At 44.2% G+C, this 63233-nt stretch overlaps 1 protein-coding gene across 1 annotated transcript; it reads left to right on the top strand.

Annotated features, from left to right (window-relative positions):
* Positions 1 to 12314: 12314 nt before the first annotated feature.
* On the top strand, positions 12315 to 43249 carry LOC120918968 (NXPE family member 1-like). Its single transcript, XM_040330886.1, has 6 exons — positions 12315 to 12373; positions 20027 to 20126; positions 27399 to 28111; positions 32752 to 32813; positions 37287 to 37505; positions 42493 to 43249. The coding sequence occupies exons 1-6, from the start codon at positions 12342 to 12344 to the stop codon at positions 43026 to 43028; spliced, it is 1662 nt and encodes a 553-aa protein (XP_040186820.1). The 5' UTR covers positions 12315 to 12341; the 3' UTR covers positions 43029 to 43249.
* The last annotated feature ends 19984 nt before the right edge of the window (positions 43250 to 63233 follow it).

Here is a 63233-nt window from a genome sequence, read left to right as displayed (position 1 = left end):
TACGAAGTAGAATATCAGAAATTCAACAGATGGAGAATCTGACCATGGGATTAAGAGAACAAGAGAAGTATAGATTGATCTGGACCCCATATATAAGATATAGAGACGGGGACCTGTGAGGGGAGAGGAGAGGGGGACACCGGGGAAGCGTTCCCCTTTTCTTTTTTTTTTTCTCAGGGAAGGGGTGGAGGGAGGATAGGGAAGGGTTTTTTTTGGGGGGGGGTAATGGGTGAACATAAGGTTATAGCTATATGTGTGAAAAAAAAAGGCTACTGGAGAGTTGAATAAGAGGAACGGTGTTTTTGAGGCCAAGATATTGTTAATCTATGTAACAGTATATAGAAGGTACATATATCTGTAAATGAAGTAACTAAGTATGGATAAAGAAAAATGGAAAAATGTATAAAATAAAGAATAAAAAAAAAAAAAAAAAGTGTACGAAAAAAAGGTCAAATAACCATGCCAAAACAATTTTATCAAACATGATTGAAATTTTAGAATGAAAAATAATTAGTACATTGAAATCGAAAAAAATATACAATTTCCAAAAAACATTGCAACCGAGGAATGGCCTGAAACCAGTTCTGCTATTTTAAAGCACAGAACATGTTTTCCAGTTGTATAAAAAAAGTTAATGTAATGTCATGTACATAAATGGTTTGAACTTTTTTCATTGCACCACTTCTAGTATAAAAGTTGTGTAGAAATTATACATTTTTACAATGTATGCACTTCTTGAATTATGTTTGTTCTTTTTGTCCTTGTTTTTCTTCTTTCCATAAAATGTTTTTTAATCCATGTGTATATTTGTTAAGTAACTTTTAATAAAAAATTAAAAAGTTTTAGTAAGAATATTTTTAGTTAAAACCTTTAAGACATTAAGATTAACGTTATCATGAAATCGATAACTTTTATTTTTAATATAATTTTATCCAATTTTTATTATGATACAATAAAGAAATTAAACTTGTTAATAAAAATAAATAAATTACTAAAATGCCATTTCCAAAGCATCGTAATCATTAGCATAAAGAAATCCAACATAAGAACCATTGGGATCTGGAAACACTTGTCGCACTGCATTAACTGCACAAGAAGGTATCGCCCTTCTGTTTCCCTTTCCTAAAATACCATAAATCCAAGCTATGAATGTCCTATATGCTGTTTTATGTAATCTCCTGGAAAAATTTAAATAACTAAATCTTATAAACTAACTTAATATGTTGTTTAAAAAAAATTGCCTTTAATAAAAATATTTTTATTTAAATACTATATCAAGAAGTGAAACAAAATGTAACCTGTTGGCATCCACAAGCGGGAGATTGTCCATATGAACGGCCATAATCGCAGGATCATTTTCACGTGCTGGATACATAGCCCATATTATCGTTATAATATTTTTTCTCTATGAATACACACAAAAAAATATATATGTATTGTGTAGTTTAATAATTTTATTTTTTAAATGTATGAAATGATTGGACTAAGATTTTTCACTGCAATTTTACGTGTTTGGTAGGTTAATGGCGCAATTTAAAACAATTGAGATGCATAAAAGGGATACGAGGGAAACACTTGTATAACATCGTTTAAGAATTGTGGTTTAAAAATGTATTTTAAAAAAGAACCGTGGGGTGATGATTTGAGGTGTTTTTCTCACTCATGGTTTTTAGTTGGATATGTTCTAGGATTACCCTAATCTGAAAAATACTTCAGCTGTTGACTTTTAACCACTTGTTTATTGAACAATTAAAACCCCCCTCCCGCCCTGACCAATTTTCTCCTTTCAGCGCTGTCACTCTTTGAATGAAAACTGCACAGTCATACATTTTACACAAATTAAATATTTATAATTTTTCCCCCCTTTTAAAATAGAGCTTTCTTTTGATGGTACAGTGGAACCTTGGATTGCGAGTAACACGGTTAACGAGCATTTTTGGAATACGAGCACTGTATTTAAAAAAAAAAAAAAAAGCTGACTCGGTTTGTGAGTGTTGTCTTGCAACACAAGCAGGATTCAAGCCAAAGCAGTGTGCAGTACCGCGTTTGGCCTGAGGTGTGGTGCGCTATTGACTTCAATGGGGAAACTCGCTTTGATTGGATTACGAGCATTCTCCTGGGACAGATTATGTTCGTAATCCAGGTACCACTGTATTTGACCACCTCTGCGGTTTTTAATTTTGAGATAAAAATTAAAAAATATAGTATTTTATTTTAAAAAAATATATAAAACTATTTTGCAAACAGGTAATTTTTTCTCCATCATTGCTGTATGCTGATGGGTGGCACGGAAGGAAATTGATAGGTGTCACTGGTGGGCACTGATAGCTGGCTTTGATGGGTGGCAATGATGTGTGGAAATGATCAGCACTGGTAGGTGACACTGATGGGCAGCGCTGCTAGGTGTCACTGTTTTTCAGTGGTGGGCACTGATTTGTGGCACTGTGGGTGTACTTTTTTTTCCCCCTTTCTGTCTTTTTCTCTCTATATAATATCTATATATATATATATATATATATTAGGGCTGTGCAAATTAACTTTTAATTAATCGATTAATCTTTAATTTTTTTGATCGATCAAAATCTTTTTGATCGATTAAAATTCTTTTGATTGGTACTCACCTCTCCGCCAGCTTCTGGGCCTTCAGGGAGTTCCGTCGGAGATCCAGTAACGTCACGGACACCGGCGGGGCTTGCCGTGTCCATCTGAAGGGCTCCTTTGCTGTGCCTTCATATCTGCATGCCGGCGGGACCTTACTATCTGCCACACGCAAGGGCTGTTACACTTCCCTCTATAAACCTGGGATTCTAAAGCCATCCACTGGGAGTTGTGATAGTTCCCTTCATGGGACATTTACATACCGACGGACTGATGTTAAACTCTCCTCATCTGGATTCAGCAGTGGTATCGTTGTACACATTTTTATACCAGTATCATACTTAGCTACATGTTTTTATGACTGCTTTTGGTACTGTTTGGTATTACTCGCCCCATTTTTACAGTTTATGTAGCTACATCAATTTTATCTCCAGTGCAATATTTATTTGGTTACCTACTTGAAGACTATAAAAGTTTTAATGCTATTCCCATCGAGCGCTGCCTTTGTGTGTTTTTTGTATCCTGCTATCCATTTTTCCAGTGGTTGGTAGCTGCACTGGGAATCGGCCTGCAAGGAGATCAGCTAAAAGTAGTTGGATCTGTACGTGCGTTATAATTAATTGAAATTAGTCGATTAATCAATTTAAAGCGGGGGTTCGCCCTGTTAAAAAAAAAAAAAAAGTTTTTTTTTATTAGACCATTAAATTCGGCATCGTAGCGCGAGCTACGGTATGCCGGTCTTACATTTTTTATGCCCGTACTCACTGTGGTATCGCTGATTGAAGAATCCGGGGAATGGGCGTTCCTATGGTGAGAGAAGGTGATTGACGGCCGGCCCTGGCACGTCACGCTTCTCCGGAAATAGCCGAAATAGGCTTGGCTATTCACGGCGCCTGCGCATAGCCTGTGCGCAGGCGTCGTGAATAGCCGAGACCTACTCCGGCTGTCTTCGGGGAGCGTGACGTGCCAGAGCCGGCCGTCAATCATCCTCCCTCTCCATAGGCACGCCCATTCCCCGCGGGAGTCGGATTCTTCAATCAGCGATACCACAGTGAGTACGGGGATTAAAAATTTAAGACCGGCATACCGTAGCTCGCGCTACGATGCCGAATTTAATGGTCTAATGATGGAAAGGAGGGTGAACTACCGCTTTAAAAAAAAAAAAAGATTAATCGAACAGAAACATTTTGATCAGTAACAGCCCTAATATACAGGTGAAACTCTAAAAATTAAGATATCATTCAAAAGTTCATTTATTTCACTAATGCACTAGATACTAATATCATTGGCTTCTTTTGTTTTTGTGCTAGATATATCGCGTTCACCACACGCTGTGTTTTCTCTCCCCTCTCTCCCAGGTGTAAATCCCACTTGATCCGGGTGTATTAGGTCTGGGATATATTCTACTAACTAATCTTGTAGCGAGGATCTTGGTGAATACTTTTAGGTCTACATTCAATATTGTAATAGGGTGGTAGCTGGCACATTGTGATGGATCTTTCCCTTCTTTTGGGATAACTGCTATGTGTTCCAGCAGCGTTACTTTTGGTATTTTCTTTCCTTCCCGCAATGAATTGTAAGCTGCTGTGAATCTTTGAGCCAATTTCTCTGCAAACATCCTATAATATGATAGGGTAAGCCAGTCTGGGCCTGGTGCCTTGCCCAATTTTAATATTTTTATTGCTTCCAAAAACTCCCCTGTTGTGATTCCTAAAATGTATATGGGCAGAATACAAAGGGCTATCTGATCACTTCCCAAGGGGGAAGGAGGGATCGGATTTCCAGGAAGCATCTCATCTAGTCAGAGTAGTGGTGTGGGCGAAATAAGAAACCATTGATAGAAATGAAACAAGCGACGATAGAAATACCATTGGAAAACTTGGGTTGGACTCCAGAAGCTGAAATAACAGCAGATGTAAAGAAACATCCAATGACGAATAATTAAAAAGATCTTTGAAAAAACAAATGTCGAAGTATCCGAGCCTGCTGACTCCGATCCTGGGTACTAAGGCATTTCAGCCAGGCCTGGTAGACTTAAGATTTAAGGTTCTGTGACAAAGGGGCATTAGCAGGATCATTCATTTCTCAAAAGTCAACCGATTAATGACAAGGAGAGAGATTGAAAGAGAAACTACACCAGAATTAGATTTTTTTTTAGGCTGTTGCAACTAGAAGCATTCCTACGGACAAAAGCAAACATATATACAAAAGTTAGAACTTTGTCAAAATTCGAGCAGATATGTCTAAAGGGGAAGCCTATGAGACACTCACTGTCATACTTCTATGCAACACTTATTAACTTAGACATACCACAAAAATTAACGTTCATACAAGCATGGGAGAGAGATTTGGGATTAACATTCACCCAAGAACAGAAAGATAGGATTCTGCGGTTTACACATAAGGCCCCAGTAGCAAATAAATATGAGGAGGGAGGATACAAAATTCAAACTAGATGGTATAGAACACCAACAGTACTACATTGAATATATCCATAGACGCCAGATGTTTGCTGGAGATGTCATGCAGTAGAAGGGACATTATTGCATATCTTTTGAGAATGTGCACACGTCCTTTCCTTCGGGAAGTCGTGACGCGCTGTGTGCGCCGTCGTTTAGCATGTCAATCAATTGGCATGTCAATAGGAATGCCCACTCCCGCGGCATTCCCTACCCGGAAGCCGCGGTGAATTCCACGGCTAAACGCTATCTACAAAAAAAAAAAAAAAAAAGGTCAATGTCATTTTATATGCACAACTGGGCTGGATGCAGTGTTAGAAATGTTTTATAGGGTGAACCTCCACTTTAATAGATGCCCATAATTCACAAGCAGATATCACATGGATGAAATCGAAAAAATCGCTCCAGGCGCAATAAGGTTAAAATGTTATGAAGGCTGCTCTGCCGGACCTTACCCTAGAGCAGTGATGGCAAACCTTGACACCCCAGATGTTTTAGAACTACATTTCCCATGATGCTCATGCACTCTGCAGTGTGGTTGAGCATCATGGGAAATGTAGTTCCAAAACATCTGGGGTGCCAAGGTTCGCCATAACTGCCCTAGAGGATCTCCTGGTAGATCGCATTCACAGACTGCTGAAGCCAAAGCATATTCCAGCTCGCCTTCTAAGAGATACCATCGCACATATCCACTTTTTCCATAATAAAGAAAAACTAATGGCAGCCTTTCGACAACCATTTGATGCATACTCTCCCCGTAGGACCCGGGTTTTAATCTCCTCTGGACTTCTTTGTACGCTGCCATACTGCCAATCTCACCCTTGATACAAATTTTCTACTGAGTTTTTTCCCCGACAATCCTGAAGTTCAGCGCTACCAGAATGCGGTTTAAGATTTCTTCTCTGAATGTTAAAGGCTTGAATAGCCCATCTAAACCTCACATGGTGTGGGATGAAGCATGGCGACTTAATTGTGGTATTTTTTGCCTACAAGAAACGCATTTTGCCGCTCAGAAACCTCCTATATTTAAAGCGGAGGTTAACCCAAAAATCAACTTTCTGCCATTAGATCCAGCATACTGCTGAAATCTGCAGTATGCTGTTTTTTTTTTTTTCTTGTACTTATCGTTTTATCAGCCGTTGTTATCCGGCTCCGAGCGGGGCTTCCTTCTGGGTATAGGCGTTCCTAAGCCAAGCGGAGTTGATTGACGGGCTGCTAAAGCGTGTCACGCCTTCCGAAAATACCCAAAGTGACACTCGGGTGTTTACGGCGCCTGCGCAGTCAGCTCTACACGGCAGGCGCCGTAAACACCCGAGTGTCACTTCGGGTATTTTCGGAAGGCGTGACGCGCTTTAGCAGACCGTCAATCAAATCCGCTTGGCTTAGGAATGCCTAATCCCCACAGAAATCCCCGCTCGGAGCCGGATAACAACGGCTGATAAAACGTTAAGTACAAAAACAGCATACTGCAGATGTCAGCAGTATGCTGGATCTAATGGCAGAAAGTTGATTTTTGGGTGAATCTCCTCTTTAAGCATAAAAGATTCCCTCACATGTTTCAAGCCAACGCTCCCTCCAAAAAGAGAGGAGTTCTCGTAGCAGTTAAAGACTCAGTTGCATTCAATCTAGTTTGGCAGGAATCGGACCCACAAGGTCGGTACCTAGTACTCATCTGTCAGATAAACACTGCTCCTTACTCTATCATCAATGTTTACCTACCCAATGTCAGACTGATATCTTCACTGAAGAAAATCTGGAAGAGAATTCATCCGCTTTGTCAGGGCCATATTATTCTTTGTGGTGACTTTAACACTATATTAGATTGCAAAATGGACACTTCATTCTCCTCGCCGGACTTTTTTCTAACAGATAAGTTCCTCCTGCAGAATGTACTCAGTTCAGAGATGGGTAACATTTCGTGGTCAGACCACGCGCCTGTGTCTATCACGGTAAAAGGGGGGAAGCTGGGGACGAGGGCAAACAGATGGCGCAATAATTCTGTGCTGATGGCTTTCCCTGAGTATAGGCATCAGATACAGCAGGCTTTACATGAATTTTTTGAGTTTAATGCCCCGTCCGCAAGGGAACCCCTTCACGCTGTGGAATTCGCATAAGGCCTTTATACGGGGTGTGATGATGAAACAAAGCTCTGTCGCGAGGAAGTTTAGGACACAGCGGCTGAATGACACGTTAGATTCCATAAAATATTTAGAACAAATTCACAAGCAAAACCCCCTACCCCACATTTTTGCACAACTCACTCAGGCGAGACTTGACCTTAGAACGATCCTATTAAACCAACACCACAACAGATTAAGATCATTGAAAGCAGACTTTTACCTCCACGGTACAAAGCTGGTAAGTTACTTGCCCACCAATTGAAAGATAAGGTATCTAAACAAAAACTATCTTACCTTTATCATCCCCAAACTGGCGAGAAATTGTTGAACCCACAGGGAATGGCTGATGCTTTCAGCACCTATTAGGCCGAGTACTCACGAGCAGACATGTCCGATGAAACCGGTCCGCGGACCGGTTTCATCGGACATGTCTGCCCGGGGACTTCTGTTCGATGGCTGTACACACCATCGAACAGAGGTCCGCGCGTAAACAATACGCGGGGCGTGTCCGCGGTGTCGCCGCGTCGATAACGCGGTGTCGCCGCAACAATGACGCGGCGACGTGGGCGGCCTGCCTTTAAAATGCTTCCACGCATGCGTCGAAGTCATTCGACGCATGCAAGGGATGGCGGGCGGCCGGACATGTACGGTAGGTCTGTACAGACGACCGTACATGTCGGGGGGACAGGTTTCCAGCGGACTGTTTTAAAGCAAGTCCAGGAAACAGTTGTCCGCTGGAAACCTGTCCGATCCGCCCGAAAATGGTCCGCTCGGGCCTACACACGGCCAAACATGTCTGCTGAAACTGGTCTGCGGACCAGTTTCAGCAGACATGTTTGGTCGTGAGTACGGGGCCTTAAAGCTCCTTATATAACTTACGGGCTCAGGAGGGTACCCCTCAACCCACCCCCAGAAATTATAGAGGCATTTCTAAATTCAATCTTCCTCCCCTCTCTGTCCTCGGAAGATAGGTCAATTCTTAACCAACCTTTTACTCAAAAGGAAATTCTTAAAGCTATGCAATCACTTCCACATAATAAAGCTCCTGGTCCGGACGGATTTTCCTCCAAATATTATCAAACATTTCACCACACTTTATCTGAATACATGGAGGGAGTGTACAACGCCGCTGTCTAGGGCTTCTTTCCCGGCAGAAATGTTGACTGCGAATATTATTACTATACCGAAACCGGGGAAAGATCCGGCTATGTACAAAATTTTAGGCCAATATCCCTTCTTAATGTGGATTTGAAGATTTATGCAAAACTAATTGCATTTAGGCTCCAGCCCTTTCTACCCACTCTGGTGAAGCCAGACCAGTTCAAACCAAATTACTCTAATCAATGTTGGCGTAATTGTGGCCTAGTAGGTACTTTATCACACATGCTGTGGTTTTGTCTCAGCATACGTAGCTTTTGGAACTTAGTGTTTAGACTTATAATAAAACTGACAGGGTTTATAACTGGGCCCAACATAGGATTGGCTATTTTAAGCATCGGAATAGAGAAGTTCCCTCCCAATCCTAAACCTATGGTCATGCACACACTCTTTGCTGCTCGTTTAGTGATTATGAGAAAGTGGAAATCTAACATCGCTCCGAACATTAGGGAAGTTCTCAATCTTTTATCCGAAACATACACTTTAGAACTGATAATGGCGTACAAATGTGGCAGTCTCACAAAAAATGTTGTGCAGTGGTCTCCCTGGAGCGATCTTCATAAAGAGACATAACTCAATATCATACAATCTGGAGATGGGCGTTCACGCTAACCCTGGTCTTAGGGCTGAGTTCTTCAGGTCTTCGGGTATCCTCCTTTCCAATCCCTAATCCCTGTTTTCCTTTTTTCATTATATTCTACTTTGTTTACTTGCCATTTATAGGAAGGTTACTATAGCAATGTTAACATATGATAGCTTAAGGTTTGATATACAATTTTCAACTGTATAATGTATACTTATCAGGGTTACTGCTTTAACTCCATACTTTTATACCTTTTCCTGTAAAATTGTCCCTGACTCTAATATTCGTTGTCTCTTATTTGTTTAAAATGATACAACTTAGTTGCATGGTACGTGGGGTTGGTCGTGCTGTCTCTCCTCCTTGGCACAGTTTGCTCCCAGGTGGCGTGTATGGAGGTGCGAGACAGCATGTACTGCCCTACGCCTAGTAATTAGATCTAATTTGATGGCTTATTTGAGTTGTAGGCATATGTCATATAATTTGTAATCTCCTAGATAACCTCCTTATCTTTCACAAATTTGACATTGCCGTTTTATTTTTTTTTCTCTTGATTTCTTTGTTTTAATTATTCATCTGTAAACTGTATTTATCTTTCTCTTAAAAAATCCAATAAAAAACATTTAAAATAAAAGTGTTGGGGATTTTCACAAGGAGTGGACTGAGGCTGGAGTCAGTGTATCAAGAGCCACCACACACAGACGGATCCTGGACATGGGCTTCAAAGGTCGTATTCCTCTTGTCAAGCCACTCCTGAACAACAAACAACGTCAGAAGCGTCTTACCCGGGCTAAAGAAAAACACACCTGGTCTGTTGCTCAGTGGTCCAAAGTCCTCTTTTCTGATAAGGGCAAATTGTGCATCTCATTTGGAAACCAAGGAGCCGGAGTATGGAGGAAGAATGGAGAGGCTCACTCTGCAAGATGCTTGAAGTCCAGTGTGAAGTTTCCACAGTCTGTGATGATTTGGGGAGCCATGTCATCTGCTGGGGTTGGTCCTCTGTGCTTCATTAAGTCCGGGGTCACCGCAGCCATCTACCAGGAGATTTTGGAGCACTTCATGCTTCCTTCTGCAGACGAGCTCTATGGGGATGCTGACTTCATTTTCCAGCAGGACTTGGCACCTGCCCACACTGCCAAAAGCACCAAAACCTGGTTCAATGACCGTGGGATTACTATGCTTGATTGGCCAGCAAACTCGCTTGACCTGAACCCCATAGAGAATATATGGGGCATTGCCAAGAGAAAGATGAGACACGAGACCCAACAATGCAGAAGAGCTGAAGGCCGCTATTGAAGCATCCTGGTCTTCCATAACACCTCAGCAGTGCCACAGGCTGATGGCTTCTATGCCACGCCGCATTGAGGCAGTAATTGCTGCAAAAGGGGCCCTATGCATGCTTATACTTTTCAGAGGTCCGATATTTTTCTATGTACAATTCTTGTTTTATTGATTGCATGTAATATTCAAATTTTCTGAGATTGTGGATTTGGGGTTTTCATGAGCTGTAAGCCATAATCATCACAATTATGACTAATCACAGCTTGAACTATCTCATATATTAGTTTCACCTTTTAAGTTGCATTAGTTAAATAAATGAACTTTTGCACAATTTTTCGAGTTTCATGTGTGTATGTATGTATGTATGTATGTAGGTATATATATGTGTGTGTGTGTGTGTGTGTGTGTGTGTATATATATATATATATATATATATATATATATATATATATATAATGTGTGTGTGTGTGTGTGTGTGTGTGTGTGTGTGTGTGTGTGTGTGTATATATATATAATATATAGAGAGAGAGATATATGTAAAATAAAAAATTGCTATTTGTGGCAAACAAATCATATTTTAAAACAATTAATGCAGCCTGGCAAAAAAAAACCATTCTGGTAGTCACAGGCTAGATTTACACACTTGTGCACCACTACCGGATCGCACCTGTTCTCAAGGCTGGTGCAAGGATTTTTGACACCCTAGGCAAAACCTAATTTTTCCACCCCTTGGCTCCACCCCCTTTCCCCTGCCCACGTATACCACCCATCAAATGCAACCTCTCCATTGCCCATCAATGACATCCTCACCCATCAGTGGTAGCATACCAGTGCCCATCAATTAATTGCTTGCTTCTTTTCATTCAGGAGTCGGGACATAGACACAGTCCTCTTCCGCCACTGTGCCTCGGACACTTTGTGCGCAGAGCGGCGGCTCCCTGCTGATGCTGAGACTTAGTTACTTGCTGCAGAGAGAAGAGAGTAGTAACACCAGTGGCCAGGCGCCCTAGGCAGCATTCCCCTCTAGGCGGCTGCCTAGTGGTAGCACCACCCCTGCCTGTTCTCACACCCGCAGGCAAAAATGTGCTGCAGTTTGTGCGATGTGTGGGGGTCCCAGTAATTCTAATGGAATCCACACTGGATACCGCCGCACTGTTTCCCCTAATGGGAGCCGCACTGCACTTGCAGACTCCATGCCGGCAGTGTTTTTCAGAAAAGGTGAAGAGACCTTTTCCCTGCGTTTTCAAGAGGCCCAGCAGCCCATTAAAATGAATATGCTGGCGTGCCCGTGCAAAATGCGGCATGCAGTGCTGCAAAAGTGAACCTAGCCTTTAAGGAGTTGTAAAGGAAAATGTTTTTTCACCTGCAATCTATGCATTAAGGTGAAAAAACTTCAGTGTATAACGCCCCCCCGAGCCCCGTTTTACTTACCTGACCCGTCGAAAGTCCCACGCTCGGTCCCGAGATCCTCTTCGCCGCTCAGCCTGGCCGCTGATTGGCTAGAGCGGATGGATTGAGAGCAGCGCAGCCATTGGTTGGCGCTGCTGTCAATCACATCCAGTGACGCGGCGCGCCGAGGGGCGGGGCCGAGTGATACAGTGAGCGGCTATGGACGCTCGCTGTATCACGGGAGCGCGCCCGCATTTACTCACCACCATGCGAGTTCTCTCGCATGACTGTGGTCAGTATTTGTGGGGAGGACTAGAGACAGCCACCGAGGGACCCCAGAAGACGTGGATCAGGGCCACTCTGTGCAAAACGAACTGCACAGTGGAGGTAAGTATAACATGTTTGTTATTTTAAAGAAAACATTTTTTTTCCTTTACTAACCCTTTAATGCAGGGTAAGAAGCACAATAACATTTTTGAAGTTGATGGGTATTTGATCCCTGTTTTTATGCATATAACCTGTTTCCATTGGTAAGTAATTTAAAAGTAGAAAAAACAATTGTCTGTAATATGCAACTTTTTTTTAAAGCTGGAGACTTCATAATGTGTTTTTTTTTTTCTGTTTACTGTAGATTGCAATTTTATATTGCAAATATGATTAACATTTATGTGCTGTATGTGTGCATCAGTATTTGTGTTACGCCTTTTTTCCAGTACAAATATATAAGCTGTGCAGCTACTGTGACACAAGAGTCTAATGCTGCTCCGATCACCTTCAGGAGATCTCACGTAAGTCATATGTATTAGTTTAAGGAATGCCTTATTAAAATACTAGCTTGTTGGCGCTTACAGCCCTATGATAATGTATTATAAAATGGATTAATACATAAATTATATAGTAACATTTTGTATTTGTATATATTTACAAATTTTCTTATTTTTAAGTAATCATTTAGCATTTTATATGTCTTGCGTGTTTTTATTCACTTTTACATTATGCATCGGTTATCTTGGTGTTATATGCTACCCTGTAATTATTATGCATTCCTTTGCGTAAGTCAAACCAGATTTGCTTATTTACACTAAAATGTTGTATTGGAATGCAGATTGTAGTTGTAACTAGAAATTTTCACCCTGCTGCGAAATCTCAGCAAGGTCTCTTGGATCTTACCTATAGATGAGTGAAATTCAAAGTTTTCAATTTACACAGTTTTCTGTAAAATTTCAGACATTTTGCCAAAATTGGTGTAAGTGAAATTCACTTACTCCAGATCCCTTTCTATGTCACCTAGGTAGTGCTCATTATAATATATTTTTTATGGCTCATAAGCTATCACTTACTGCTGGGTCTCGCCCAACCCTCCAACCCTGAGGGATTGGATTCGGAAATGGACAAACATTTAATGTTTGAAAAATAAACTTATGCTCAAGGAAATGCATCCTGGAAGTTTGAGAAAATATGGCAAAATGGATAGATGCCTCATGTTCTAGTTTAAGCTTTAGAGAGATGGTGCTTGAAGAGCAGGCTTGCTAGTTCTGTACAGCTCTCTTATACAATGTATTGGCTACCCTGGAACACTTTTGGAATGTTGGTTATAAATGAATCAAATGTGTTGCAATCTTAGCATCTTATTGGCTTAACTGCTTGCCGACCAGCCGCCGCAGTTTTACGGCGGCAGGTCGGCTCTGCTGGGCGAGATCATGTAGATCTACGTCATCTCTCCCAGCAGCCAATAAGGGAGCTCGCTCCCTTCCCTGTCCCCTAGTGTTAACCCCTTGCCAATGGTCCCAAAAATGTGTCAAAAGTGTCCGAAGTGTCCACCATAATGTCGCAGTACCGAAAAAAAAATCGCTGATCACCGCATTACTAGTAAAAAAAAATATATTAATAAAAATGACATAAAACTACCCCCTATATTGTAAACGCTATAACTTTTGTACAATTATTATAATTATATATTTTTGGGGGATATTTATTATGGTAAAAAGTAAAAAATATTCATTTTTTTCAAAATTTTCGCTCTATTTTTGTTTATAGCGCAAAAACTAAAACCGCAGAGGTGATCAAATACCACCAAAAGAAAGCTCTATTTGTGGGGAAAATTATCAGTTAAAGCGACGCAGTGCCAAATCGCAAAAAGGGGCAAGGTCCTTAACCTACATAATGGTCTGGGTCTTAAAGTGGAGGTTTATCCGATTTTCTCACTTTGGCTTAAATAATAGTCCCCCCGATGTACATAACGAGTTTGCAGTTAAAAAAATAAAAAATAAATTAGATACCTTATTTATCTCTCCTCGACCAGGCACTTCCTGGTTCTAGCGTTGCGGGACTGGGCGTGTCGCTTTCACCGCAATGGATTATGGGATTGTTCACGTGTGTCTCATCTCGCTGATGAAAAAAAGAACTTGTCTGCTGCTCACAGCGGGGAGTGTCCTTGTCAGGACGCTGCCGGCCGTTGTCATAGCAGCTATGCAGTGTTGACGGCGCGGCTCGCCGTCACACTGCGTGTGCGCTCGATAGAGCGGTGAATGCTGGGACAATTAAGATGGCAATGTCTATCATACTTTTTTATAAATTATCCTTTTCGGGGAAATCATCATGCTAGCGGCTGTTACTATAGGACTTGTGAGTACACGTTTCTTTAGCATATCAGCGTTACAATAACCTGTTAAAAAAAAAAACGTTTTCCCGCGGAACTCCCACTTTAAGTGGTTAAAGTGGAGGTCCGGTTTAAAAAAAAATTCAAAGTCAGCAGCTACTAAGGACTTACCTGTCCAGGGTGCCCACAATGATGGCAGCCGAAGCCGAGCAATCGCTTGGGTCTCGGCTACCCCGCCACCATCCTCGGTGAGGGTATCAGGAAGTGAAGCCTTGCAGCTTCACGCCCAATTCCCTACTGCGCATGCGCGAGCCGCGCGATATCTCCTGGGACACACACAAGGTCCCAGAAGAGACACCGCTCCCCCATTCCCCAGGAGGCAGCATTAGGAGGAGAAGAAATGAGATGGACTGCGGATCAGGAAGTGGCAGATTAGGACGATCTTCCTAGCAACAGGCACTTCGGGTATGTATAAAAACAAAAAAAATGTTGCAACATTTTAGATTTTTTTTTTTTTTTCTTGGTGGAGCTCTGCTTTAACAGCAGGCACAAAATGAAGTTTACTTTTTATCACAATGCAGTTCTAAGTTTTTTTTTTTTTTTATAGATATAGCCTTTGTACTCTACTGCTGCTTAAAACATAGGGCAAACCTGTACTTTTGCCAGCTGAGGACAACAACCGTTTTGTTTCACAGTAGACCCGTACTGCTGGTACTTACCTTTCATCACCACCACTGTTTGTTTTTTCCCCCCACACCATAGTAACATACAACTGGCTCATTCAAGAAATGTGGTTTGCTAGGCTTTATGCGCTCCAGTGTAATTGTGGTCTATGTCACATTTTACATTTTGTGTTTTTAATACACACATTCTGTAATGCAGCATATACATACATAAGCCACAAATTCAGTTTAGTTGCATGTTCTGTGCACACTGTAAATCAGAACTACAGTGCCTTGAAAAAGTATTCATACCCCTTGAAATTTTCCACATTTTGCCATATTACAACCAAAAACTACACAAAGTGGCACATAACTGTGAAGTGGAAGGTAAATTATAAATGGTTTTCATAATTTTTACAAATAAATATGTGAAAAGTGTTACGTGCATTTGTATTCAGCCCCCCTGAGTCAATACTTTGTAGAACCACCTTTTGATGCTGGTATGTCTCTACCAGCTTTGCATATCTAGAGAGTGAATTTTTTTCCCATTCTTCTTTGCAATGTGACCCCTGTTTAACTGTGTTCTGCATGTATTTGCTTTTTACAACATATATCTGCTTTAAACCGTCACAATGCATGGGAAAATAGGATCTTCCACGAGTCATGTTTTTCATACACAACAACGAATGGCCCCAGAGCATGGATAAGAGCAAAGGAAACATTGACATGCTGGACATATTGACATAACTGTGCAAATATATTTAATCCACCAATCCGTTAAGCGCTTGAAATGTAGTGGAATATTTTGTTTTCATCTGTGTGAGCAGAAAGACTTGAATTATGACTATTTACTCAGCAGACCTACAACCTAATCACCTAGGATCGTATATTCCCTTAAAGGAGTTCTCTGACCTAAAACTTTTAACCCCCGCTGTGCCCGGGCTGTAAAACTATACAAAATAAACTTTCACTTACCTGCCTACGATCCCCCGTTGTTCCGATATCGCCGTCCCGTTCTCCGGTCCCGGTCTCTTCCGCTTCCTGCGTGTTGGTGACTCACAGTGCGCTCAGCCTATCAGCGGCCGCGACGGGACATTGCTGCGGCCGCTGATAGGCTGAGCGCACTGTGAGTCACCGACACGCAGGAAGCGGAAGAGACCGGGACCGGAGAACGGGACGGCGATATCGGAACAACGGGGGATCGTAGGCAGGTAAGTGAAAGTTTATTTTGTATCGTTTTACAGCCCGGGCACAGCGGGGGTTAAAAGTTTTAGGTCAGAGAACTCCTTTAAGAAAGCAAAAGTAATATTTGTGCCATGCACAGTATATGGCCCAGATTCTCAAAGACTTACGACGGCGTATCTCCAGATACGCCGTCGTAAGTCCGAATGTGCGCCGTCGTATCTATGCGCCTGATTCATAGAATCAGTTACGCATAAATTCGGCCAAGATACGAGCGGCGTAAGTCTCCTACGCCGTCGTATCTTGGGTGCATATTTACGCTGGCCGCTAGGTGGCGCTTCCGTTGATTTCCACGTTGAATATGTAAATGAGCAAGATACGCCAATTCTCGAACGTACGTACGCCCGTCGCAATTAGTTACGCCGTTTACGTAAGACATACGCCGGCGTAAAGATAAAGCTGCTCTCTAGGTGGCGCAGCCCATGCAAGGTATGGACGTCGGAACAAGCGTATCTTTTTACGTCGTTTACGTAAGCCGTATGTGAATGGTGCTGTGCGTAGGTTACGTTCACGTCACGGGCATTGAGCCGGCGTATCTTAGGGCGTAAATTCGACGTGATACTGAGCATGCGCGTGCATGCGCCGTTCGGCCATGCATCTACATGGGGCCACGCTTAATTTAAATACAACACGCCCACGACCTGCCTACTTTGAAATACGCGCGCTTACGCCGGCCCATTCTTAGGACGCAAGTGAATACACTTGCCTCTCTAAGTTGCGGCGGCTTAGCGTAAATAAGATACGCTACGCCCGCACAAAGTAATGCCGCCCTACGTGAATCTGGGCCTATGAGACTATTAAATCGGTGCATCTGGTAAAGTACAGTCTTTGAACAGAAGGAATTAAAAGTTAAAGGCTGTGCTATCAAAATGTATGGCTTTATTATCATTATTATTATCATACAGGATTTATACAGCGCAAACAGTTTGCACAGCGCTTTACAATATAAAGGGAGACAGTACAGTTACAATACAAGAGGGTTAAGAGGAGCCTGCTCATAAGAGCTTAGTAGGGTGGGACAAAAACAAAAGGGAATAACAGGAAGGGATAAGCTGATGAAAGAATTAGAAGTTCAGTTGTTAGGCGGAGGCGGGATAGACTTCCCTGAAGAGATGAGTTTTTGGGGATCGCCTAAAGGTGGACAGAGTAGGAGATAGCTGGAAAGACTTAGGTCCAGAGGATGGTAGAGGCTCTGGAGAAGTCCTGGAGATGAGCATGGGAGGAGGCGATGAGAGCTAGAGAGCAGGAGGTCTTGGGAGGAGCTTATAGGACGGTTTGGATGAAATTTTAAGACAAGATGTAGCTTTGGGTAGAGTTGTTTGTTGTTAGCATTTTAAATTTAATTCACTGGGCAATCTGAAGCCAGTGGAGGGATTGACAGAGAGGGGTGGCAGGCACTGAGTGGTTGGAAGGTAGATGCGTCTGGCAGTAGCATTCATGATAGACTAAATGGGGGATAGCCTCTGTAGGGGTAGGCCTATGGGAAGAGAGTAGTCAAGGTGAGCGATAACAAGGGAAATGAGGGGACACATTTTTAGAGAGGTTATGGAGGTGAAGTCTACAAGTGATTGGATTTGGGGCAGAAAGAACATGCCAAAGTCTAGCATTACATCTAGTACCCCAGCATGAGGGGATGGATAGTTGCATTATTGATCTTGATCGAAAAGTCATGGAGGAGGCCATAGGCAGGGGGTTATCAGCTCGGTTTTAGAAATATTTAGTTTGAGGACGTTGTGTAACGTCAACACTAATATGTCAGTTAGCAACTTAGTAATGTGAGTGGAGACTAAGGGAGTGAGGTGAGTAGTAGAGAGATAGCTTTAGGTGTCATTTGCATAGAGATGGCATTGGAAGCCGTGAGAGGTTATCAAGTGACTAAAAAAGGAAGTGTAGAGAGAGAAGAGAAGGAGTCTAAGAAAATAGTTTTTAGGGACCCTTACAGAAGGAGGAAGTGGAGCAGAGGAGAGTTGTAGGGAGCACTGTGATTAGATAGGAGGAGAACCAGGGAAGAGAAGAATCTTGGAGGCCAAGGGAGAGGGGTTTATAGAGGAAGAGTGGGTGGTCAACAGTATCCAAGGCGCAGAAAAGTCTAGTAGTAAGAGTATAGAGTGGTCGTTGGTTTTAGCAGTTAGTAAATTGTTAGTGAGTTTTAGCAATGCACCTTTTGTGGAGTGCTGTGAATGAAAGCAAAACTGTAAGGAGGGGTCAGGAAGGTTGTTTTCAGGGAGGCCGGAGCTCAGACAGTTGTAGACTAAGGGCCAGATTCTCGAAGATCCGCGTATCTTTGTGCGGGCGTAACGTATGCGATTTACGTTACGTCTCCGCAACTTAGAAGGGCAAGTGCTGTATTCTCAAAGCACTTGTTCCGTAAGTTGCGGCGGCGTAGCGTAAAAAGGCCGGCGTAAGCCCGCCTAATTCAAATTTGGAACAGGGGGGCATGTTTTATGTTAATAACTTGTGACCCGACGTGATTGACGTTTTTCACGAACGGCGCATGAGCCGTCCGTGGAAATCTCCCAGTGTGCATTGCTCCTAATACGCCGCAAGGACAAATTGGTTTTGACGTGAACGTAAATTACGTCCAGCCCCATTCACGGACGAGTTCCGCAAACAACGTAAAAAATTCAAAATTCGACGCGGGAACGACTGCCATACTTAACATTGGTACGCCGCACCTACGCCACCATATAGCAGGGGTAACTTTACGCCGGGAAAAGCCTAATGTAAACGGTGTATCTGTACTGCATCGACCGGGCGTACGTTCGTGAATTCGCGTATCTAGCTGATTTACATATTTTGACGCGTAAATCAGCGTACACGCCCCTAGCGGCCAGCGTAAATATGCAGTTAAGATCCGACGGCGTAACAGACTTACGCCAGTCGGATCCAATAGAAATCTATGCGTAACTGATTCTATGAATCAGGCGCATAGATACGACCGGCCAGACTCAGAGATACGACGGCATATCTGGAGATACGCCGTCGTATATCTTTTGAGAATCTGGCCCTAAGCGTTCTAAAAGTTTATGGATAAATATGAGCAATGAGATGGGTCTTTCAACCCAAATTGCAAATAAATTGGTATGCTGTGTAAAATCGACATAAAAAAAACAGAATGCAATGATTTGCAAACCTCATAAACCCAGATTTTATTCGCAAAGGAAAACTTTGGGTTCTCGGATGGCACTGCATTAAAAACATGCATGATGTAGTGAAGGATATCACTGCAGCAAATAGAGAAATTATTTTCTGAGTATAAAAGCACCTAGGAGGTGTGAACCTTACTCCCTTGAGTCAGAACTCTGTTACTCTGTAAGGCCCCTTTCACATTGGGCAGTGGAGGTGCGGTGACGGTAAAGCGGCGCTATTTTTAGCGCCGCTATACCGTCGTATTTACCGCGATATTCGGGCGCTAGCGGTATGCGGTTTTAACCCCTGCTAGCGGCCAAAAGAGGGTTAATACTGCCCGCAATGCGCCTCTGCATTTCAATGGGAAGGCGCGGTATAGGAGCGGTAAACACCCCGCTCCTATACCGTTTCAAAGATGCGGCTAGCGGGACTTTTGGAGCGGTCCTGCTAGCGCACCGCTTCAGTGTGAAAGCCTTCGGGCTTTCACATTGAAGCCTGCAGGGCATGATTTTTTTCATGCGGTATAGCAGCGCTATTTTTTATTTTTTAATCCCATAATTGGTGTCATTGGGCCTCACTGTTGGTGTCATTGGGAGGAATTGTGCCCCTTTATTGTTGTCAGTTAAGGAAATGATGTCTCTTTTTTGGTATCGGTGGATAAAATAGTATACCCCAAGGGCCGGATAAAACCCAGCAGGGTTTTGAGACCACTGATGTAGAAGATAGTATATGTGATAGATAGGATAGGGTTGATTTTTTTTTTTTTCATTATAATTGACCCTTTTTACATGCATTCATTTCTTTCCTAGGGCCAGGGGAATGCCGATTAAAGCACATCATATAATATGGGCCATTCTCTTTCTTTGTATAACAGGATTTATCTTCACTGTTCATCACAAACTTGTCCAGGTATTTTATCTTTCTTATATACAGGGCTTTTTTTTCAGGGGGAACTTGGGGGAACTCTGTTCCACCACCTTTGGCTCAGACCCTTTGGTGCCGGCTCACCACAATCACTTGTAAACACAGAAGTCTGGTTTCTGTGTTTACAAGTGACAGCTCTGCACTCTGTATGTAACCCCCCTGAACTCTGCACTCTGTATGTAATGCAATCCTGGTATTAAATGCCCCTTTAAGACCCTTCTACTGTTTGTAAAATTTGAATGGGGTCGTGGTTAAGTTCCTGCACCTATTTTTTGAGAGAAAAAAAGCTCTGCTTATATATAAGAGTTTCAGTAAAAACTGTAACCATTAAGTGCTTTAACCCTGTTAACTCAGTTGAGTTAATTCCAGATTTCTGAAGTTAAATTCTGAGTTTCTGAGTCGGATGGGCAAATCTGAATCCAAATTTCAGTGCTACTTTATGCCGTTTAGATTTCCAAAAGGCTTCTGGGAGAAAGAGACGTATGCTGCTTCAAACACTTTCTGCCTTTGGTTTCTGCTTTAGTTATTGACTGAGCACCCTTGGCAAGAGCGCCAGTGCCAATAGGTCCTGCCTATCTGTTAGTATGCCTTGCAATTTTTTTGTAAGGAATATAGCTTACGCTTTTATTGGCCCCATAACTTCATGGGGTAGACTTCTTAAAGTGGTTGTAAACCCACTTGTTTTACTTTTGCCTACAGGTAAGCCTATAATAAGGCTTACCTGTAGGTATAAAGAATATCTCCTAAACCTGTACGGTTTAGGAGATATTCCCTTAGCAATGCGCCGCTGATTGCAGAAGCGCATGCGCAGGGGGATCCTCGGCTGAAGGGCCGGCCCCGCCGACCCATGCCGGAAAGGAAATCTCCCGCCAATCACAGCGCTGGAGCGGCGATACCTGGAAGACACGCTTGGCTCGGCGTGAACCAGGTAAGTTCCCTACCTCGTTCTGAGGTAAGTATTTCATAATGAGCTAATATGCGGTGCATACTAGCTCATTATGACTTTTGCCTTGCAGGAGTAAAAAAAAAAAATGTATATGTGGATTTACAACCGCTTTAAGCAATTTTGCATCATAATACACGCTTTTTCAGAGCCTAGTTCAGATTGCCATTGCATAAAAGGTAGATGAAAGATGGATAGCCGCACTCCAAAAAAACGTCCAGGTTGTCTTTTATTCAAATAAACAGCAAATACATCACCAAATCATAAAAACAGGAACAGCCGACGTTTCGCACAAGGTCAGTGCTTATTCATGGCTCAGATTGCCATTGACTTCAATTAAACTTGATGCGCTAAAATATATGCCGGACCCTCAAGGTGACGCCTACCTAATTAATGTCAAAAGGGGTGAAACAATACTAACATATGGGGATTGGATACCCTTAAAAACATTAGAGTTAAAATGACAAAATGGAAAAAAAGGGGAGAGAGGATGGGAGCGCACGGTATAGGGATTAAATTACAAACTTTAAATAAATAAAAAACCTGTAATAGCTCAACCAACCCTGTGGTATCACATATCTATCGAACTCCACTCACAATACAAACATGATTAGCAAAAAGATTTATTGGTGTCAAAAATAAGAAAAAGGCACAAAAAAAAAAATCATACATTCAGTATATTAGCATTAAAGCTATATAAAAAAAAGAACCATCTCTGGACAGGTGGTACAATTCCACCCAAGTTGCAGGAGTTGTAAAAATTAAAAATGCTGTAATACAGCTGGGATGATATCTCCAGGTCTAAATGACCTATGAAGAGTGACCTAAGTGTTAAATAAAGGTTGAACTGATAGTCAAAAAGGGAGGATGAGTGAAGTAAAATCACAAAGTGGAAGCTATAAGATGATAACAATGGTTCTCCCGATCTGCATTGGAAAAACTGTGGACAAGTTGATGATTGTATTAGCCTAGGTTCACACTGCTGCGAATTCAAAATCGCGGTAAAATGCGCGATTTTACCGCGATTTCGCGGCTGCGATTTTGCCGCGATTTCGGCCGCAATTTAATGTAAATCGCGGCCCAAAATCGCAAAAAGTAGTACAGGAACTACTTTTTGAAATCGCAGATGCGGCGTCGCACTGATTAGGACAGTGCCATTGCCGACAATTGCCGCCGATTTGAGATGCGATTTGACATGTCAAATCACATCTCAAATCGTTCCAAATCGTACCCAGTGTGAACCAGGGCTTAAGGTGGAAGGTAGCTGTGAAGAAATGGGGGAGCGTTGCTAGGTAACAGTGGTCAAAAGGAGGAGTACAAGTAGAATGGTAATGAAATGTAAGTGTCCAATAAAGTGATGTAAAACTGTGAACAAGTTGATGATTGTCTAAGACCACTTTCACACTGAGGAGTTTTTCAGGCGGTTTAGCGCTAAAAATAGCTCCTAAATACCGCCTGAAAAACTCCTGCCCTGCAGTCTCAGTGTGAAAGCCCGTGGGCTTTCACACTGAGGTGATGCGCTGGCGGGACCGCTCCAAAAGTCCTGCAAGCAGCATGTTTGGAGCGGTGAGAGGAGTGGTGTGTTTACCGCTTCTTCCTATTGAAAACAATGGGACACCGCGGCTATACCGCCGGCAATGTGCCTCTGCAGAGGCTCATTGTGGGCGGTATTAACCCTTTTTTCGGCCGCTAGCGGGGGTTAAAACCGCACCGCTATCGGCCGAATACCGCTGCAATTCTGACGGTATAGCGCCACTAAAAATAGCGCCGCTATACTGCCACCGCACCCCACGCCCCGGTGTGAAAGGGGCCTTAAGGTCAGGGCCGATCCTAGGCAGGGTGCACAGGGTGCATTGCACCCAGGCGCCTGCAGAGGTGGGGGCGCCAAACATCTAACGGACTCTCTAACAGAAGCCCTCTTTGTGTCCATCACAGAGGCTCCCCTCCAGGTCCCAATAAAGTTCTCTGCTTCTCTTCCTGTATTTTGTTTATTGTTAAGAGATCATGTAAGGATCCCAGGGTAATGAAGACTTCGTGGGGGAGCATCTCTGTTGTTGAGTCATTGCCATAGAAACATTTGTAAAGGGGAGGAGTTAGTAAAATGACGACTCCCATGTGAGGGCGCCAGAAATATTTTTGCACCCAGGCGCCTGTGACCCTAGGATCGGCCCTGCTTAAGGTGGAAGGTAGCTGTGAAGAAATGCAAGGCTGCTGTTTTCAAAGACAAGGGAGGAACTTACCCCGGGAACCTGGACTTGTGGACTTGATCACAAGCTGATAAGTATCAAAACATTTACCATTCTTGGGAAAGAACTAATAGTTTCTGGAAAGGATTACCTCTTCACTTTTTCCTGTTTTATTTGGCGCGTGAGAGTAATGCCACGTACACACAATCATTTTTCAGCTTGTAAAAAACAACGTTTTTTAAAAATGCCTTTTAAAATGATCGTGTGTGGGCTTCACATCATTTTTCGGGTTCTGAAAAACGACAAAAAAAAAATTCGAACATGATCTATTTTTTAACAATGTTTTAAACAATGTCGTTTTCCGGGTTGTAAAAATGGTCGTGCGTGGGCTTTAACGATGTGAAAAACCTGCGCATGCTCAGAAGCAAGTTATGAGACGGGATCGCTCATTCTGGTAAAACTACCATTCGTAATGGAGTAAGCACATTCATCACGCTGTAACAGACAGAAAAGCGCGAATCGTCTTTTACTAACACAAAATCAGCTAAAGCAGCCCCAAGGGTGGCGTCATCCGAATGAAACTTCCCCTTTATAGTGCCGTTGTACGTGTTTTACGTCACCTCGCTTTACTAGAGGTTTTTTTTTAACAATCGTGTGTAGGCAAGGCCGTTTTTATGATGAAGTTGGAAAAAACGTTGTTTTTCTAGAGGCCCCAAAAAATGATCGTGTGTACGCGGCATGAGTCTTATTAGGGACTCATTGGTACAGTGAGAGGGAGGTCAAGGAGGACTATGTTCTTATGGTTCCAGTGAGCCATACATCCCTTTATTGGACACTTGTATTCATTGCCATTCCACTTGTACACCTCTTTTTGACCACTGTTACCTAGCAATGCTCCCCCACTTTAACACAATCATCAACTTGTCCACAGTTTTCCAATGCAGATCGGGAGAACCATTGATCTCATCTCATAGCTTCCACTTTGTGGTTTGACGTCATTCATCCTCCCTTTTTGAATATCAGTTCAACCTTGATTTAACACTTTGGTCACTCTTCATAGGTCGTTTAGACCTGGGGATATTATCCCAGCTGTATTACAGCATTTTATCAACTCCTGCAACTTGGGTGGAATTGCACCACCTGTCCAGAGACGGTCCTTTTGTTTTTATAGCTTTAATACTAATGTATCTATGATGTTTTTTAACCCCTTGCCGGCCGCTGCACGACTATATACGTCTGCAGAATGGCACAGCTGGGCAAATCGATGTATATGTATGCTGTCTTTAAGGCCCAGGGCGCCCGCTGCGAGCTCCGTGAGTCTGACCGTGGGTCCCGTGGACTCGATGTCCATGAGGATACCCGCGATCGTCTCACGGAAAGGAAGAACGGGGAAATGCTGATGTAAACAAGCATTTCCCCATTCTTCCTGGTGACAGGACACTGATCACAGCTCCCTGTAATCAGGAGCGGTGATCAGTGTCATGTCACATGTAGCCCATCCCCCCCTACAGTTAGAACACATCCCTAGGACACACTTTACCCCTTCCCTGCCCCCTACTGGTTAACCCCTTCACTGCCAGTAACGTTTACAAAGTAATCAGTGCATTTTTATAGCACTGATCGCTATATAAATGTGAATGGTCCCAAAATAACGCCAAAGGTGTCCGATGTGTCCGCCATAATGTCACAGTCACGATAAAAATTGCTGATCGCCGCTATTACTAGTAAAAAAAAAATATTAATAAAAATGCCATAAAACTATCCCCTATTTTGTAGACGCTATAACTTTTGCGCAAACCAATCAATAAACGCTTATTGACATTTTTTACCAAAAATATGTAGAAGAATACGTATCGGCCTAAACTGAGGAAAAACATTTTTATATATGTTTTTGGGGGATATTTATTATAGCAAAAAGTAAAAAATATTGCTTTTTTTTTCAAAATTGTTGCTCTACTTTTGTTTATAGCGCAAAAAATAAAAACCGCAGAGGTGATCAAATACCACCAAAAGAAAGCTCTATTTGGGGAAAAAAAATTACGGCAATTTTGTTTGGGAGCCACGTCACACGACCACGCAATTGTCAGCTAAAGCGACGCAGTGCCTGATCACAAAAAAGTGCTGTGGTCTTTGGCCAGTTAAATGGTCTGGGGCTGAAGTGGTTAATGTCTTTTTCTTATCTTTGACACCAATAAATCTTTTTTGTTAATCATGTTTGTATGGTGAGTGAAGTTCCATAGATATGTGCTACCACAGGGTTGGTTGAGCTATTACAGGCTATCACAGGTCCTTCAATCAAACTTCCAGCTTGGAAATTCTGATTTTCTAGGGCTCCACATTTTTTAAAAAGCGGTTAACGAGCGTTTGGCAATACAAGCACTGTTTTTTTTATTTATTTTTTTAAATCCTGACTCGGTTTGCGTGTGTTGTCTTGCAAAACTAGCAGGATTCAAGCCACAACGGTGTGCAGTACAATGTTTGGCCTGAGGTGGGGGAGAGCCGGAGCCGTTCAGAAATGCTCAGAAATACTCCGTTCCCTAGCCTTTCCGAGTTCAGCCGAGCTGTCCCAGGGCTTTCTGAGTGTTTCTGAGGCTCTCCGGCACCCCCCACCTCTGACCACATGCGGTATTGCATGCCATAGAAGTCAATGCGGAACGAATTTCCATTGATGTTTCCATTGATTTCTATGGGGAAACTCACTTTAATACGCGCATTCTTTGGATTACGAGCATTCTCCTGGAACGGATTATGCTCGTAATCCAAGGTTCCAATGTATATACCGTATTTATCGGCGTATACGCGCACTATTTTGCCCTGAAAATCAGGGCAAAATCGTGGGTGCACGATATATACGCCGATACCCGCGCTGAGTTTGAATACTGCGCTGACATATACCGAGCGCAGTACACTCGTGTATAGTCGGGCAGTCTCGGCTACACTCGCACTCACGTCCTGTACGTCCAGGACGTCAGCGCGAGCATTGCCGACTATACGCGAGTGTACTGCGCTCGGTATATGCCGGCGCAGTATTCAAACTCGGCGCGGGGAAGCGGGAAACAAGCGAGGAGGACGCCGCAGAAGGACGCCGGACCCGACGAAGAGGACACCCGAAGCCGCAGACGGACGCCGGACCCGATGAGGCCGCCGATGGACGCCGTGCAAGACACCAAACTGTAAGTACAAAAATATTTTTTTCACAGGAATTTCGGAGCAACTTTAGGGGTGCGCGCTATACGCGGGAGCGCACTATACCCCAATAAATACGGTATATATTTTTTGACTTAAAGTTTTATTCAAGGGCCCAGATTCAAGAAGCTATTGCGCCCGCGCAACCATAGGTTGCGCGGCGCAATAGCTGTTTTGCTCCCGCGTAGCGAATGCCCCTGATTCAGGAACATCGCTACGCGGACTGCAGCCTAGGATATGACAGGCATAAGCCTCCTTATGCCTTCATATCTCAGGCTGCATTCTTGCGTTGTCCGCTAGGGGGCGCGGCCATTGTGATCGGCGTATAGTATGCAAATTGCATACTACCACCGATTCACAAAAGTTGCGCGGGCCCTGCGCACGCAAGGTACGGAATTTCCATACGGCGACTTTAGCGCAAGGTTGCTCCTGCTATAGCAGGGGCAGCCAATGCTAAAGTATAGCCGCCCTTCCCGCTCGTGAAATTTAAATTTCACGTTGTTTACGTAAGTGATTCGTGAATGGCGCTGGACGCCATTCATGTTCACTTAGAAGCAAATGACGTCCTTGCGACGTCATTTGCCGCAATGCACGTCGGGAAAGTTTCCCGACGGAGCATGCGCTGTTCGCTCGGCGCGGGAGCGCGCCTAATTTAAATGATTCCTGCCCCCGGCGGGATCATTTACATTAGGCGCCCTTACGCCAGGCTATTTAGCATAGCGCCCGCGCAATTTACGGAGCTACTGCTCCGTGAATCGCGGGCATATCAAAATATTTGCGTGGGCGCAGAGCAAAAATCGTTGCCCTTTGCCCACGCAAATATTGCGCGGATCTACCTGAATCTGGGCCAAGGTTTACAATGGTATATTTATTGTTGTTGTGTTTATATTTCTAATATGTTAGTTAATACTTTTTGCATTTGTGTCTTTCCCATATTTTTAGCAACTGCCAAACTTTCAGTTTCTCCCGTATGGCTCTCCTACAACTACTCAGCTTACAAAATCTACAACAGCAAAGCCCCACGATTTAGAACAGCAAGTGATATGCAAATTAGACCTTATAAACAGAACGATTCCAAATGTGTTCTTCAACAACTTAACTGAAATAAGTAGCGGTACCAACAGTACAGCAACAATATTAAATTATAAACCTAAATACTGCCTTGGAGACACCTTAATTGTGAAAATTCAAATGTTTAATTATTTGGGGGAAAAGAAGACCTATGGAGGAGACTTCTTACGAGCCCGGATATTTTCACCAAATCTAGGAGCTGCAGCTTCTGGGAGAATGGAGGACTTTAACAATGGAACATATAATGTCTATTTTACATTATTTTGGGAAGGACGGGTGCAAATGTCCATACTCCTAATGCATCCTAGTGAAGCAGTTTCTTCTTTATGGAGAGCAAGAAACCAGGGTTATAAGAATGTTAAATATATAGGTAAATTTCTTAATAAGAGCCAAGAGGTTCATACAGAATGTGGATTTCAGTTGGACCCACAAGGAGAAAAATGTGATTATGGGGATGACAAATATGGAGAGTTCTTCTATTGTATGAAGCTCCTTGGTGTCCCTTGTGAAGCTTTAATATCAATGAGGAGTGAGAACACACCTCATGCTTACCTCACTGACAAAGAGAAGATGCTTTTCACAAGGTAAGGTCATTATTTTCTCCATTAACATTTCTTTATGCATTCCTCAAATGGCAACTGTGAAAACTCTTCCTACTTCAAAAATTGGTTTTGGAAAAAAAAAAATATTTAAAGTGGATGTAAACCCTCCATACACCCTGTGAAGTGAACTGCCTCAGATGATGCATGGGGTGAACCAAATCTCCCTACATAGGTTTTACATCCATATCTGCTGTCTTCACATTTATACACTGTTTAGAATGTTCAGATCGTGTTAGGAAACTTTCTCTTCCTGTTTAACTGCTTGCCGACCAGCCGCCGTTCTACGAGAGCACGTAGCTATACGTCACCTCGCCCAGCAGCCAATAGGGGCGCAAGCGCGCCCCCAAATCCCGCGCGCGTGCAGAGCGAGGACCGGGAGCTGTGTGTGTAAACACACAGCTCCCGGTCCTGTCAGGAAGAGAAATGCTGATCTTCCGTTCATACAATGTATGAATAGAAGATCAGTCATTTCCCCATGTCAGTCTATCCCCCCCTACAGTTAGAACACACCCAGGGAACATACATAACCCCTTCCCCTAGTGTTAACCCCTTCACTGCCAGTGGCATTTTTATAGTAATCCAATGCATTTTTATAGCACTGATCGCTATAAAAATGCCAATGATCCCAAAAATGTGTCAAAAGTGTCCGAAGTGTCCGCCATAATGTCGCAGTACCGAAAAAAAATCGCTGATCGCCGCCATTAATAGTAAAAAAAAAATATTCATAAAAATACCCCCTATTTTGTAAACGCTATAACTTTTGCGCAAACCAATCAATAAACGATTATTGCGATTTTTTATACAAAAAATATGTAGAAGAATACGTATCGGCCTAAACTGAGGAAAAAAAATGTTTTTTTATATATATATTTTTGGGGGATATTTATTATAGCAAAAAGTAAAAAATATTAATTTTTTTCAAAATTGTCGCTCTATTTTTGTTTATAGCGCAAAAACTAAAAAACGCAGAGGTGATCAAATACCACCCAAAGAAAGCTCTATTTGTGGGGAAAAAAGGACGCCAATTTTGTTTGGGAGCCACGTCGCACGATCGCGCAATTGTCAGTTAAAGCGACGCAGTGCCGAATCGCAAAAAGTGCTCTGGTCTTTGAACAGCAATATGGTCCGGGGGTTAAGTGGTTAACACAGAGTGTGATGTCTGGACATACAGCCAAGATAGCTAAAATTGCTGATTGGAGGAAAGGCACACACCCCCTCTCATCATAGGCAGAGACCTTCAGAGGTGTTTTGTAACAGGGCCAGCTCCCTGCTAAACTATATTAGTAACCTCCCCTGACGGAAATGTCAGGCTGCTTTTATCTAAGGTGTCAGAGAATTTGTCCGGAGTTATCAGGCTGATAACATAGGAACGTTCAGGAGAGAGCTATGGAACATAGCTCTTTGAAGAGAGATAACAAAATACTGCAGAAGCCCAGCTCAAATTTCATGAATTGGGTTTACATCCACTTTAAGTTTTGGTTAAACGTTATAAGATTTGTTTTTATAATTATATACAATATGTACACAATCTTTGTTTTACAAATAAGGCCTCCTTCATTTCATTAGTTTAGTCACTTTTTTCAAAGAAATGTATGAAGTTTACATCAGTTTGTTGTTTGTTTTTCATTCGTTTTTACATCAGTTTTTTTACCTTTGCCAGCTAGATTCCTTAGCCATTTTTTCATGCAAAAATGGATAGTTTATCCGTTTACATTCATTTTTTTAACGCAAGAAAAATAGGACTTTCATCCATTCCAAAAAAAACGGATGTTCACGGAAGCAGATGTAAATGGATGACCATCTACTTACATCCGTTTTTCTATTGAGATGCATCTTTCATCTGTCAACGGATGGATGAAAACCGTACAAACGGTTTGCATGTGTGAAAGGGGTCTTAAGCCCTGTCCACACGATTGGTTTGTCTGATGAAGACGGACCTGTTTTCAATCGGTGAAAAAAAATAGAACATGTTTTAAAAATTTCCTATGGATAAAAAAAAGATCGTCTGTATGGAGGTCCATCGGTCAAAAATCCACGCATGCTCAGAATCAATTTGACGCATGCTCGGAAGCATTGAACTTCATTTTTCTCAGCACGTCGTAGTGTTTTACGTTACCGCATTTGGACACGGTCAGATTTTTGACTGATGGTGTGTAGGCAAGACTGATGAAAGTAAGCTTCAGATAGCCGAAGAAAAAATCCATCGGATTAGATTCCATCACATATCCGATCGTGTGTACAGGGCTTTAGAGTGTATTACTTGGCAAATGACTCCCTGAGCATTACGGTTTAGCTGAAGAGGCAGCACAGCAAATAATGCATGCTGGAGGCATAGCCTAAGGCCTAGTACACACAAGAGGATTTATCCGCGGATACGGTCCAGCGGACCGTTTCCGCGGATAAATCCTCTCGAGGATTTCAGCGGATTTGGATCCGATGGAGTGTACTCACCATAGGATCGAAATCCGCGCCGAAATCCCCTCGCGATGACGTGTCGCGCCGTCGCCGCGATCATGACGCGGCGAAGAGCGCGACGCTGTCATATAAGGAATTCCACGCATGCGTCGAATCATTACGACGCATGCGGGGGATCCCTTTGGACGGATTGATCCGGTGAGTCTGTACAGACCAGCGGATCAATCCGTTGGGATGGATTCAAGCGGATAGATTTGAAAGCATGTCTTCAATTTTTTATCCGCTTAAAATCCATCCCAGGGGATAAAAATCTGCGGAAACAGATCCGCTGGATTGTACACACCAGGGGATCTATCCGCTGAAACCGATCCGCTGAGATTTTTCAGCGGATGGATTCTATCGTGTGTACGGGGCCTTAGACAGTTGTGACCAGAACAAATGCCCCCATTGGAATGTTTTAATGTGTATTGGAGTAGTCACATTTTCTAGAAAGTTCAAAGGGACATTGCAAGTGAATAACAAATAACTTAAACAAATACTGCAGCTGCTGGCTTTTAATATTAGGACACTTACCTGTCCAGGGTACCCACGATGTCAGCACCCGAAGCCGATCTGTCCCTTGGCTCTTGGGTGCTGCAGCCGCCATCTTCAATAAGGGAATCAGGAAGTGAAGGCTTGCACCTTCACTTCCTGGTTTACTACTGGGAATGTGCGAGTCGCACTGCGCTATCCCACTGGTCCCTGCTGTCTTTTGGCCGTCTTCTCCCGTGTGGGGGCCGGAAATGGCGTAGATTGCCGTGGAAACTGCGGCGATCACCACTGCGTTTTTTTCTTTTTTTGCACTAGAAAACAAAATAAAATAAAAAAATAAAACAATTAAAGAAAATATATACTGTACAGACCAAAAGTTTGGACACACCTTCTCATTCAAAGAGTTTTCTGTATTTTCATGACTATGAATATTGTAGATTCACACTGAAGGCATCAAAACTAAATATAAAATAAAATATATTTCATATTCTAGGTTCTTCAAAGTTGCCACCTTTTGCTTTGATTACTGCTTGGCACACTCTTGGCATTCTCTTGATGAGCTTCAAGAGGTAGTCACCTGGCGCAGCACCCCATCACTCTCCTTCTTGGTCAAATAGCCCTTACACAGCCTGGAGGTGTGTTTGGGGTCATTGTCCTGTTGAAAAATAAATGATGGTCCAACTAAACGCAAACCGGATGGAATAGCATGCCGCTGCAAGATGCTGTGGTAGCCATGCTGGTTCAGTATGCCTTCAATGTTGATTAAATCCCCAACAATGTCACCAGCAAAGCACCCCCATACCATCACACCTCCTCCTCCATGCTTCACGGTGGGAACCAGGCATGTAGAGTCCATCCCTTCACCTTTTCTGCGTCGCACAAAGACACGAGGGTTGGAACCAAAGATCTCAAGTTTGGACTCATCAGACCAAAGCACAGATTTCCACTGGTCTAATGTCCATTCCTTGTGTTCTTTAGCCCAAACAAGTCTCTTCTGCTTGTTGCCTTTCTTTAGCAGTGGTTTCCTAGCAGATATTCTACCATGAAGGCCTGATTCACACAGTCTCCTCTTACCAGTTCTAGAGATGTGTCTGCTGCAAAAGGTGGCTACTTTGAAGACCCTAGAATATGAAATATATTTTCAGTTGTTTCACACTTTTTTGTTATGTAGAATTCCACATGTGTTCATTCATAGTTTTGATGCCTTCAGTGTGAATTTACAATTTTCATAGTCATGAAAATAAAGAAAACTCTTTGAATGAGAAGGTGTGTCCAAACTTTTGGTCTGTACTGTATATAAATACATTTTTTACTTTCTGCTATTAAACATATATCCAATAAAACATGTTATACTAGAAATGGCAGCGATCAGCGACTTATAGTGGGACTGCAATATTGTGGCGGACATTCTGACACTTTTTGGGAACCAGTCACACTAATACAGTGATCAGTGCTAAAAATATGCACTGTCACTGTACTAATGACACTGGCTGGGAAGGGGTTAAACAGCTAGGGCAATCAAAGGGTTAAATGTGTGCCTAGCCAGTGTTTGTGCACACTATATGTGCTGCTATTACTAAGAGAAGTGAAGAAACAAGAGGCATGTTATTAGCAGGATCATGAGAGAGAAAGTAAATTTCACCTATAAAAAATTCTTGTTATTTTTTAACTTAAAGGTCGAACATTGGTGTTGAAATTCCACAAGACATTAATCAAGTCGATGTAGTAAAATGTAAAAGTAAGTTTTGATCTTAATTATTATTAATTACTATTTTCCACTAACAAACTTTCATGTGTATCTAGTTCTTTTTGCTCGTAATGAGAACCATTTATAATTTATATTAGCTGAACAACCAACTCTTGGCAAATTGTTTTATTTTTAAAAAAATTTAAGGATGGAGTGAGAAATGAGTACTGCCTCCCTTAGGTTTTTATTATCGGAGAACATAAAGAGTAGAAACAAGAAAAACGGTGCTCAAAGAGTCACCACTGGGCCAGACTTTAGAGGCATAGAAAACAATGTGGAGGTTAGAAAAATACCAATTTATTGAAAAAAGTACATGGTATAGTCAAATTTTTTTAAATGTTATAAAAATCATATAAAATGATGTAATTTGTACAGTGAGCCCTTGTGCAGCAACGCGTTTCACCGCTGGGCTTCTTCAGGATACAGGAAAAAATTATGTGGGAGCAACTGCGCTAATAAATATAAAAATAAACAGAGCAATGCTCATAAGTGGTACACATATGTGAACAAATAAATGTAGGTAAAGCTGCACCTTACTGTGAATATTGTACAGTGGTTACATAAAAAAGAAAAACAAGATGCGCTAAATGAAGAATAAAATTAGATCCTAAAGATCATGACAAAATTAAATGTCCGTGAATATTACAAGACGTGAAAATTAATAAACATAGTCTTTAAAGCGGAGCTCCACCCTAAAGTGGAACTCACGCTGATCGGCACCCGCCCCCCCTCCGGTGTCACATTTGACACCTTTCAGGGGGGAGGGGGTGCAGATACCTGTCTAAAGACAGGTATTTGCACCCACTTACGGCCACACGCTACGGGCAAAAGACGGGTTTTTCTGACTTCCCGTCTGTCGCCTGTTGTGTGCTGGGAACACTCGGCTCCCAGCACACAGCGTGTGAGCCAATCGGCGGGCGCAGCGCGACTCGCGCATGCGCCGTAGGGAACCGGGTAGTGAAGCCGGAGCGCTTCACTTCCTGGTTCCCTCACTGAGGATGGAGGGGGGAGCAGCAGAGAGACGAGCGATCGCTCGTCCTCTGCTGCGGACGGCGCTGGACTCCAGGACAGGTTAGTGTCCTAATATTAAAAGTCAGCAGCTGCAGTATTTGTACCTGCTGGCTTTTAATATTTTTTTATACTGGCACATCCGCTTTAAACAAGCAACGAAAGTCCCGATCACCAGTGCAGTGAAAGAAACAGAAAAAAACAGTCCATAGGTGTTGATCAAAAACTGCGGTGACGATCCAATAGACAGAGAGCCTCCACCATAAGATTAGTATATCTGCTTACCAGATATCCAGCGGTCTCTTAATTAAAAGAAGACCCCAGAAAGCGTGTAGGTTAACACTGTGGTAGTTGGAATGTAGATAGGCTAAATTTCATGTATATCTCAGTCTCAAACCAATAGATGGAAAACTTGGATCCCGATTACCATGGAAGACACATAAGGGCCACAATAAATGTTATCTACGGTATCACACTATTGTGGCCCTTATGTGTCTTCCATGGTAATGTGAACAAATAAATGTAGGTAAAGCTCACTTTACTGTGAATATTGTACAGTGGTTACATAAAAAAGAAAAACAAGATGCGCTAAATGAAGAATAAAAATTAGATACTAAAGATCATGACAAAATTAAATGTCCGTGAATATTACAAGACGTGAAAATTAATAAACATAGTCTTTAAAGCGGAGCTCCACCCTAAAGTCTAGTTATGAAGTAATCTAGTTCCCTGTCAGCCTACTGCTTAGGATTGGCTGAGGACCCATAAATATTCAAGGCAGCTCCTCCTAACCCCCACCCTCTAGTTTTGGAGATTCTTCCAGGGGGAGGTACCAGAAAGAGCTGCCAAGATGAGTCATCCAGCCCTGGCCTCTAATAACCCTGACCCAATTCAATTACTGGCCAGCAATATGCTCTTCTCCAACACTCACTTCTAGCACACACTAGAGGGTGCTAAGTAAGGAAAGAGGGCCAGACCAAAAGATACAGGGCCAGATTCACAAAGGAGATACGACAGAGTATCTCAGATACTCCGTCGTATCTCTCAGAGTATATATGCGACTGATTCATAGAATCAGTTACACATAGATGGCCCTAAGATCCAACAGGTGTAATTGTTTAACACTGTCGGATCTTAGAATGCTGTACCGCGGCCGCCGCTGGGGGGAGTTTGCGTCGTAAACCAGCGTCGGGTATGCAAATTAGGAGTTACGGCGATCCACAACGGTTTTTCGCGTTCGCTACGTCGCTGCTAGTCTAGTTTCCCGTCGCAAAGGTGGTCGTCATTTTGGGTGCCCTAACTTTACTCAGCACACGTATGTGCTGTATAAAGTATGGCCGTCGTTCCTGTGTCGAAATAAAAAAATTCACGTCATTTGCGTAAAACGTCCGGGAATACGGAAGTACGCTACGCACATCGCCGTTCGAAAAAATGACGTCAGTTCGCGCAAAGCACGGCGGGAATTTCGAAACTGAGCATGCGCAGTAGGTCCGGCGTGGGAGCGCGCCTAATTTAAATGGCACACGCCCCTTTAAATTACGCTGGCTTACGCCGGAGGCCGCCAGCGTAGGTTTTCATTGCAAGTGCTTTGTAAATCAGGCACTTGCGATGAAAACTTGCGGCGGTGTAACGTATCTAAGATACGTTACGCCGCCACTAGTCTACGTGAATCTGACCCACAGTGTCCAAATTTATTTACTGATAAGCTTATTTTGACTGCTGATGCAGATACTTCTGGCCAGGAATCCTAATCCATAAATCAGCTTCCCTGCACAGATTCAAACAGGAAAGCCTTACTTTGAGTCCACTCAAGGTTCTCATTTTTAACTGAAGTCCTGATGGTTCCTAAAAAAATTAGCTGTCTTTTAACACAAAATCAATAAATTAAATTGGACTCTTATCTTCTGGTCTGGTACTCCTTCCATATAGGGATGAGCTGAACACCCCCCTGTTCGGTTCGCACCAGCACCTGCGAACAAAATAAATGTTCGTGTGAACTTTAGAACCCTGTTAAAGTCTATGGGACTCGAACATTTGAAATCTAAAATGCTAATTTTAAAGGCTAATATGCAATTTATTGTCCTAAAAATTGTTTGGGGACCTGGGTCCTGTCCCAGGAAACATGTATCAATGCAAAAAAAAGTTTTAAAAACTGCCGTTTTTCAGGAGCAGTGAATTTAATAATGCTTAAAGTGAAACAATAAAAGTGAAATATTCCTTTAAATTTCGTACCTAGGGGGGGGGGGGGGGGGTGTAAAGTAAGCATGTGAAATAGCGCATGTTTCTCGTACTTAGAACTGTCTCTGCACAAAGTGTCATTTCTGAAAGAAAAAAAGTCATTTAAAACAGACTTGCGGCTATAATGAATTGACGGCTCTGGCAATTGAGAGCGAATTCATTCATTAAAAAAAAGCGTGGGGGTGCCCCCGAATTCAATTACCAGGCCCCTGAGGCCATCAATTTAAAAAAAAATGACGTGGGGTTCCCCCCAAATATCCATTCCAGACCCTTCCGGTCTGGTGTGGATTTTAAGGGGAACTCCACCCCAATTTATTTTAAAAAAATGGCGTGGAGTTCCCCCAAAAATCCACACCAGACCCCTTATCCGAGCACGTAACCTGGCCAGCCGCAGAAAAGAGGGGGGGGGACAGAGTGCGGCCCCCCCTCTCCTGAACCGTTTAAAGGAATATTTCACTTTTATTGTTTCACTTTAAGCTTTATTAAATTCACTGCTCCCGAAAACACTGCCATTTTTAAAACTTTTTTTGCATTGATACATGTCCCCTGGGGCAGGACCCGGGTCCCCAAACACTTTTCGAATTTGCCGCGAACACCCCAAATTGTTCGTTGTTCAGCGAACAGGCAATGTTCAAAGCTCATCCCGACTTCCATATACTGTATGCACAAAAATACAAATAATGCCGCGTACACACGGTCGGAAATTCCGACAAGAAAAGTTTGATGTGAGCTTTTGGTCGAAAATTCTGTGGAGTGTAGGCTCCATCTGACTTTTTCTGTCGGAATTTCCGTCAACAAAAATTTGAGAGCTGGTTCTCAAATTTTCCGACGGGAAAAGTTCTTGTCGTAAATTTTGACCGTCTGTATGCAATTCCGAAGCACAAAAAAACATGCATGCTCGGAATCATTGAATTTAATTTTTCTCGGCTCATCGTTGTGTTGTACGTCACCGCGTTCTTGACGGATCTTTGTGTGACCGTGTGTATGCAACACAAGTTAGAGCCAAAATGCAGTCGGAAAAAAATCCACAGTTTTCTTGTCGGGATTTCCGATCGTGTGTACGCGGCATAAGGCTAGCTTCAGTTCCTCTCATTGCTTTACCACACTTCACAGTAAATTATGCCAAAGTTATTTTAAAATTGATAGCTATACCGTAATGGTAAACATACCATAGTTGTTTTTTTAATGATTTTTTTTCATTTTACATTTGTTTTGCAGATATGTCAATAGAAGTTAAACCAAAATGCCAAACTGGTATGTCACTTCCATTCCCTAGTGGGTATTTTTTGTATAACGTTTGGTATCCTCTCCATTGTAACGTGTCTTCCCATGAACCCTTGGCTAATATCACCACTTGTCTCACTGGTAAAATCATATATCTCATGGGAGATTCAACACTTCGTCAGTGGATAGAATACTTCCCAGAACACCTAAAATGTGAGTACTGAAATAAACTAGAATGAGTAAACTCTGCTTCACTGAGGGGGGTGGACTATACTGAAGTATTATGTATTTGTGCAGTTGGGAGAAAGCTACAGGAAAGGTAACACTCAGTGGAGGTGAGACAGAATCGGGCACACCAGTAGGAAATGAATGTAGAAGGAATGTTGCTTTTGGAATGACTGATCAGATTGAATGCATTGGTTTCCCTCCCTATCCAAAAAGTACACCTCACTGTTCTCAAACATATAACACCTGTTCCAGATGTCATGGTACCATGATGTTTGGAGTATGGCCCAGATTCACAAAGCACTTACGCCGACGTATAACAAGTTACGCCGACGTAAGTGCAAATGTGTGCCGTCGTATCTGTGCGCCAGACCCACAAACAGACATGCGCCTAAAACCAGGTTACACCCCGCCGACGTAGCTTGCGCGCACATTTAGGCTGGGCGCATGGTGCCGCTCCCATTGATTAGCCATTCAAACATGCAAATGAGGGAAATACTGCGATTCACGAACGTGCGTGTGCCCGGCGCATGCTACGTGAGATGCGCGTAAGTTGTACGTCACGGTGTAAAGTTATTCCCCATAAAGGAGGTGCAACCCGGCAACAGACATGCACCGGTCTGCACCAGTGAACATGTGTGTCTGGCTGGGCGTACGTTATGTTCACGGCGTACGCAGTGATCCGGCATAGCTTAGGAAGTTTTGCCGGCGTGGTTGTGAGCAGGCGCATGGGGTTGCGTCCACGGCGCATGTGCAGTTCGTGATACGTACCTGTCTGGCGCTCGGCCCATCATTTGCATGGGGTCACACCCACTTCCACCTACGCCGACGTGTGCCTTCGAAACCCACGCCATGCTGGTGCAGCGTTGGGAGCACTGGCTTGCTGAATGCAATGCTTGCCTCTCTGCGCTGCGTTGGCGTAGCGTACAGTGGTGTGGGGGCTTACCTTGAGTGGAGTCCATTTTGCCGATTTGTAAGCTCACCCTTGCAGGTACACACAGCCCACGGTAATACAGGTAAGACACTACCTGGGCTGTGAGTCTGTGCACGGGGGCTAGATAGAGATTAGCCCAGGATAGTCAAGTATAGCCGTGGCCCAGGATTCCAGAGAGAGTCAGGTAACTACTGACGGAAAGTTCAGGGTTTGCAGACAGAAACCTAAGACAAGTCCGGGGCACAAGCCGTGGGTCTAGGGATGGAGAAGGCAGGGAAAGTCCAAAAGTACAAGCCGGGGGCAGAGGGCAGGAGACAGCAGCAATCCAGGGTACGTAAGCCAAAGGGTCAGAAGCCGGGGTCAGTCTTGTAGCTGAAGACAACCACAGGAACCGTTGGCACAGACAGGACAATCAGAGTACAATGAACTGACACCTCCCTCATAGTGAGGCAGGGCTTTATACCCTGGTTGATTAGGAAACCTGCCTCAGCTGGACCAGGATAGACAAGTGCAGATTGTAGGGAGATCCAGAGACAGGCAATCTGCACATAGTTCAGAACCAGGCTCCGACGGACAGCAAGAAGAATATCAACTGAGAAGTGGCTCAGAGGCAAAGACCTGGACCAGCAATGGAGAGGTCCTGGGTTCAATTCCACCCAGAGCCAACTGGGGCATGACCGCGCCTCGCTGTCCGTTTGGCACGCTAGCGACCGTGACAAGTGGTTACTCTACGGCGGCATTATGTGCGCCTTGCTCTTTGTGAATCTGGGCCAAAGTATTTAGCACAAGGTGGTACCATAAACTTCCACAATTACCATGTGCTGTGACCATTAACACACCGTGTTTCCCCGAAAATAAGACCTAGCGTTATATTTAAGGAGGGCTGCAATACAAGTCCTACCCCGAAAATAAGCCCTAGTTTAAAATTCTTATAAAATCCTATAATCCACTCTATTACAGTAGTATATAATGTACAATGTGTGTGTTTCTGCAATATAATTGCTGGGAATAGAGCTCTGGCGGGTCACAGAAGCACAGAGCGGAGCTGTAACTAAGGTATTTGGCACAATTATATTACAGAAACACACACATTGCACATTATATACTACTGTAATATAGTGAATTATAGGATTTTACAAGCATTTTAATTCAGTTCACACTGGGGATTCCTGTCAGGCAGGGGGAGAGAAGACAGTACATTGCATGATAAGACCTACCCCGAAAATAAGCCCTACTGTGTCTTTTGTTGCCAAAATTAATATAAGACCCAGGCTTATTTTCGGGGAAACACAGTAGTAGCAATACACAAATGTTGCATTATAAGAAGACATCTGATCCATATACCTGTTTAATTCATGTTGAATGGTATGTTTTGCTGCACTTGTGTAATTGCTGGAGAAACAGATCACAAATTGCTAGAAGCCAGAAATCTTTTCATAAATGTAGCTACAGTGTAGAGGGCATTTGTCTATAAACCTGAACTGAAAACAAGGAAGGCACCTGGAATACTTCTAGGTGTGCAACCTGCTTTCCAAAATTAGTTGGCTGAAATTATGAGCAATGGAAAGCTGTAAAGGGTTAAGCTAATTCTATACTTCCTGAAGATTTCAAACGAAAATGTACACCGAATTGCGGGACTGTCACTCCTGGGTCCTATGTGACATCACGTTCGGGCCGAGCATCTGAGAACGAGGCTTGGAACGCACGCTGGCTTCATGCTGGTTGCGGAGGTGACAACTAACTTTGGTCACATGTACTCTGGCTTTTTATACAGTATCCCAATATGCAATGCAGCACTTTCTCTCTGCCAATTGCCAGGGCTGTAACAAAGCCTGTGCACTCACTTGTCAGGTTCCCTCCCACTGTCCAATATGCTTCCCTATTGGCCCAGTGGGGGGACAGTCAGAACAAGCTGAGCTGCATCTGAGTACAATGAGCAGACCTAACCAATAGATCCTGCTCCTTGGTAGGCAGAGAGCACTCTAAGTTTTACCTGACCATCTTCCTGGTAAGCAGAAAGACCAAAAACTATACTCTCTTCTAGCACCTACCTAGGAGGGTGCTAAACTGTATTTGATGTTTATTTTTAAAGTTGCTATACGCTCACAGGCCACTTTATTACCTTGTAAGTATCGGGTTGGACCCCCTTTTTGCCTTCAGAACTGTCTTAATTCTTTGTGGCATAGATTCAACAGGGTGTTGGAAACATTTCTCAGATATTTTGGTCCATATCGACATGACGGCATCACGTGGTTGCTGCAGATTTGTCGGCTGCACATCCATGATGAGAATCTCCCCTGCCGCCACATCCCAAAGGTGCTCTATTGGATTCAGATCTGGTGACTGTGGAGGCCATTGAAGTACAGTGACCGCATTGTCATGTTCAAGAATCTAGTTTGAGATGATTGGAGCTTTGTGACATGGTGTATTATCCGACTGGAAGGAGCCATCAGAAGATGGGGACACTATAGTCATAAAGGGATGGACATGGTCAGCAACAATACTTAGGTAGGCCATGGCGTTTAAATGATGCTCATTTGGTACTAAGGGGCCAAAAGTGTGCCAAGATAATATTTCCCACACCATTACACCACCCGTTGATAAAAGGCAAACTCTGACCCTACCATCTGAATGTCGCAGCTGAAATCAATGCTCATCAGACCAGGCAATGTTTTTCCAATCTTCTATTGTCCAATTTTGGTGAGCGTGTACGAATTGTAGACTGTTTCCGGTTCTTAGCTGACAGGAGTGGCACCCAGTTTGGTTCTGCTGATGTAGCCCATCTGCTTCAAGGTTTGACGCGTTGTGCTTTCAGAGATGGTATTCTGCATTCCTTGGTTGTAATGAGTGGTTATTTAGGTTACTGTTGCCTTTGTATCATCTCAGACCAGTCTGCACATTCTCCTCTGACATCAACAAGGTATTTTCATCCACACAACTGCCGCGCACTGCAAATTTTAGGTGTACCTAATAAAGTGACCGGTGTGTGTGTATCCCTAAATATGTTAACAGAGCTCATATGTTTTAAAATAAGTTATCCTAATATCTATCCTATATCCTATCTGGTCTGTGTTGTTTATTAAAAAGTCAGGCTTCAAACAATCAGGTTACTAGTAAAATTCAAAACACATCTAAAGCGGAGTTCCAGCCTTTTAGTGTTTATTAAAAGTCAGCAACTACAAAAAGTAGCTACATAAACAGACACGTACCTGCTTCACGTTCCAGCGACGCGGCCGCCCGGAGCTCCGCTCCTCTCCCCCCTCTCTGGCCGGCACCTCCATTCATAGCGTGGGCACTCGGCCGTGACAGCTTTTGGTTTCACGGCCGGGCACTCACTGCGCATGCGTGAGTGGACAGGCGATCTCCTGGGACCTGTCACGTGTCCCTGGAGATCGCCTAAAGGGAGGGGCCACGTAAGGCGAGAAGAGAAGTCGCTGAGGCGGTCCCTGGGCAGAAGGAGGAAGTGGGACAGGAAGTCCCCACTCCCCCACAAAAAATGACATGCAAAAAGGGGCATGTACGGCGGCGAAGAGTCGCATAAGGAGCGTCACGAGTTGCCGAAAGAAGCCAAACATCGAGTCGGCGCTATACGGCGCCTGCGCACCGACGTTCGGCTTCTTTCGGCAACTCGTGACGCTCCTTATGCGACGGGGGGTGTAGTTTTTGTCATCACGTCAATCACTAACTGCTGCATATGAACGCCCACTCCTGCGGGATTTACTACCCGGAAGCCGGCTAAGAAAATAGCTTTACAAGGTATGTACAGCAAAAAAAAAAACGGCATACTGACAATGTCGGTAGTGAGCTGGATGTAATGTTAGAAGTTTGTTTTTAGGGTGAACCCCCGCTTTAAAGCAGAAGTTCCACTTTTGGGTGGAACTCCGCTTTAAAGACTTTAGAAGAAAATCATAAGTAAGCTAAAGGGTGTTTTATATATTTTCCTATATTTTTTTTACCTTTTATATATAATTATTTATATCTCCTACAGTATATCAAACTTTGTAATAACAATAAATTGTTTTTTTTTTACCTTTTTTCAAGATCTAAAGTTCTTTGATCTCCACGGAAATGGCTGGCACAGGACTTACATGGCCATAGACCAAACCAACAACATCTACATACAGTGGAAAAAACACGGGCACCCTTTTGTAACTCTGAGCTTCTTCAATGCCAGGGACTATGCTGATGTCCCTCACCAAATTGACCAAATTGGTGGAAACTCGGACACGGTTATTGTTATCACGCTGGGACAACATTTCCGAGCTTTTCCTATTTCTCTGTTCATCAGAAGGCTCCTCAATGTTCGTAAGGCCATAGAGAACTTGTTTTCACGAAGCCCAAATACAAAGGTCATCATCAAATCTGAAAACATCAGAGAGATTAATTTGGATGTGGAACGTTTTAGTGACTTTCATGGGTATATTCAATATCTCTTAGTGAAGGATATTTTCAATGGTCTTAATGTTGGGATGATTGATGTGTGGGACATGACTGTAGCATTTAAATCTTTCAATGTTCATCCACCAGAGATTGTTCTTAAGAATCAGATCAACATGTTTTTGAGTTACCTTTGTTAATGTAATACACTGAACTTCATGATTGAAAGTTTCTGTATTCATCTCACCATACAGTCAGATTTTACACATTTTTGACTTGCATTGAAAGCATTAAAGAAACCAAAGATATATTTTAAAATATCCTTAGTTAAAAATATCTCAGCTTCTAAATCAGGGGTCAGCAACCTTTTGCCACTTAACCACTAAGGCTGCATTCACACCTCCGCGACAAGATACGCCGCGTACGCGGCATATTTTGCCGCGAGTGTGTAACTTTTTTTTTTTTTTTAACAAAGCCTTCCCATTGCTTTGTATGGCCGAACGCCAATGCCGCCTGAAAAAAAGGGTCTGGGACTTTTTTTCAGGCGACAGGCGTACGGCGTCTATGAGATGTGAACCATAGACAGCAATGGGGATTCTCCCCTCCAGCGGCACGAGTGTCCGGCGTTTTGGTCGCGGAGGTGTGAATGGGGTCTTAAGGACAGCCTAACGCCGATATATGTCGGCAGAATGGCAAGGCTAGGCACGCGACCCGATCCGAAGCTCCATGGCCGCGCCCGTGGACCCAATCACCGCCGGTGTCCCGCGATCGGTCACAGTGTAAACACACCTCCCCAGTTCTTCACTGTGGCAATGTCAGTGATCGTCTGGTCCCTGATATAGGGAACGACGATCACTGACGTCACATATCCAGCCCCAGCCCCCTACAGTTAGAAACACACATGAGGTCACACTTAACCCCTACAGCTTCCCCTAGTGGTTAACTCCTAAACTGCAATTGTCATTTTCACAGTGCATTTTTATAGCACTTTTCACTGTGAAAATGACAATGGTCCCAAAAATGTGTCAAAATTGTCCGATGTGTCCGCCATAATGTCGCAGTCACGAGAAAAAACGCTGATCGCCGCCATTAGTAGTAAAAAAATGTTTTTAATAAAAATGCTATCCCCTATTTTGTAAACGCTATACATTTTTTTTTCAAACCAATCGATAAACGCTTATTGAGATTTTTTTAGGTAGAAGAATACGTATCGGCCTAAACTGAGGGGAAAAAAAAAATGTTATATCTTTTTTTGGGGATATTTATTATAGCAAAAAGTAAAAAATATTGCAATTTTTTAAAAATTGGCGCTCTTTTTTTGTTTATAGTGCAAAAAACAAAAAACTGCCAATTTTGTTTGGGAGCCACGTCGCACGACCGCACAGTTGTCAGTTAAAGCGACGCAGTGACGAATCGCAAAAACTGGCCAGGTCCTTTACCTGCATAATGGTCTGGGTCTTAAGTGGTTAAAGGCTGGATTCATTGTATGTGAATGCATGGAGGGCCACATTCACCTGCTAATGAAGATAATAATCTGGATCTCTTTACATTACACAGCTCCTGCATCTCTGGACCCCTTTACATTACACACCCCCATACAATTGCACGGTCATGCAACGCTGTACCCAAATGAAATCTTTGTTTTTTCCCCACAAATAGAGTTTTCGTTTGGTGTTTTTTGATCACCTCTGTGCTATAAACAAAAAGAAGAGTGACAATTTTGAAAAAAACACAATATCTTTTACTTTTTGATTTAATAAATATCACATAAAAAAAAAGTTTAGGCCTATACGTATTCATCTACATATTTTCGGTAAAAAAAAAAATCGCAATAAGCGTATATTGATTGGTTTGTGCAAAAGTTATAGGGCCGGATTCTGATACATCTTATATGCGCTACGCCGACGTAACACAGAGAGGCAAGCAGAGTATTCACAAAGCACTTGCTCCCAACGTTGCGCCAGCGTAACATAAATTCTTAGGCGTAAGCCAGCCTAATTCAAAGTAGGTGGAAGTGGGCGTGATCCATTTAAATGAACCGTGACCCCATGCAAATAATGGGCCGAGCGAACGGCGCATGCGCCGTCCCGTGGACGCTTCCCAATGCGCATGCTCAGAACGCCTAAGATATGTCGAATCACTGCCTACGACGTGAACGTAACCTACGCCCAGCCCTATTCACGTACTACAACGTAAACGACGTAAAACACGACGGCTGTTCCCTGGTCCATACCTTAACATGACTTACACCTGCTTTATGAGGCTTAACTTTACGCCGGACGTACGATCGCGTATATTAATGCGCCGGGCGCAAGTACGTTCGTGAATCGCCGTATCTCACTCATTTGCATATTCAAATCGTAAATCAATGGCCCCTTGTGGCCAGCGTAAATATGCACCCACGATACGACGGCGTAGGAAACTTACGTCGGTCGGATGAAGCCTATTTACAGGCGTATCTTGCTTTCAAAGTCAGGCGCATAGATACGACGGTGCACATTGATACTTACGCGGCGTATCTCGAGATCCCTCCTTTGCACTTAAAAGAATTCAAAATGCCAAGTTTGGCAGTTTACTTTCTGGAATCCACCTGCCTTAGTTTAGGCATGCAAGCAGGAGGGGGTGTGCTTGGCTGAGAAGGCCCCTCCTCCTCTCCTGAAGACTCCAGGGATGTATTACGGAATTTGCCTAGGCTTGGAAACCAGAAAGTAATTGCTGAAATGTGAAAAAAAAAGGTTAAAACAAGCAAATATGATATACTTTATTATCCATTTTTTAATGCTAGCAGCATGAGGATTACAAATAGATAATGTTGATTGAGAGAGTGAAGTTCTGCTTTAAAGTGGTATTAAAGGTAAATTTAAAAAAATTTTTTGTTAACAACCATGTTATTCCTACCTGCTCTGTGCAATGGTTTTACACAAGGGAACCCTGTTCCCCCTCTTCTAGGGTCCCCTGTGGGTGCTCCAGGCCTGTTCCTCCTGCCTAGTGCAAGCAGCTATCTACGCCACTGCTCTGTGTGTCCATTCACACACAGAGCACGGCTCGGCCCTGAACACCCTCTCTCCTCATTGGCTCACTGGCTGTTATTGACAGTGGCTACAACTGCTGTCTCAACCAGTGAAGAGGGAGAGACCTGGGAGAGTCGAGGCCCTAATGCACATTGGTGGATCGAGATGGGGTTCAGGTAAGTTTTTGGGGGGGATGCTGCACACAGAGGGTTTTTTACCTTTGTGATGGTAAAAAACCTTCAGCCTTTACAACTTTAAGCTTCTAAAAGTTTTACCCCCTTTATGACCAGGGCTTTTTTAGTAGTATTTGATCACCACGTTTTAAACAATGTCGTTTTTCGGGTTGTAAAAAATGGTCATGTGTGGGCTTTAACGATGTGAAAAACCCATGCATGCTCAGAAGTTATGAGACGGGAGCGCTCGTTCTGGTAAAACTACCGTTCGTAATGGAGTAAGCACATTCATCACGCTGTAACAGACAGAAAAGCGCAAATCGTCTTTTACTAACACAAAATCAGCTAAAGCAGCCCAAAGGGTGGCCCCATCTGCATGGAACTTCCCCTTTATAGTGCCGTCGTACGTGTAGTACGTCACCGCGCTTTGCTAGAGAATTTTTTTTTCACGATCGTGTGTAGGCAAGGCCGTTTTAATGATCGGGTTGAAAAATTTCGCTTTTTTTAGACCCTTAAAAACGTGTTTTTTTACAACCCAAAAAACGGTTGTGTGTACGCGGCATTAGTTATCACTTTTGCCTTAAGGCAAGATGCTCCATCATGCTGGAAAAGACATTGTCCCTCACCAAAATGTTCTTGGATGGTTAGGAGAAGTTGCTCTATGAGGATTTTTTTGTACCATTCTTTATTCATGGCTGAATTGTAAAGATTGTGAGTGAGCCCACTCCCTTGGCTGAGAAGCAGGGCTCAAGTCCTGCGGGAACGCATGGGAACGGAGTCCCTGCACTTTTTTCACAGCAGGAGCGCAGTTCCCTTTGCAAGACTAGAGCAGCTGAGCGCAACCGAGCCGCCCGAGCCAACCCTTCACTAAGTGGCGATGCCCAGCTCGAGTCACTGTCAGGGGCACTTCCTCGATGCCGCAATGTCTCCTGAGAGCTTTTGTCATTGTTCCCAGGAGACATTGCGGAGGTCTGTCGCAAGTTATGGCGGGATTTAGAAAGAACTTGCTTAAAGTTCTTTCTAAATCCCACGATAACTCGCGGCAAAAGCGGCAAAAGCTCCCAGGAGACATTGCGGCATCGAGGAAGTGACGGAATACCCGCACACTGCACGATGAATCCATATACAGGAAGCGGCCAGTATCATAAAGGATTACTAAGGTACAGTGGATCGGAAAAAAAAAACATGCGGCTTAGTAATTATGCATATGAGCGTATCATTTTTTTTTTGTGGGGGGAGTGGATCTTGGGTGGGAGTTCCCACACTTTTTTCCCCAGGACTTGACCCCTGCTGAGAAGCAAGCCCACACATGAATGGTCTTGGGATGCTTTACTGTTGGCATGACACAGGAATGATGGTAGCTCACCTTTCCTTCTCCGGACAAGGTTTTTTCCAGATGCCCCAAACAATCGGAAAGGAGATTCATCAGAGAAAATGACTTTACCCCAGTCCTCAGCAGTCCAATTTCTGTACCTTTTGCAGAATATCAGCCTGTCCCTGAGGTTTTTCCTGGAGAGAAGTGGCTTCTTTGCTGCCCTTCTTGACACCAACCAGGCCATCCTCCAAAAGTTTTCTCCTCACTATACATGCAGATGCCCTCACACCTGCCTACTGCCTTTCCTGAGCAAGCTCTTAACTGGTGGTTCCCCCAATCCCGCAGCTGAACCAACTGTAGGAGACAGTCCTGACGCTTGCTGGACTTTCTTGGGCCCTCTGAAGCCTTCTTCACAAATGCAGTGGAAATGTTTTTATGGGATTAAGTTCATTTTTATGGCAAAGAGGGACTTTGCAATTAATTGGCTTAAATCATGAGCAATAGAGGCTTGTATAAGCTTTAACTAATCCTATTCAAGGGTTTCCTTTATCCAATTGATTGCAGGAGTATATGAGTATTGAAGACATTGAACCAAACAGGTATTTTGAATAAATGTATTTTTTTATGTTTCTAGTCCTGATGTGCAGTTACAGTGCAATGTGCAGAAAAATCGAATATTATTAATGCAATGTTTGCATAAGCCTAGACATGATGGCAGCAATCAAAACACAAGGAAATAAAAGGTAGTGGTGTCTTCAATTTTCAAAGTTTGATACTTAAAAGGAGCTCAAAAGTAAAAAAAAAAAAAGTTTTCCTTATGACTTCCATACCATTGAACCTAAATCTAAGGTGGTTTGGTTTTCATTTCTCTACAACAATAGTGTATGGGCGCCCTCTTGTGGCTACTTTTAATTATTGATTGTATTTGAATTCTGAGTACCTGTGCTTCCTTTATTTCCCTTTTTGCAGCCCACATTCTGTTCCCCTCTGATGAACTCGGGTGGTGGGAGAGGTTCCCCCTCCATGGGAACATTAGGGGTGACTGGTTACCGACTATGAGCGTATACGTGTATTTCGGTAGCCTGTTTTTCCAATGAAACGATCTGATAATATACTTGTTTATCATCTTATGAAGACACTTGTGATCAAGATTGAAAACTGATGTCACAAGTGGGTTCGGGTCACCTGATGATGTCATTGGGTGGCTCCACCCCTTAGGTATTTAGGCAGAGCTGTCAGACGGCAGGAGCCTTTGTTGGGGTCAGAGTTTTTCTTTGGGTCGGTGGTGGCGGCAGGCATCGTGATTAACTCTGGATCTACTTCGGGGACATTTATTTTTTGGAGGTTTTTTTTTCTTAATAAAGGAGTTTGTATTTTTATTTACTTTTTACACTTTTTTAGTGAATTCGTTTGTACCCCATACTCATTTACATGGGGGGACGGGATCTTGGGATCCTAAGTCACCACCCGCACCCCCACGACCACCAGGCCAGGGTTGCAGGGAAGAGGCCATTGTCACCATCAACATAGAGGAAAAGGTGCTTTGAGGGGGCAGAGCTGATGAGTCATCGGTTGTTAAGGACACCCACTCCTTAACCAGCTATTTTTCGCACAGAATTATAATCGGTTGATCATTTTTTGACCGATTCCAATTTGGATCATTCTGAAAATGTGGAATTCATTAGAAAATTCATAAACAAAATGAAATGAAACTAATCAATTTGGCAATTTATCAACAAAACAAAATTAGTAACATAATGAATCTATCCTAAACAAAACAAAACTATTTTTTTCATTCTGCACATGTCTATAGTGTGGCGGCAAAACTGTGGGCACATATGCATCAATGGGTTTCTGATATGAGAGCGCACTCAAAGACAGCTCTTGGTCTGTTCTAATGATCCGTAATCACCGTGACCGTCTCCCGATCATTTGACAAATGTGACAGCCAGTCACAGTCATTACATGATCGCTAATCCTTCCTGCCTCCTCGGCTTTCAAAACCTTTTAAAGGGATAACTGTGTGGGCAGGAATGGGTTAATATAATAAACATATTGTGATTATTTGACTTTTTTAAAGATCTACATTTTTTTGACCTCCGTGGAAATGGCTGGCACAAGACCCACCAAACCAACAACATCTACGTACAATGGAAGAAACACGGTCAACTCTTTGTAACTCTGAACTTCTTCAATGCCAGGGACTATGCTGATGTCCCTCACCAAATTGGTGGAAACTCGGACACGATTATTGTTATCACGCTGAGACAACATTTTCAAGCTTTTCCTATTTCTCTGTTCATCAGAAGGTTCCTCAATGTTCGTAAGGGCTATAGAGAACTTGTTTTTACAAAGCCCAAATACAAAGGTTATCATCAAATCTGAAAGCACTAGAGATATTAATTTTGATCTGGAACGTTTTAGAGACTTTAATGGGTATATTCAATATCTCTTAGTGAAGGATATCTTTAACGGTCTTACCGTTGAGACATGACTGTAGCATTTAGATCTTTCAATATTCATTCACCAGGGATCGTTCTTTAGAATCAGATCAACATGTTTTTGGCTAATCTTTGTTAATGTAAAATATCGGACTTCGTGATTGAGTGTTTCTGAAAGAAGAACATATTCCCCACAACCTCCAGTCAGCTTATCCCATTTTCTGAACTATATTGGAACCATTACCAGGAGTATCTGGTTGGTTGATATAGGCAACAAAGGTGGATGTTTTTTGTACAATTTAAGGCTGGGTTCACACCAGTCCGGTGCAAATTCCAGCTCCGTTTTCCCTGCGAAGAGAAAAATCAGTTGTTCAGCGTTTCACGTCAGTTTTTGATCAGGGTCAGGTTTACATCAGGATCAGGACAGGATTTTATCCTGTTCACAACAGAACACACCCTGGACTGGGACAGAAATTTGGCCCTGGACTTCATCCAGACTGGCCCACTTTGACAGGTCTCTCCCATGGCAGCCTGGCAACTCCCACACACACACCCCCCTCCAGCCACCCAAGCCCCCTCTCACCCTTCACTAGCCACTAGCCGTTCTACTTTTATTAGAGTAGAACGGCTGGTACTGGTCCTCTTATAGGCAGTACCAGTGGGGAAGCTAGACATTATTTAACTTGGGGTAAAGAATCAGTTCCGTGTCCCCCTTATGGGACACGATTAGGCAGAAGTGAGAAACTCCCAGGCCATAGCTGTTGAGTCAGCTGTCTGTCCCCTCCCCCCATGCTCCTCTGTCGTCCCCCCTGCTCCTCTGGTCCTCCCCCTGCTTCTCTGTTCCCCCCAGGTGAACGCTGCGGGGAGGGAGAGGGGGTGAGCGCTGTGGGAAGGGAGAGACAGAGGAGCAGAGGGGGCGGCAGTCCGCTGTCACTGAAGCCGGCCCACTGAGCCATCGGCCCACCGGGAAACTCCATGTAGTCCCAATGGCCAGTCCATCCCTGAACACATCTGCGAATCAGATGCGTGCCTATAGAAGATAATGGGCCTGAATTCGCACCTGAGCGGGACTACACTGTTTAGAAAACGCACACGTTTTTTGGGCAATGCGGTGTGCGAATGCACCGCAGATATGTGAACCAGCCTCATTCAAATGAACGTATTTTAAAATGTCATGCAAATTAGATGCGATGTAAGCAGCATCCAATTTGCATAAGTGTGAACCCAGCCTAAAGGGTAAGTTCACATTTTCATGAAAAATATGAAGGTGAACTAACTCCAGATATCCTGACCCCCCCCCCCCCCCCCCCCTCTGTTAGGGTTGCCACCTCCATCCCTTTAAAACTGAACACGTAATACAGATAAAGCACTAAGTGAGTTTAATTGCCACCTTAACCATTTAAGCCCCGGACCATTATGCAGACCAGGCCACTTTTTGCAATTCGGCACTGCGTCGATTTAACTGACAATTGCGCGGTCATGCGACATGGCTCCTAAACAAAAGCACCAACCGGGGACGGTGAAGAACCGGAATCTTCAGTGGGAATCAAGCCAGGGACCCAGCCAGTGGAGGTGACGCTTGCAGAACAGCCTTGTGTATCAAGCCAGGGACCAAGCAGGCCAGTGGGGTGAAGCTTGAAAGGTATCTAGAGTGCCAAGCTAGGGACCCAGCAGAGAAGAGAGGGTGACGCTTGAGGAAGATAACACTGTGAAGATTGGAGGAGCTCAAGAGATTCAGTGACAGGGAATCAGTGGGTCTAGTGAGAGAGACTGGGAGTTCAGTGTGCTGAAGAACTACAAGGAGTGATTGTAGTGGAAGTGAAAGAACTGTTAAGCTTTGTGTATGGAACTGTTAAAGACTGTTGCCATAGGAGACAGCATTCCTATACATGCAGAGGTGGCGTCTTGTTGGATGCCTTTCCCTGCATGGCTGTCCTCCTGTTGAATTCTTGGAGTCTGCCAATTGAACTTGCAACTACCTAAGGGTGTCCTGGCCCTAACCCTCTCTCCCCCACAAAAAGTTTGTTAAGGGAAATAAGCTCTCTTTTGCATTCAAGAAGTGTCTGGCGCCCAATAACTTTAATTATCTTGCATCCACCATGCCTCACAACCCTCCATATACAGAAAGATGTCAGCTGTCTTTGGCCCTGGAGATTCTCGTTGGACTGAAGGCAGTCTGGGACCTTGCTACACTTGTTTGCCCCTTCACATCAGCACTGGGGCCACATTACCTGAATGAGGGAGTAGAGAAACATTGGAATACTAGTCATTACCGGTGTGCAAAAAAAACAAGATTTAATTTGGCCTTTATTGAGGGAGAATGACAGAAATGCACCAGCTACCATTTCTTCCCCCCCCCCCCCCCCCCCACTACAAATACCTGTACTAGTTTCTTGCCCATTCAAGTATGTGTGATATCTTACATTGTAAAACAACCTATTCAGTTTGAATTAGAAATGCAAACATGTGTGTATATAAAAAAAACATTATAAATACCCTTTTCTTTTTGGTGATTACATAACCTCTGTTCTCAAATACATAAGAGGTGGGGGTGTAGAATGCAGGGGGTGTCAGCAGGAGGTAGTAAAACAGCATTACACTGATCTTCCAAGTGAAGAACTGTGCCAGGGGGGGGGGGGGTGCCTCGGGACAAGCCGTGACCATTGGAGGAAAGGTAGGCTGTGCTCCCAGAAAACTGGCCATGCTGGGGAAAAATGACTAGCATGGTCAGTTTGAAATAAAAAAAAGCAGGGGGACTGTCAGGATCATCAGGTATTTCACACAAAGGAACTAATACAAAGAGATGGCGATAGTTTTTTTTAATCACTTTATTTATTATTTTAAACAAAGAATACAGTATGCAAAAGGAATTGGTTACAGCCGTATCCACAAGTACAACACACAAATCAGTAGTTCAGCAGCAATAGTCAGTACGACTCCATAAATTGTGTTATAGACATCCATCTCAAAAAATCACATCAGTATAGACTATGCAACAAAATATTATTATGACCATAGGTGTGCACAGCCTATTGCATTAGGGTGTGCACCCCAAAGCTCCAACACATATAGGTTTCTGAAACAATGGGAGGAAGGGGCAGCAAGGGAGCACATGGGGGACTCGGGCAACAGAAGGAAGAGGAACAGGGTAAAGGAGGGGTGGCAAATATTAGTACTGATCCCCTATATTTTCCTCCTGTGGCAATTGAATGTTGACAAAAGGGAGAGGAGGAGAAGCTTACTTTCAGCTGCTGTAGGAGGAAAATACAGATCGGTTCCACTAAATTTCACCCCGCCACCTCTCCTGTCCAGGTTCTGAAGGTTGGCAAGGAAGGATTGCGGTTTACCTGTCACCTACCCACCATTGATAGGTTGTCAACCCCAGGATTAGGGTGTGCCCAGGCACACCTGGCACACCCCTTGTGCACCCCTATGATTATGACAATAACCAGTCTCCTGAAGGTAACATAGGGCTATGCAGGATAATAATAGACATACAGTAGTGTTAAATGAACATGAGTCTCCATCTCCAAAGGCACCCACCAAACGGTACTAAGGCACATAAAATGTACAAAATCCTCAGTTATACAGGAGAAGAGCACAAAATGGTAATTTCAAACAAGCTGCTTTAACACTGGGGCGCAGGCGGCATCGACGGTAAAGTGTCGCTATTTTTAGTGGCGCTTTACCATAGTTTTTGCGGCGGTATTCGGCCACTAGTGGGCACTTTTAACCCCTTCTAGGGGCCGAAAAATAATTAAAACCACCTGCAGCGGCGCTTTGCTGGCGGTTCGGACGCGGTGCCCATTCATTTCAATGGGCAAGAGCGGTGGAGGAGCGGTATACACACCGCTCCAAAGATGCTGCTTGCAGGACATTTTTTAACGTCCTGCCAGCGCACAGCTCCATTGTGAAAGCCCTCGGGTGACCTGGGGGGTCCCCAAAGGATTCCCTTGTTTGTAGGGATTTCCTCTCACTTCCTGTTTGGCTATGGGACAGGAAGTGAAGGGAAATCTCTGAAATGAGACATAGATGGTGGGAAATCTGACAGGGTTGTAACCCTCCCTTGCTTTATCCAAAATGAAAAAAATAGAATTTATTGGTACAAAATAATAAAATCTTGTAGGACATACAGAGCATCATACAAATGTATATTATGGGTAGAAAATGATCATAGAAGAGGTTATGACCAGTAACGCGTTTCGATGAGTCTTCTTCAGAGGGGTCAGAAACACGATGATACAGATCATTTTTCCAGTCACAAGGATTGCATCACATATGTATGACAATATGTTTTAAAAGATGATTGCGCTGGTGCTCATTGCCCGCCGCTAGTCCACACATGTCCCCTTTCAGGTATCACACTGCAAAAGATCTCATAATGGTCGCTAGAGGCGGGGGGACACGAGGATCATGTGAAGTCTATGGTAAAGACAACCCAGAAGTACGGCACGATATTGTATATGGCGGTTGTAGAGGGTCATGAAAGCTCTTAAGGAGTATGGTACCCCAAACTGGAAATCTTAATTCCAATAGAAATCCGCTTACCTTGCAAGGGAGCTGTTTGCATGTCCTGTAAGAGATACAAATAACTAAAATGACCACAAGATGGCAGTATAATAACCAATTATATATACATTAACAGCACACCTTGGAACTGGAAAAATTATCTGTATCATCGTGTTTCTGACACCTCTGAAGAAGAATCATCGAAGCGCATTAGTGGTCATAACCTCTTCTATGATCATTTTCTACCCATAATATACATTTGCATGATGCTCTGATTGGCACCATAGCTTGTAGACTCTATAACTTATTACTTTTACCAAAGTTTTACCAAAATGTATGAACAAAAATTACTTATTTGCAAAATGTTATAATAGAAACCAAAAAAAAGGTGTTTTCGTTTTTTTCGGCACTGATTGACACTGATGGGTGACACTGACATTCAACACTGATGAGCATTGATAGGCGACACTCATAAGTGGCACTGATGGGCACTGATAAGCGACTACTGGGCACTGAAAGGCTGCACTGATGGGTACTGATCAGGCCCGGACTGGGACAAAAAATAGGCCCGGGCATTTTGGAATGAGCAGCCCATGACACCTTAACCGGCCCATCCCCACTCTCCATCCTAAAGAATCCCCCAGGAGAGGCGGGGCTGGAGAGCACTGGGGGGCTAGAGAGCACTGGTGGAGAGGCAGAGGGCACAGGGGGCAGCGTAGAGCATGGGGGGAGGTGGAGAGCACAGGGGGAGGCGTAGAGCATTGGGAGGGTGGAGAGCACAGTGGGAGAGACGGAGGGCACAGGGGGGCAGGCGGAGAGCACTGGGCTGCGGTGTTAAAGAGCACTGGGGGGCTGGAGAGCACAGGGTGAGGTAGAGAGCACTGGGGGGCTAGAGAGCACTGGGGGAGAGGCAGAGGGCACAGGGGGGCAGCATAGAGCATGGGGGAGGTGGAGAGCACAGGGGGAGAGATGGAGGGCATAGGGGGCAGGTGGAGAGCACAGGAGGGAGGTGGAGAGAAGAGGGGGGCTGAAGAAGAACTGGGGGGATAGAGAGCACTGGGGGTGATAGAGAGCACTGGGGGGGCTGGAGAGAATTAGGGGGAATTGAAAAGAGCACAGGGGGAGGTGGAGAGCACAGGGGGAGAGGCGGACGGCACGGGGGGCAGCGTAGAGCATGGGGGGAGGTAGAGAGCACAGAGGGAGAAACGGAGGGCACAGGGGGCAGCGTAGAGCATGGGGGAGGTGGAGAGCACAGGAGAGAGGTGGAGAGAAGGGGGGCTGGAGAGCACTGGGGGGGGGGCTGGAGAGAATTAGGGGGAACTGAAAAGAGCACAGGGGGAGGTGGAGAGCACAGGGGGAGGTAGAGAGCACAGGGGGAGAGACGGAGGGCACAGGGGGGCAGCATAGAGCATTGGGGGTGGTGGAGAGCACTGGGGGGGGGGCTGGAGAGCACTGGGGGAGGTGAAGAGCACAGGGGGAGAGGCGGAGGGCACAGGGGGGCAGCCTAGAGCATGGGGGGAGGGGGAGAGTACAGGAGGGAGGAGGAGAGCACAGGGGGGGTGGGCTGGATAGCACTGGGGGAGAAGTGGAGGGCACAGGGAGAGGTGGATATCACAGGGGGGAGGTGCAGAGCACAGGAAGAGAGGCAGGGGGCAGCAGAGAGCATGGGGGAGGTGGAGAGCACTGGGGGGCTAGAGAGCACTGTGGGGGGGGGGGGTAGAGAGCAATGTGGGGGCAGCAGAGATGAGCAGGATAGGTGGAGCGGTGGGTTGGCTGCATATAGAAGAATCATTCTCTCCATCTCCTTCCCGCAGTACCTGAATGCCTGCGAGAGGGAGAGGAGCAGAAGCAGGCATTCAGAGACCGCGGGAAGAAGATGGAAAAATGATTGTTCTAGATGCAGCCAGCCAGCCACCCCACCGCTCCTCCTATTCAGGTTACAGGGGCCGGTGTAGTGTCACCGTTTGCTCCCAGAATATGACACTGCACCGGCACTTACGTTTTCTCGGAGATTCCATCTGCAGAACATGCTGTAGCAGGCTCCTCTCTCTTCCTGGTCACGCCCCCCGGCACCAACGCCTGAACTTCACTGGCGGCCGTGGAGCGGTGTCTCCTCTTCTTGTTTACGTCCTCCTGCTGCAGATCCTGATGCCGAAGGCTGAGCCTGAGGCTGAACTGGCAGCCGGGCGGCCGCGGAAAGGTCGGAAGACCGGCGCCGGCTTACAGAGCAGCCTGCCTTGGCCCCCGCAAGCAAGAACAGCGGCCCGGCGGCCGCGGCCCACCGGGCATATGCCCGGTTTGCCCTATGGCCAATCCGGGCCTGGTACTGATAGTCGGCACTGATGGACACTGATAGGTGGCACTGATGTTCACTAATAGATGGCACTGATAGGCATCACTGATGAGGAGGCTCTGGCAGGCATTATGATGGGCACTGATTGGCATCATTTATAGGCACTGATTGGCTTTTCCTCTATCGCGTCTGACAGACGCGAGTAAAGAAGAGCTGATCGACTGCTCTACTGACAGTGGGGGTCTGCACTGATTGATTAGCAGCACAGCCTACCCGAGAATGCCCACCCAGGACCACCAGGGGTGCCACCCAGGACTTACACACCACGGATCATCACGGTGCACGCCCCCAAGGTCGCGTGATCGTGGCTTATCCTGCTAGACATTATATGACGTTCAGTCAGGATAACTGAACCACTTTGCGCACGTCATATTGCTATATGGTGGGCCGGAAGTGGTTAAAGTAGAACTAGCACAAGCCCGTTTTTTTTTTCCATTGTGGAGAGAGTAAGGGAGGATTATAACCACTATCAATTTTTATTTAATTTTTGTAACATTTGTGGAGATTGTGGGGATTTCTCTTCATTTTCTGTCCTGTGGTAAAAATGGGAAGTGAGAGATAATCTCTACAAAGAAAAATGTTTGGTTGTCAACAGGGCCTCCGAAACTTGTGTCCCCATTGGAAGTTTTCCCCTCTACTATTGTTCTGGGAACAACACAACATTTTGGATTACTTTCACTTTCAGTTATAATGGTAAACAGGTCAAATAGTGAGGCTGAATCTGAAAAAACCTGCCCACTGGGCACTTAAACCCCCTTCCCAACCAGAGAAATGTTCAGCTTTCGGTGCTCTGAGGCCCCGTACACACGACCGAGTTTCTCGGCAGAATTCAGCCAGAAACTCGGTCGGAGCTGAATTCTGCCGAGAAACCCGGCCGTGTGTACACTTTCGGCCGAGGAAGCTGACGAGGACCTCGGCGAGGAAATAGAGAACATGTTCTCTATTTCCTCATTGTTCAATGGGAAATTTCGGCTCGCCGAGATCCTCGGCGGCTTCACAAGGAACTCGACGGGCAAAACGATGTGTTTTGCCCGTCGAGTTCCTCGGACGTGTGTACGGGGCCTCACACTTTGAATGACAATTACTCAGACATGCAACACTGTACCCATACGAAATGTTTGTCCTTTTTTTCACACAAATAGAGCTTTCTTTTGGTGGCATTTAATCACCACTGAGTTTGTTTGTTTTTATTTTTGCGCTATAAATGAAAAAAGACCAAGAATATGGTAAAAAAAATATGTTTTTATGACAATTTTGTGGAAAAAATATTAAATTGTGGGGAAAAATTACAACTTCAAAAAACTCACCATGCATCTTACTAAATACCTTGGAATGTCTACTTTCTATAAAGGGGTCATTTGGGGGATACTTGTACTTTCCTGGCTTGTTAGTGTTTCAAGAAAGGAGATAGGCCCTCAGTACATCAGGTGTGATCAATTTTCAATGATTGGCGCTATAGCTTGTAGACTCTATAACTTTCACAAAGACCCAATAATATACACCGATTTGGGGTATTTTTACCAAAGATATGTAGCAGTATAAATTTTGGCCAAACGTATGAATAAAAATGACTAAGTTGCTAAATTTTATAACAGAAACTAAGAAAAATTATATTATTTCCCACACACAGCAAATGCATACTTGCAATGACAAATACATTCTGCTACTCCTCCTGAGTATGGTGATAGCACATGCAGGGCTGTCTTAATGAGAGGGCACACCTGGGCACTGCCCAGGGGCCCCATCTGCATGGGGGCCCCCTGCCCTTTCCCCAAAGCAGCTGGTCCTTGAACCCAGGATGCCCCTCTACATCCCAGATATGCCCCCATCACTCTGACCCCTCTACACTCTAGATATCCCCTACCTCCTACCTACTTGATTTCTGTTTACCTGCACTGTCTCCATTGTAGGGGCCCCAGAGCATTACTTTGCCCAGGGGCCCATGATGCTATTAAGACGGCCCTGACCACATGTGTGAGCCTTTTACACAGCCTGGCCACATACAGAGGCCCAACATGCAGGGAGCACCATCAGGCATTCTAGGGACATACATTTTAGACATGTGCATTTGTTTTCGTCTGAATGCATTTTCGGCCGAATTTCAGGTATTTTCGTTATCGTTTTAACAAACGATAACGAAAGCACAGAAAACGAAAAACGAAAGATCCAACATAAACAAATGCTTTATTTTCATTTTCGTTGCGGTCGAATGTGCCTAACCTTAACTCTATTAGTCCAATATTATTCTACATAAAGAGAAAAGATTCGACATTGAGAGAAAAGATTCGACATTAGAGACATGAAGAAGAGTCGACATAGAGAGAAAAGATTCGACATAGAAAGAAAAGATTCGACATAGAGAGAAAAGATTCGACATAGAGAGACATGAAGCTATAATGAATTGTCGGCTCCCGGCAATTCAGAGAGAATTCATTCATAAAAAAAAAAGCGTGGAGGTCCCCCCAAATTCAATTACCAGGCCCTTCAGGTCTGGTATAAATATTAAGGGGAACCTGCTCCAACGTTGTCAGTAATCAGCGACGGGTGATCTCCTCTCCGCCAGGGTCCAGCGATGAGAAGATCATCCAGGTCCAGGATCCAGAGCGCAGCATCGCCGGCCGCCTGTCTTCACTGGAGACAGTCCGGCGAATGACACGGCTGGCGCTAGTCACAGTTCTTATATAGATGAGGCGGGGCCACCCGTCACGTGACACCATCCCCCTCTGATGCTAGGGGGAATCCTGGGCTTCCCCAGTGACATAGCAGAGGGTGCGTCAGAGGGGGACAGGGTCACGTGACAGTTGGCCTACCTCACCTATATAAGAATTGTCACTAGCTCCAGCCGCATCATTCGCTGGGCTGTCTCCGGCAGGGCGCTGATAGGCCAGTACAACTGGCCCTGTTGTACCGGGCCCGGCCAGCAGGGGGGCCCGGGCAACCTCCACAGAGAAGTAATTAACCACTTAAGACCCGGACCTTTAGGCAGCTAAAGGACCCAGACAGCTTTTGCGATTCGGCACTGCGTCGCTTAAACAGACAATTGCGCGGTCGTGCGATGTGGCTCCCAAACAAAATTGGTGTCCTTTTTTTCCCCACAAATAGAGCTTTCTTTTGGTGGTATTTGATCACCTCTGCGGTTTTTATTTTTTGCGCTATAAACAAAAATATAGCGACAATTTTGAAAAAAATGCAATATTTTTTACTTTTTGCTATAATAAATATCCCCCAAAAATATATAAAAAATATATTTTTTCCTCAGTTTAGGCCGATACGTATTCTTCTACCTATAAGAAGGGACCAGGGGTGGAGCTGAAGGGGGCCCCACCGTTTAGGCTGTACGGGCCCCCGTGATTTCTATCAGCAGCCCTGGTCTCCGGTGGAGACAGGCGGTCGGCGATGCGTGCGCTCTAAACCTTGTGGACAGCCTTCCCAGAAGAGTTGAAGCAATTATAGCTGCAAAGGGTGGACCAACAAAATTCTGAACCGTATGGACTTATGCCGCGTACACACGATCGGAAATTCCGACAAGAAAAACGTGAATTTTTTTCTGACTGAATCTTGGCTCAAACTTGTGTTGCATACACACGATCACACAAAATTCCGACCGTTAAGAACACGGTGACGTAAAACACTACAACGAGCCGAGAAAAATTAAGTTCAATGATTCCGAGCATGCGTCGCATAGATTCTGAGCATGCATGTTTTTTTGCGCGTCAGAACTGCATACAAGAACTTTTCCCGTTGGAAAATTTGAGAACCAGCTCTCAAATTTTTGCTGTCGGAAATTCCAACAGAAAAAGTTCGATGGGGCCTACACACGGTCGGAATTTCCGACCAAAAGCTCACATCTAACCCTTTTTGTCGGAAATTCTGATCGTGTGTACACGGCATAAGACTAGGATGCCATTAAAGTTCATGTGTGTGTAAAGGCAGTCGTCCTAATACTTTTGGTGTGTATAAGATAACGTATAATCTACTAATTAGTCCATTGACTACCCACCATATACTACAATACCCATATCAATGTATTTCACGATTTTACTGCTTCTTCAGAAGTATATTAAAAAAAACAAATGCAGGGGGTGCTTCATGGGGAGGGCGGCACCAAGTGCTCTTCCTAACCTGGAATCGGGTTTCAAAAACTTTTACTAACCTTTAAAATTACCCATAAAACGTAGCCTCTCCATAATATCAAGAAACGTAAAGCCTTGCTTCTAATGAAAATATTAAATTAATTAATTCAAATTTCTGTCGTGTTATTAAAAAAAAATAAAAAACTTACATTAAAAAACAAAATTTCATAAACTACTTCTCAGACTAGCTTTTTATGAAGCTGTTGTAGGGTTCGCTGTGCATGCCCGGACACTACAACAACGTTAGGACAATCCTTGAAACCATTTTGTTCAGAAAATGCATTTTCACATTTAGGGCTCTTTCACATGGAGCAGATCCGTATTGATCCGCTCCGTTAGCCCGTTTTGGCTCAGCGGGGATTCCTCCGTTAGTCCCCGCTGAGCTGTCGGCGGACAGGGCGGTCCCCGCACACAGTGCAGAGACCGCCCTGTCTCTCCTCCACTCTCCCCTATGGGGAATCGATGAATACGGACCGTCTGTCTGTATTCATCCGATCCGATCCGTCAGACGGAAGAAAAATAGGGTTTTCTTCCGTCTGAAAAACCGGATCCTGACGGAGGCGGGTGATTACGGACGTTAGCGGATGCTCCATCCGCTAACGGCCGTGATCCCATAGGGAACCATTGTAAGTCCGTAAACGGACTTATGAAAAGCGGACCGTTCGTCCGCTGGTGTGAAAGGGCCCTAAAGCGGGGGTTCACCCTAAAAACAAATTTCTAACATTAGAGCCAGCATACTAAGGACATTTACTGTATGCAGGTCTTTTTTTTATTTTTTTTCTTACATACCGTTATATTCTGATTTTGTCCAGGGCTTCCGGGTTCTAATGACTGTGGCACTGGGCGTTCCTATCCCTGCCTCAGGGTTCTGATGACTGAGGGACTGGGCGTTCCTATCCTTGAATTACATGATTGACGACTTGTGAAACAGTTCCCCTGTCGCACAACGCGCGTCAACAGATTTCCGGAAATAGCCGAGCTGCGAGTCGGCACTATATGGTGCCTGCGCACAGGGCTGTCTTAATGAGAAGGCACACCTGGGAACTGCCCAGGGGCCCCAGCTGCATGGGGGGCCCCTGCCCTTTTCCCCAAAGCAGCTGGTCCGGGCTACCCCTCTACATCCCAAATATCCCCCCAGCACTCTGACCCCTCTACACCCTAGATATCCCCCAGCACTCTGACCCCTCTACACCCTAAATATCCCCCAGCACTCTGACCCCTCTACACCCTAGATATCCCCCCAGCACTCTGACCCCTCTAAACCCTAGATATCCCCCCAGCACTCTGACCCCTCTACACCCCAGATATCTCCCCAGTACTCTGATCCCTCTACACCCCAGATATCCCCCAGCACTCTAACCCCTCTACACCCTAGATACCCCCCCAGCACTCTGACCCCTCTACACCCCAGATATCCCTCCAGAATGCTGACCCCTCTGCACCCCAGATATCCCCCCAGCACTCTGACCCCTCTACACCCCAGATATCCCCTGCCTCCTACCTACTCGATTTCTGTTTACCTGCACTGTCTCCATTATAGGGGCCCCAGAGCATTACTTTGCCCAGGGGCCCATGATGCTATTAAGACGGCCCTGCCTGGGCAGTCAGCTCTACACAGCGGGCGCAGGCACCGTATAGTGCCGACTTGCAGCTCGGCTATTTCCGGAAATCTGGTGACGCTCGTTGGGCGACAGGTGAACTGTTTCACAAGCCGTCAATCATGTAATCCAAGGATAGGAACGCCCAGTCCCGCAGTCATCAGAACCCGGAAGCCCTAGACAAAAAGACAATATACCGGTATGTACTGAGAAAAAAAAAATTACCTGCATACAGTAAATGTCCTTAGTATGCTGGATGTAATGTTAAAAAAAAAATTGGGGTAAACTCCCGCTTTAATTAGGAAGCAAACAAAAAAAAGCAACATGCCTGTGAAAGGTTTTCATTGCTCCAGTTCATTGTATCATTTAGTAGCAGTTAATCCAACTCAAATGGTCTTGTTTTTAATGTTAAAAGTGTTTATTACTCATCTGTCTTCCTCAGTTGAGATGAGTGTTGGGAACGTACCCCAGAATTTATACCGACATGGCAACTCAGTCACCATAATCCAATCACCGTGGTTTCATGAAATGTGTCTGTACATATGGTGATTGTCCGAGAAGACTGGGGGTGGGAAAGAAAAACACCATGTTCTAATTTGGATTATGTTAATTAGAGCATGTTTCCACAATGTTCACACTACTCATCAGAGTGGTGAAACGTCTTCATTACCAAACAATTGGATGTAGTTTACCACTGCTAGCTAGAAATTCCTAACCTCATTATTTTTTTACAGATAAAGGCTGGTACACACTGGCCGAATATTGGTTCAACAGAAACTGGCCTACATTCGGCCAGTGTGTACAGCAGCATGTCTGTCAGCCTGCCTAATCTCCAGCTTCTGTTGAACTGACATGCTAAAAAAACAGCAGCC

The sequence above is a fragment of the Rana temporaria genome, chromosome 12 (genome assembly GCF_905171775.1).
Source record: "Rana temporaria chromosome 12, aRanTem1.1, whole genome shotgun sequence".
Classification (NCBI taxonomy): domain Eukaryota; kingdom Metazoa; phylum Chordata; class Amphibia; order Anura; family Ranidae; genus Rana; species Rana temporaria.
The sequence above is the reverse complement of the archived record's forward strand: the minus strand, read 5'-3'. Positions and strand labels throughout refer to the sequence as shown.

Coding starts and splice junctions, on each gene's coding strand:
- LOC120918968 (XM_040330886.1), top strand. CDS start 12,342: ATGCTGCTCCGATCACCTTCAGGAGATCTCAC. Junction 28,112..32,751: donor GAGAAGATGCTTTTCACAAG/GTAAGGTCATTA, acceptor TTTAACTTAAAG/GTCGAACATTGGTGTTGAAA. Junction 37,506..42,492: donor CTTCCCAGAACACCTAAAAT/GTGAGTACTGAA, acceptor CCTTTTTTCAAG/ATCTAAAGTTCTTTGATCTC.